Genomic DNA, 72,089 nt, shown 5'->3' on the forward strand with positions numbered 1-72,089 from the left:
ATTGATGGTCCTCAAAACATTATGAACCGTTTGACAAAATCTTAGCGAGTTCTAGTATTTTGGAACAGATTTAACAGAAACCATATGTGATGTTATATGGTAGATGAACGCCGACAGGAACACTAAAAGCCCAGGGAAGATATACTATAGCCACAGATAATGGTATGGTTCCAGATCTCCATGCAGCAACTCAATAATGGATCGAGGACTTGCTGGTGGAGTAGATCAAATGTCATATTCCTAACATTAGGAGTCAATTAATCAGAATATGGGTACGTGAAAATTGAAGCATAAAGAATCCAAAACTATATTAAATATTTAGTAGTGTCATGCTTCCGAGAGTTGGAGTGGCATGAAGCATGTTGGAATCAGTCCTCTGTACACATCTCACTGCAATAAAAAAAAAAAACAATGTAAAACACCACTTTTGTTGCGTGATCTTCACCAAGGAAAAACCGTTGTTTTAAAAAACGGTTTTTTAGTTGAACCAGTATGGTCATTGGTTTTCGGTTTAACCGGTTCGATCGTTGGTTCAACCGGTTTTTAAAATTTTCATCTTTATTTCTATTCCTACGCACTGCATAGACATCCACAAGTTTAAACATAAAAAATATATATAAATACAAGATTATAAGTTAAAAATCAATCCAAATAAATTAAAAACAAATATAATCATAATTTTTTAATCAATCAAATTACATCAATGTGTGTGTGTGTTTGTGTATATATATATATATATATATATATATATATATATATATATATATATATATATATATATATATATACTAGGAATGTTAAAGGTCCGTGCTAAGCACGGTCCACCAAGGTTAATTTGAGTATTTGTTTCATAGTTGTATAAAAATATTGTGGTAATAACAAAAAAAATTTGAAGGTCAATGATATAAATGGGTAGATTTTTAACATAAAATGCGTAAATAAACAAAAGAATAGGTAAGTACAATGCTATATTATACAAACTCAGAATGTACATTCCTATATCCCACGTAAGAGCGAGGTATACCTTCTTCAAAGTGATTGTATTCATATTTGAATGTCGGAGTAAGGAAAGAAGTAATTGATGAGATAAATAACAAATAAAGTAAACCTGGTAATTTATTATTATTTTCATCAATAAGATTAACATGCAGATAGGTAAGTACAATGCTATATTATACAAACTCAGAATGTACATTCCTGTATCCCACATAAGAGCGAGGTATACCTTCTTCAAAGTGATTGTATTCATATTTGAATGTCGGAGTAAGGAAAGAAGTAATTGATGAGATAAATAACAAATAAAGTAAACCTGGTAATTTATTATTATTTTCATCAATAAGATTAACATGAAGATGTTTAATATGACATGATAACCACATTATATATGAACAAAATAAGTAATGGATTTGTTAAAAATTTCATAACTAATTAAAAATCAAATTCATTCCAATATTGCCTAGTTTTTAAGAAGTAAAATCCAACAAAAAAAGAAAAGGGAAAGGACAAAAATGAGATTGCAAAAATGATGGTTAAGATGAAGTAGATATTAAAAAATGTATATGTATTGATTCCTGATTGTTCTTGACCAATCAGGGTTAGGCCCTGTTTTACTCAAGATTTCAAGTTGTTGTTTTATAGTTGAAATTCCTTTTGTTTCAAAAAGATAATGAAATCACTTGAGAAAAGTGTATGATGTTATAAATGTTAGATTAATGAAAAAAGTGATGCCATAAAGATATTAATAATGCACTATTAGAGATTGAAAAAACATATATATAACATATTTAGTGAGAATGATTGGAACGGATGGATTTAAAAGTATAATCCCAATAATAAAAAGTTTATTTGTAATAATTGTTAATATGAATATTTGATGTATTTTATTCATCATTTTATGGTTAATTAACATAGTATTATTTTTAGTCATTTATTTATTTTGAATTTTTGTTGTATATTTTTTCAACATCATTTATGTGTGTTGTAGTATAAAGAAATGTAATATTTGCAATTACAATGTTGAAATCAACAGCAAGATGACTAACATAAATATTATAGAATAAATGAAGTGTTTGTGAGGCATACATAAATTAATTTTCTAATAATGTAATAATGTTGGATATAATAACATAAAAACGTACCAATACCATGCTGAAATAACATAATGTTATCTGTAACTTTGTAAGTGATAATGTCAACAGTTGGTGTGTAGATTGTGTGGAAACAGTTCTGTGACAAGCAAAATGAAAGCACTTAGTGTACATAAATAAACAATGAAACTGATTAATGTATATTTGATTGTTTCTCCATACCTATTTCATTTTTTATTAGGTCTTGATGTGCCAATTGACGATGATTCTGTCACTTTTTGTTTTACCTACATCTGGTTGGTTACGCTTTTGGATTTGCTTAGGTGAGGCTGGTTTTGTTGTTGACAGAGTTTCAGATTTAGTTGTTGGATTGAGAAGTTGTTGGTCTTTGGTGTAATGTTCTTGAACTTTATGAACCTTAACAATGACAAATCTTGTTATTTGTTGTTTTTGGTTCCATGATTGATATGATCGTACAAATGTGACAACCGAAATCCTTGAACTGTTGATGTGATAACATCATGTACATTTTTTTCCTGCTTTATTGAATTTATTAAATGGAATGAAAATAGTTGAACAATATTAAAAATATGACAGTTTTGAAATTAGGAAACCATACACTTTCTGATACATCCTTGACTTCATTGGGGTTTAATGGAATTAACTTTTCAATTTCTGGAGTTGATACGCTTGCAGCAACTGTTCCAATTCCATCATTAATTTCAATTATTGCTCTTGATATGTTTATAGAATCAGATGTTGAAACAATATTGGTTTAAAAGTTTATGTAATAGAAATATACATACATGATTTGTACTTCTGATTCCTTTTTACAAAGAGGGCATGTAATGTTCCAGTTTACATCTGCCTGAATTGGTTTTAAACACTTTTTGCATATTGTTTGTGTGAAACTTCTATCTTGATGAGGTAGATTGAGATTGCCTTTTATCCAACTTGGTTTACCCTGGTGTCGAATATTCAGTAAGTTTATGATGTTATAGAATGCACATAATAGTTGATGATCATAAGTTGTAATTTCATACATTTTTCATCCTTAGAATTGCCCTGCCTATTGGAAGTATGTCTTTGTCTTTGGGAGGTGGCAAAAGAATCTCAGTATCCTTGTATGTTTCATTCTGAAGGAGTGCTTTAATTTCTGCTTTGTTGTGTGTGTACCTGTGCATTAAAAAAAATATAATTTTGGGTAATTATTATCTTGAATATACCAGTCTTGTAGCTTTAGATCATCTTTCACCGGTGGATTTATATGAATTGCAGATCTGGGGCTTGTAGTGAGTGATTGTCCTGATATGCATGTAGTAATCATTAGTATATTTTTTTGCCATATATATTTGCATTATGATTAAAAGGGATTCGACTTTACCATAGAATGTTGTCACCTTTACCCTCATTGCAAATACCAAAGGCCCGGTATTGGTTATTTTGTCCAAGGCATTTCCTTCAATTTCATCGATGGGATTCCATAATGTTAGAAGTAAAAGTTTTTTCCTGATAAAAATGTGTTGATTTTAGAATAATAATAATAATAAGTAAATTAATAAAATGGGCTTCCTATTGTTAATTATAAGAAGTTAATCTTTACATACTCCTCATTTACAATGATTACATCCCTTTTTGATGAAGTTTCTGATCCTTTTTTCACCTGATGAATTGGAAAGCATTTAATTACAACACCTCTTACATCTGCATTTTAAAAGGTATAGATGTATATGTGAGAATCTAGTTGAAAGTGGATATAAAATAATGGATAAATTTGTATGTTTTACTTATATAATTTTCTTCATCTGCATACTTGTATAGGTCACTAAATGGGGTAAAGTTGAATTGGCATGGGAGTAGCAGTGGGTTCTTCGATGGGTTCAATCAGTGTTTGTTTGCTTAGTGTCCAAGAACATTCATAGCTATCAAGTTCAAAACGTGGTTCTATGAGTCTCAAATTTACATTTGAAATTTGATAGCGATTGTATAATTTGAATGTATTTTCAAAAAAATCAAGGTCACTACTATAGATTAAGGCCGACACCCTTGTCCCCTGATGTAACTGATGGGTTTTGGTCCTAAGAACATCCTATGTGCTCATACAAACCCTAATTCTTGGATCTAGGTTTCTCTATTGTACATGCAAGTTATCCAAGACAATAAACCCGAATTCTAGCATACAAGTAATCATATTAACATAAGAATAGGTTTAAGATATTACCTTGATTGTTATGTAGCAATAAAAATCCAATTCCTCCTTGTATTGACTTTAGAAAGCTTAGAGTCATAAATGTCACTCCTCTAATGGTTCACAAACACCAAGAGCAAAATGATGAAGAGGAGAGATGAAGGAGGCTGCCCAAAAACGTCTACAAACCCTAGAGAAGTCTTAGCCCCGTTTTTGGGTCATAAGGGTCATATATATAGGAGGCTATTAGGGTTATATAACAAGGAAACCCTAATTTGGATGCTTAAGCCCTAAGCAACCTATGGATCCCTTTCCTTAAGGCCTTGGACGATTTCCCCATGGGCTTCCCCATAGAATTCGTCCACTCCTTAATATAAGGCAATCCATGGCCCAAATTGCAATTATCTTATAATTACAATTCCACTCCCTTAAGTTTAATTAATCTCTTTTAGTCACAAAACTAATTACCAACTAATTATTGACTAATATTAATTAACCAATATGATTTCTCCTTTAATATATTATTCTCATAATATATTAATAAATCATATTTAATCCTTTCTCTCCATAATTCATCCTATCAAGTTGCTTTGGTGAAGGCAACCCAAAAGGACCATGCACCATCGGTTCAAGTACATACCAAAATAGTTATGGACTTAGACATTAATCCAACAGTCTCCCACTTGGATAAGTCTAATAACTATTCTACGTATGACTTTAGATCCTGATCTGCAAACATAGCTTTCCAAAGTCGCTGTCAACTCTGATCCTATCAGATACGCGTGTCCTTAGATAAGGGATCATATATTCCTCCATTTTAGATATCGTAAGACATGATTTCTAATCATTCTCTTTGTACTATTTCTCGATTTCCGATTTATGACGACAGACTAATTGAACAAATCAAATTAGCCCTAGCCCGGCCGAGCATTTACGTTTGTCATCACTAAATCATCGAGGGGCCCAAAGATATCGCTTTTATCTTACTTTGGATAAAAGGAACGGATAAAATTTGATACAATGCTCGCTTGCACTCACTCACCGAATCACACACAATAATATGTTTTATGACACCAAGTTACTAGTGCGTTTACATATTATCAATATGCACCCGATTTGCAAGATACAACTCACACATCTTGGTTTCAAGAATATAAGATGTTATCGTCTCACCAATCACTCGTGATAAAATCCATGGAGTGATCCAAGTGAGTGTGGGTTTAATCCAATGCTCAAATCATATTCATAAGCACTCATGAACGTTGCAGCAAACATTTGCTTATGTCTAATACTCTTTTAGACATTCCACACACCAATTCACGACAGTCTTCATTCATACCTACTTCCAACATATGAACGATTGTGGCCCGTTCGAATAATTTGACTGTTCTTAACCAATTAAATTATTCAGGAAGTCAAAACATGCAAAGTGAAACACAAGAATAATACTAATCTCATATGGCCTCAACCCTTTGAGCATAAATAAAACACCTTTTATTTATCACCATATCGATTACTCATTATTTGTCGTTTCGGGTAATCAACTTCTTACTTGAATTATTACACTTGTCCCATGCTCTTAGCATGCACATAATGTTTACCTATGGTTTTTTGCAATGATCCTTTCGTAATATCATTGCACCAAAGTCACAAAGACTATTGCCAATTATATTACAAAGTCCTCTATCGGATATTGTTACAATACAATTCCTTAGATATGATGTCTCTCACTCAAAGAACATTCCTTTGAACATCCTTTTGCATAAAAGTTTCTAATCTAGTCATAGATTTTCAATATTCAATTCCCAATATGGACATGTTTCCATATTTTCCATATGACAACTCATATTTGCAAAGAATGACTCTTGTTTTCTATAATTAATATTGCCAACTTGCAATACTTTCCTTAATAATCATACAATCATAACATTTATGCTCCCACTATCATGATGATTATTATAAACATAACACTTATGCTCCCACTAGCTTTGACATGTATTCAGAAACAGTTTAACTTTCAGAAAAACAATGCTTATTGAATTTCTTAAGTTCATGTTTCTAATACTTAGTGCTTTGATAATCTTTTATCAAGGCTTCTTGAACTTATACACCTTTGCCTTAGATAGTTCATATGTATGTCTAAACAACTAAGACTAATTGCCAAACCTCACAATTCAAATTATGGAAAGGGATACCGTAACCATAATCGAATTCGAGAATGCAATTTTACAATCACTATTTTCTTAAAATCTTTCTTAGTGAAAGAATTTCCTCACAATCATTTTCATGAAGGAGGAAATCTTATGACACTTAGATTTAAACGGTGTATGTGTTCCTATCCATGTGAATTTGTTAAAACCAAAGTTTACGACAAATTCAAACTCATATGGACCGAACTTTCTTAATCTTGATTTCTTGCCTTATGGTAGCACAGCTGCCCACCATGTCTTCCAAGTAGTTAATCAGCTCACCCTTTCCTATCAATGTACCTTTCATTGATTAAGGTGCTTGCCTTTTATGCATTCAAATGAGAACTCATAGAACTCACATGCATAATTAACTTAATTGGAACGGCACAGAAACAAAATAATGTCAACACGATAGGTTGTAAACCTCAACTCGTGTTCTAGTGATGATCGATAAGGTTTATTTGATTTGTTCTTGAAACCTTTCAAGACCATTAAGACTCCCACTGACTCCTTGACATATAAGATTCTCTTGTCAATAACCATTTCTTGACAAACAAATATTCAAGAGTTAGTGTATCTTTTATCAAAACACTTCATAAATTGGTCCTAGTTGGTCTTTGTCTTATCCAAGACATCACAACTTACCAATTTCAAATGTGCAAGAATAAGAAAACCTTTTTCCATATTCTACATTTGATGAATGTTATAAACCTTCTTAATACTTGTCACTCATTGTCACAATCTTAACTTTAAGACTTGTTATTGGAACGAAGTATGATTGACTTCTTGATTTAACCATTTCTTCAATCCTTGATTCCTCTTCTTAGACATACAATTGTACTAAGACTCACTTAGAGGATCAATTGAGATATGGTTCTTAATCATTAAGACATATCATAAAGCATAAAAGCTACTCTCCCTTCTTCTTAGAATGGAGAAACTTTTATCTTTCTGCCTACTTGACTCTTCTTATTCGTTTTGCTATTGATTTAAACCTTTTTAATCAATTCACAATTACACTTAATCTTATAAGTGTAATCATATTTACTAAACCTTTAGTAAACCATGACGAATTTCTTTGTTACTCTTATGGTGGACTTTGATCAACACACAACTATGTGTACTTGATCTTCTAGTCCTTCACTTGACACTTTGTCAATGAATTAGTCTAATTTCCAAATATGAAATTTCTCATTCATCGTGCAACCAAGTCGCATGATTCCAAGTTTCTGTCCAATTGAAACTTGGGCGATGAGAAACTCTCCCTATTTGGTAAATTCTCGACCTTTCCATAATTATCATAAATAAGAATCATATCCACTCGTTGTAGAAATATGCAAACATCAATTTTCATAATAATTTTATTGCAAGGAAATAAACAAATAAATAAATAAGTCAAACCAAATTTTATTTTATTTATAAAAGCAGCGAAAAACATTTGTCCTTACAATGCAAAATCCATTGAAAACTATGTAGTCAAATATTCCTAACAATTCTATCATAACTATCTAAGCTCAAAATCTAATCTTCAAGTCCATGCGATCGAGATCCATTTCTTTGTGATTAGACTCATCTTGCTCTTTCCTCAAGCTTCCTTTCTTTTCACCGATCCTGCAAAACATTCAAATGCAATCTTATCACATCATGTATTAAGAATCAATGAATAGGAACTTAACGAAGTTAGATAGTGGATTTTACCTGAAGCGCAGCAATACTCTTTGACTCTCCCATCTTTTGGACTCTTCAGGCTCCTCGGGCAAACTTGTATACAACGCCCTTTCTCTTGGCAGCAAACGCAGGTCGGTTCTCCTAGAACGTCCTCGGAAGCATGGTTGGTTGACTTTCCCAACAAATATGCTCCATTGCTTCGCCAAATCATTTCTGATTCAGCAGCAATGAGCATGTAAGTTAGGTCAATGAGGTTGTCGTCATGATCCATCATATAATACTTTCTTTTGAACTCATTATATGATTCGGGAAGTGACTGCAAAACCCAATTCACAGCCAACTCATCCGGGAATGACACACCCAACATTATCAACCTATCAATGTGTGATTCCTAGAACGTGGGCACACACGGGTTTACCATCTTCATGTTTCATTTCCAATAGGGCTTTAGTTATATTGAACCTTTCAATTCTTTGATCTTGTGGTTTAGGGAGAACAATTGGAGGAGGTGGAGGAAGTGAAGCATGATTTCTTGTTCCTCGATCGAATCGTGGAATACCATCTTCATGTGGAATGCTTGTTCCACGGGATTTGGGAAGACCATAGTTGTCGAACTTAGACATCTACAAAATGGGAGAAACAAGTTCAAGTTAGTTGATTGATTGAGTCCTTAGTAAATCATCCAAATGAGATACTAAGGCTAGGACCCAACACAATATTCTACAACTCGGGAGGGGGATGTCGTAACCCAAATTGCAGAACATTTGAAGGTAAGTGAATGACGATTCACTAATTTCCACCATGAAAAACGAAAAAGAAATTTAAGTTTTAAATCTATGAAAACTCCTAGATCCTATGAGATTCATTGAACATTTCAATGGCATGTTTAAATCTCGATATGCCCCTCTTGTTTGTGACTGGGATGCCGAGGATCACAAAGCGGGTGTGAATAACCATGCAAACTTACATGGTGCCCTCACATGTTACAGTCACCTATTCGATGTGCCGGTAAACCACACACGCTCCACCAAACTATGACAAACATTGAGTCACCCTTTGCTACCTTTGTTTAGAACCATTTAGTGTGCCGGTAAACCACACACGCTCCACTAACGTCTTCGCAAGGGCACAAAGTGTAATTTCATGGAATTGCATCAATTCACTTTTGCCTAAGTAACTAAGATTGGGAATTAAAAAAAATATATTTAGTTACTTTAGTAATTCATTATACTTATAATGGAAGGTTTCGTCCTATCCTACCCGTTCGGCTAACGACCCTCCACTAGTCAAGAGTGCGGTGGGTAAGAGTGGATACCCATTCAATCGCCATTTTATAGGCAATTTCCTTAAACACCCCTTATAGACCAGCTTCGTGAATGAGGCCTACTAACGGTAAGACTGACTTTTACTCATACATATATATAATGTTAGACTTTTAATGTTATATATAGTATAGGGTGTATTTTACACTTTTAAAATATTAGGTGATCAAATTTAACAATTATACTTTTAATTCAATTAAATTGTAAACCAAAACTTTATGGATTTATTAAGCCTCTTTTAATTATACACCTTAATTAATTAATAAAACCATAAGGGTGTGATTTGAATCTTTTTCAAAACAATACTAGGGTTTTAGAATTTAACATTCCTAAATTAAACCTTTTAATCAACTTTTAAATTCCAAAACATGAGGGAAAGTTTTGAAACATTTCAAAACATTAGGGTTTAGAATTTAAATATACATCAAAATTAAACTATTAATCAAAATTTAAATTCCAAAACTTGAAGGCAAGTTTTGAAACCTTTTTCAAAACATTAGGGTTTCAACTATTTAAATTTCAAAACTAAAACTTTTGAGTTCAAATTTAAACTATAAAACCTAAAGAGAAAATATGAAACATTTCATAACACAAGGATCAAATAACAAATAATCTAAATTAACATTTAATCACATAATTATCCATATTTGATTTATTTAATGATTTCTTGCAAAACAATTTACCAATTTAATCAAAATGATTAATCAATTATCACATAAGGAAACAAATATTTTATTAATTGATAAATATCTTCAATTAGATCAAGAATATAGTCATATATATCAAAAAATCGGATTTATATTGATCTAATATGATAAGGCAAGTATCCTCAAGCAAAAACAACAAGAAATCCCAGTTTTCCCTCATTCTGACCAGCCGACTCGTAGAGTCAGGCATGGACTCGTCGAGTTCATCATGAACTCGGCGAGTTCAGCCCCCAGAAACACAAAAATCGAATTTTTTTCAACATACAAAGCATCAATACAATATAAACCAACCTTGCTCTGATACCACTGATTGGTTTTGGTCCTAAGAACATCCTATGTGCTCATACAAACCCTAATGTTTGGATCTAGGTTTCTCTATTGTACATGCAAGTTATCCAAGACAATAAACCCTAATTCTAGCATACAAGTAATCATATTAACATAAGAATAGGTTTAAGATATTACCTTGATTGTTATGTAGCAATAAAAATCCAATTCCTCCTTGTATAGACTTTAGAAAGCTTAGAGTCACAAATGTCACTCCTCTAATGGTTCACAAACACCAAGAGCAAAAGGATGAGGAGGAGAGATGAAGGAGGCTGCCCAAAAACGTCTACAAACCCTAGAGAAGCCTTAGCCCCGTTTTTGGGTCATAAGGGTCATATATATATATATATATATATATATATATATATATATATATATATATATATATATATATATATATATATATATATATATAGGAGGCTATTATGGTTATCTAACAAGGAAACCCTAATTTGGATGCTTAAGCCCTAAGCAACCCATGGATCCCTTTCCTTAAGGCCTTGGACGATTTCCCCATGGGCTTCCCCATAGAATTCGTCCACTCCTTAATATAAGGCAATCCATGGCCTAAATTGCAATTATCTTATAATTACAATTCCAGTCCCTTAAGTTTAATTAATCTCTTTTAGTCACAAAACTAATTACCAATTAATTATTGACTAATATTAATTAACCAATATGATTTCTCCTTTAATATATTATTTTCATAATATATTAATAAATCATATTTAATCCTTTCTCTCCATAATTCATCCTATCAAGTTGCTTTGGTGAAGGCAACCCAAAAGGACCATGCACCATCGGGTCAAGTACATACCAAAATAGTTATGGACTTAGACACTAATCCAACAATAACAAACATGGTTAGAATCAACATAGAAATTGAAATTTAACACTTGTAAATGTTGGTATACTTGTGTGTCTACAAACATGAGTCTCCTAAATTATCTTTTTGCGTTATGTGACAACCCGAAACTTCTATCCTATGTAATTGATCTGTGTATCGGTATTAAAACTTGAATTCATCATCTTTTATCGAATCTTGTGGTTCCATATGGGTGCTCTAGGCTTAGTATAATCTAGATATGAGTCTTGGGAATGATTAGAAAGTGTTTAGCATCGCAAATTCGGGTCAAAAACATCAAAGAAGGTGTGTGCGGCCACACACCCGTGTATGCAGCCATACACCCAACCACAAACACTCTCCAACCACAAACACCCCTCAGCCTCACACCCAACCCTATATATTGGAGAAGACCCCCTTCATGCACTCATTTCTTCTCTTGAATGCACCTTTTCTCTCTCTCTCTCTCTCTCTCTACTTTTTCTCTCTAAAATCATCAACCAAGAATACTTTGAAGGCTTCATAATCGTGATCTACTCCATCAACTAGCTGGTTATAGTGGTAAACACTTGAATCCCAAGCTTAAAACTCTTAATGTTCATCATGTTCTTCGTCCCTTGAAGGTGTACGGCCGCACACCTTCATATGGTGGCAGCACACATTCAAAACTTCCCTTAGTGATGAGATAACACTTCAAAAATCAACATTTGGACTCAAATGAGGAGTGTACGGCTGCACACTCATGTGTACGGCCGCACACACCCTCTATACGGCCGCACACTCTTGTGTGCAGCCTCACACATAAGCCTGGCCGCACTCCCCAACCGCACACTCACTTGCATGGCCTTATACTCACTCTAATGCCCATATTTGGCCCTAAGCTTGTAAAGGTAACTACGTATGGATCATGGGACACTTAGTCTTAGTGATTCCAAGCCCTAAGGGTGATTTCCCATCATGTTTAGTCATCAAACACCGTAGTTCTAACTCACGTATGTTTTATCACATGAATAATAGGGGCCACTTGCGTTCAGGGCATCCGTTGACACTCGAAACCTACGTTAAACTGTGAGTTCATATCCCTACACCTTTTTCCGTGTTTTTCATGTTTTCAATGGGGGATACAAGCAGGAGTACAAGGGAACTTGTACTCAAAACTTATTATTTCGTATGAAATGTTTACATGACCTGTATGCTTTTACACCGAATACTGTTTTACCAACCAACTATGAACTTAACTGTGGATTTGGTTTTCAAAACTAAAACAAGGATACTTGTGAAACTCATTATAAAATGTTATGTTTTATATTTCACAAGGGATTTATGACATTCATAAAACATATTTTCTATATTATTACTTGTAAATTTGTTATTCTTACGGTTGGAGACATGTCGTTGGTAACACTCCCCGGGTACGAGAGTGTAGGACTACCCCTATAACCAGAATCTCCTGGAGGGAGAACGTGACTTCCGTGTATAGATCTATACAGGGCTGACTACCCGGCACCTCGCTGCTGGCTACAGCCGGACCGACGGGTCTATGGGTGACAAAGTCATACATTGATACTGACCTTGTTTCGAGTCATATCTAGTCTATCGTATGGTTATAGAACTCGCAACTTAGATAACATAGATTTACTTTTAGTAATAATGAACCTAGTGAACTAACCTCAATGTAATAACTGTCTTGATTACTAGAGGGTATCAGTAACACTCTTAGGTATTAGTTCACTACCTACTAATTAGTTTTATATATGTGTTAAAACTAACGTACTTTTCAACGATAACAAAACTTTCAAGGAAACTTTACTTAACGATGCAAGTATGGTAGATACTTGTACATTACGTTCCAAATCGATAACCAAACATTAACTTTTAAGAAAAATAAGGGATTTTCCTGGGATAACTTACTTTTCATAAACCTGATGTTTAACAAATGGATAACTAAACTTCTTTTATAAGAAAAAATGGGATTTTCTTGGGAAACAACTTTTCATAAAACTAAAGGAACATCTTCTTTCACCAGAACAAACTTACTTATGAACTCACCAGCTTTACGTTGATATTTTAAAACTGCTTGTATTCTCAAGTTCTCGTTAGACAGGTATCCTGCTTATTTTTGGAGAAGACGGAGTATTCAAAAGTCTCGTCTTCACTTTTGTTTTAAACTGATGTATTTAATCTATGTTTTCTACACTTGAAACAAATGTAAATAATCTTATGTAATGTAATGGTTGTGTTTACTATGCTTACTATGTACATTGGTTGTGATACTACGCATGACGTCCTCCACCCCGGAACGTTTTCCGCCGTCGGTTTCGGGGTGTGACACCTTACTAAGTTGTTTATTACCACATTTTATAACTTGAATTTTGACAGTCCATCTTTTCTTTATGGTTGGAGTAATGTCTAGTATGTTGTAGTTGTCTCTCGTCATTTTTCTTTGGTTATCTGTTATGTGAAAAGTTTTAATTCGATACAGGGTTCTATTGAATAGTTTATTTGTTTATTTCCTTGGTTTAGCAATTCATCTGTCGTTAATTTTGACCTGGTATTTAATGATAGTGATATATAAATAAAATTGTCATTTATATATAAATATTTGTTTATTTCTTGCATCATTTGTATATGTAAGCATAACGATATTTGCACGAATTTTAAGGAGAAGTATACATATGATGTCCTAAACCTATAGATATGATGTTTGTTTGTAATAGAACAATGATTGTTCTTGTAAAAAGAAAGAACAAATTGAATTGGTGTTGCTTATTATCACATAAAGTTTCATCCCTCTGAATATATGAAAATTAGTACCTAGTCATTGAAACGAATGCCAACATACCTGTTTATGAAGCGTTGATTGTTAATCGAAATTTGAATGCTACGGTTTCTAAATTATATGTGCCAATGTCTGGTATGCAATATATGGTGAAAACCGTTATAATCGGTTAATATTCTGCAGCGCAGTTACAATGAAGTTCAAAGAACCGTCGTTATTACGGTTTATGCGGAAGGCAACGCAACGAAGGGTAGTGATTATTTATGTTGAGGATTTAATTGGGTTGGGCTTGATGTATTATTATATTGTATTTTGAGTTAATATTGTAAGTTGATTGGATATATACAAATTAGAGATGGCAACGGGGGCGGGGAACACAGGGGACCTAATCTCCATCCCCATCCCTGAATCCTCATTTCAATCCCCATCCTGATCCTCATCCCCATCGGGGAATATAAATAAACCCCCATCCCCACCCCCAACGGGGACTGTGGATCCCCAACGGGGAAACGGGGATTTCTTTATCTCTTTTAACATGCAAATTTTTACGTAAGAAAAAACTCTATATTTCAATTTTACCAGCATAAGTTTAAAGATTTTATAAAATATATAAATACCCATAAATTGCATAAAAAATATAAATAAATTTTCTACCAAATTTAAATACATACATGAAAAATCAAGTAGAAAAAATTATCAGATTGATATTTAAGGTAAAATAGATCAACCAAAGAAAAAAATATGTATATACACGAGTTTAAATTAGATAAAAGAAAAAGCAAAAAGTATAATTTTAATCAAGTAATTACTAATGAGTTAGGTTACTTAGATCAAATTTTATGTATTACTCCCTCCGTCCCAATATTAGTGTTCGCAGACAAAAAACACACAGATTAAGAAAACATTAATTACCACTAACTTTATATAATAAAATGATAGTTTTGTCCTTATTTTGTATTTAATGTTCCATTAAATGCTTAGTTGGTTAAGTAATAATGAGAGGATATTTTGGTAAAAATGTAATTTATTTTTAGAAGTAGATTATTATTTTGGGACAAACCAAAAAGGAAAGATGAACTATAATTTTGAGACGGAGGGAGTATAAACTATACTATAAATATACGTTCCGTATTATTTTTATATATTCATATGTGTCGGGGGCGGGTCCAGGGTCGGGGATTAAGGGTATCCCCATCCCCATCCCCATCCCCACTTTTTTTATTTGGGTATTCCTCATCCCTGTCCCCATCCCCGGTCAACCTGGGGATTCCCCAGTCAAAACGGGTGCGGGTTTCGGGTTCCCCATTGAGTATGAGACTTTTTGCCATCCCTAATACAAATCATATCCGTGTGATTTAGTTTTCAATTACTTAGCCATGTCATTTTTCTTTAATTACATAAGTCAAAGTTATCTGTTATAATTAATGTGGCTACAAATAGTTGCGTTTATTATGAATTTATTTATAAAATGCAGTATTTATTTAAATCTATATTTGAATGATTATTTAATATTTTGGTTCGATCCAATGAAAAACAGGATGCAAATCATTGATTTAATTGAGGCTATTCAAGGTTGTTGAATACGATTTCTATGTTTATATTAAAATTTTGTTATTTAATTGGGCAATTTGTTAATCGATGGCTATATGATCTGATCCCAAATGATAAACAATAAATGTAAAAAAAAAAAAAAAAAAAAAAAAAAAGTTATATAAAATACATTTGATGGTTGTAAAGTATACATTGAAAACAAACAGGAAATGTTGTTGAATGTCGGTAATTGATCCATTCACATGACCTGTTCTTTTCATTAACCGTAGCTATTATTTCACATGAAGTGCATTAGTCATGATGTGTGATTGTTACTTCAAGGAACAATTTTCCTTCCTTGATCATCTTCTGATTCATGTTCCTACAAAATATTATGAATACATTAGAATTGACATATTTTTTAATTATTAAAAAACTTTTCATCTGTAAATAGAACTTATTATTGAAGCCACTTTCATTCATACCTCTGTTTGACCCCAATTTATTTGTGCATGAACGCCTTGTTCCCGAGTTCTACTTAAGGAGAGAAATGGGAGGATACGGAGGGAAAGTGAGCGGTGTCGAAGGAAAATCGTGTTCCCAAGTTTCATTAATGGAAGGAAAGTGAGGGGAGGGGAAGGATTTTGGAGTCATATTTTCCTTCCAAATTTTCCTCCCAAATTGGGCGGATTTGGGAAGAAAGTGAGGGGAAGGAAAATTTTATGTTTTATTTTCTTTTTCCTCCTAACTCAGGAACATAAAAACTTAAAATTTTCCTTTCATTTCCTTCGAACTCGGGAACACGGAATAATGAATATTTTTCTTCACTTCCCTTTCTTTCCGTCAAAATTTTCCTTCCCTTTCTTTTAATGAATTTACGAAAAAACTCGGAAACAAGGCGGAATTGCTCTACAATATTTCTTTACCGGGAACCTTAGTACTGTGTGGGCCTCCTGCTCATAATCATATAAAAAGTATTCAATATTTATGAATTAAATATATAAAATTTGATTTCTGTTAAAAATTAAAATCAGCATTCTCTCCTAGCACAAATATAATTATGCACATGTTACTCATAGTAATTTTTGGAATAGAAAGAGTGAAGATAAGTATGTTGATATGTAATGTTAGATAAATGACAGTTAGATGCAATGTATCTAATTCATATCTTTTTTAGTAGGGATGAGCATATGTACCTGGGAACTGGCCGGAACCGATACCAAAACCGGAACCAGATTGAACCGGTTTGGACGGGACCGAGACGTTATTCTTGTGGTTTCTTAGAGCTGAGAACCGGTAGGAACCGAAACTGGTAGAACCGGCAAAAAGTAAACCGTTTTTTGCTATTTATCGAGGACCGGTAGGAACTGGGAATCGGTAGAACCAGAACCGGCGGTCTAGTTCGGTCCTTAACTTCGGCCGACTTCGGTTCTCGGGCTAGGCTGGATCAAGCTGGTTCCAACCAGGTTAGTTCCTTTGCTCGTCCCTATTTCTTAGTGTGGGTAAAGGTAAAACTTCTGCAAAGCTTTAATAGTAAAAGATATTACTAATGAACAATGAGAAACCTGTTTATTTTGATTCCATGTGAATATCTTGTTACTTCGCTTTGGCCATCCAAACATATGGGACACGGAAGCACAAATTAATATTACATTCCATGTGATTTGGTATTAAATCGAGAGTTGACAATAGCATTTTTCATCGAAACAAAATTTATAATTACAAATATATCAGTAATTTGAAATATAACTAAAATCAAGACGGTTTCCTTCGCATCATAATCAGAAGTGACAATTTATGATGAAATGCTAAATCTTTTCGAATTGGTTAAACTTCTGACTGTTGTATAGAGTTTGGGGTAAAATGTTGATGTTCTTCTGTTATCCAAATCAACGAAAAAATAAAAATGAAATGGTTCTTACACTCAGGTAAAATTCTGAAAAAATAGTGACCAGAGAGCAAATTAAGTTAAAAAAGTGATACCAATAGAGAATGACAATAAATGCAATCGACACCTTCCTCAGTGCACACCTTCCTCAGTGCACACCCCTGCCACATTAGCTCACATGCCCCCTCCAACTTCTCTTATTTGATATAAATAAGTATTGATTATAAACACATATTGTTTTAAGCCCATAATAAAAATGAATTTCAAGCCCACCAGCCACCTTTAGCCAACCCATTTTATTTCATATTGTGTTGCACGATTACAGATAACAAATATATTAGTTGTGGCAACTATCAATCGGCAGACGACGAATCTATCTTGCGATATACAAATCATCGGCAAAGTAAAAGAAGTACTGCAAATATAGTATTTAATTATTCATCATAATTACTTATTTAAATTGATCGACATGAAATTTCAAAAGGTAATTTCCCCTTTTATTAGTTAATATATATTCTATTTATGTTCTTTTTTTTTAATTTATGGTTAATATTTTTTAGCAGTATAATTTGTAATTAATGATAGTATTATGATTGGTCAATTAGTTTCTTAATTCTTACAATCATAAGGTAAACCATGAGAAAAAAAAACTATAGATTCTTTTTTCAAACAAAGAAGACAGTAGTGACCGACAACTAGGGATGAGAATTTGGCCCGAAAACTCAAACCGAACCGAATTAGACCCGAATAAGCAATTCGATTCGGTTTTCGGGTATCTATATAAGGCTTATTCGGTTTTCGGGTTATTCGGTTCGGGTTACCCGAATAAGGGCTTATTCAGTCCAAAAGCACTGAACCGAATATGAAAAGTCAAAAAAAATTTCCACTTGCACGATTGCTTATTCCGTCTTGTATTCTATCGATCGTTACCCAAAATACCCATGTAATGTTTAACGTTTAACTTATATACTTATAGATAGATTTGTGGGTGTTTTAGATGTTTAATGTTTAGTGTTTAATATGTTGCTTAATAACTATATCTTAAAAATGTGGTGGTTGGATTTTACATTTTATATATTAAGAATAGTTAATCCATGTTATCCGTGTTATTTGTGTTTATCATAAGCTACAAAAGTCATACAAAATACAATATTTATAATCACATTGTAAATGTTATTTGAGTTATTTGGGTTATTCGGGTTATTCGGCTCCTTAATTATCTTGTACATGTTATTTGGGTTATTCGGTCAGGAACCGAACCAAATCGAATAATACCCGAACCGAACCGAACCCATATTGCTTATTTTGTTCGGTTTTCGGTTCATATAATTACTCTTATTCGTTTTTCGGTTTATTTGGGTTCGGGTTGGTTTGGTTCGGTTCCGACCCGAATAACATCCCTACCGACAACCATATTTTGTTAGGGAGAATATTAGACAATTTTTTTTCTTTATCATATCTCTTTCAATTTTACAAACTCAAGCCCCCCTTATCCTAAAATCCTGGCTTCACCCATGTTTGTTTGTAGTCATACCTTTAGTTGTGTTTAGAACATTGTAATACTTCTTGATATACAATATTTTTTGTCTTATTGTTGTCCGGAGTTTTTTGTGATTCTTTGATAACCACTTTGATGCTTTCAATTCTTCAAGCACGGGACAGGGCAACGTATAGTTGTCCATGTGAAAATATAGGTTCTTTAAGGTATACACCCATAATGTCTAGTGCTTCTCCTTGTGCTTTATTTATAGTCATCGCAAAGCATAGTTTGATTGGAAATTGTGTTCTTTTGAATGGCACTGTGTAGCCTTCACCTGTAGTTGGCTGTAATGGAATTCTATGAATAAACACCTCTTTCCCAGCATAATCACCAAATGTTATCTCTGCCCGAATGATATTCCTTTTAAAGTCCTTGCAAAAGAGTCTTGTACCATTACACAATCCTTCTATTGGATTCATGTTTCTCAGTAATATAATAGGTGCATTTTGTTTTAAAATTAGTCTATGTGGTGGCATTCCATTTGGTGTTAAAGAGTGTAGAAGATCATCATAATGACCTTGGTCATTTGGGTCAAGGGTTTCATCGAAACTAACATACTCTTTCTCTTCACCTTTGAATTTGTGTATTAATATATCGTTAATCTGATCAACAAAAGTATTTTTCGTTGTCAAAATAGCTCGGTTCACTGACGAAGCTATTGTTGTGTAATGTTGTGAAATATTTGGGTAAACATATTCAATAAGAGTGTGTAATCCTTCTGATTCTTCACTTTCTTCCATAACAATTTGTTTTGGAAGAGTAACATCATCCTCATCTGAATATTCATTACCATCACCTAATCATAAAAGAAAGTCAGTAAAAATTGGATCTTGTAACGTCCTCATGTTTTCATCTAATTGTAGAAGGTGTAGTCTTCGCATAGGTAAGAGTTGGTCAAACAAGCAACAATTGTATCATGTTTGCTTCCATTCGAAACAACCGGCAATGTCTGTCTAAAATCACCACCAAGTACAACTACTTTTCCACCAAAAAGTTCTTCTGTTACCATAAGATCACGTAAAAGATCATCTAGAGCTTCTATTCCTGAGAGTTTAGCCATTGGGGCTTTATCCCGTATAATTATTTTACAACTTTTAATCAATATACCGAATGCACATTGTTTACTTATCCGACAATTTGATCTATCTGTTAAGTCTAATGGAATTTTAAACCTGGAATGTGCTGTCCTACCCCCCGGTAGTAATGAGGCAGCAATACCTGATGTTGTTGCTGCTAAAGCTATATGTCCTTTTAATCTGTTGTTTGCTAACAATGCTCTGTACAGGTACGTTTTCCCTGTACCACCTGGACCATCAATAAAAAACACACCACTTATTTTATTTTCTACTTTTCCAATTATTGTATCAAAAGCAAACTTTTGTTTTTCATTTAGATTTTGTATTGCTTTTTGATCGCTTTCTGATACAATAATACTTCTTTATGCTATTATTTCACTTGTTTCATCTTCTAATTCAACATAAGATATCTCATTTGGCAATATATTGTAATCTGAAAGTTGTTTTCCATTTAACTGTAGAAATGTGTTGATTTGCTTAAATGCGCGACGCTTTGCTTCAAGTGATGAATAATTATTGCACTTTTTAAAATCCTCTAGCATGTGATCTTCAAACGCATGCCATAATTTACATGGATTGTTTAGATTTGTAAACACAAGTAAAGTTTTAAAAAGTCTTCTTAATTCATATGGCATGTGGAAGTTTGATGCCTCTTGCATGCATAATTGTTGGTTGTTATCATCAAGTAAATATCCTCGTAATAATGCAAATTCGTGATAGGTGTCAAATTTTTGTCCATTACAAAGTTTAAGATCGTTGTATGACTTTGGACATCGAATTTTAGATAACAATATTCTCAAATAATATCTCTCACCTTCACTTGGATGTGCCACCACAATGCGTCCTATTGAATTTTCAGTTTGTCTAGGTAGCCAAGTTTTCTGGTTTGATTTCCAAACAAAATGGTCAGGAAATTCTACATATCTTAGATTGAGATGTTGTGCATATCTATTTGTACTATTCTAGAAAAAAAAATTGTCAACATAGTTTTTCTTTTACCTAAATTGTCTACAATATTTTTCAGTTGCTTTTTTTTAATGTTATTGGTTGATAATTTTCTAAATGTAAAGGCAAATGAATAACTGCTGGTTTGATTTCACCTAATGAAAATTTGAAAATTCTTCAAGCGGCCTCTGGGGGTGATATCCACCTACCTGTTTGAAATTGATCAATTTCGTTTATGATGGTTGGATGATCATCTTGTGAAACGGAAAAGCTTATTTTGTCGCATCCTTTGCATATATACTTATATATGTATTTCACAACCTTTATTGTAGAGCATATTTCTATATTAATATGACAATCAAACTTACATAGTAAATATGGATTGTATGGAACAACCCATCTATTATCTAGAATAGCACCTCTAGCTTTAACTTTAACTCCATTGTCACGTCTTCTATATGCAGGGCATGCATCATTATCTTGTGTTGTTACCCCACAAAATGCTTTGGGAAAAAAATTCTTACAATACCCTTTTTTTCATACAAACATTTTTCGGATTAAGATCACCACATGGACCATGAAGCATATGTTTTACCACCATTCTAAATAGATGAGGATTTGAATTTTCATCTGGGATTTCGGTAGAAACTATCTCATCATATGCTTCTGCATGGTACATCTTATGTTGTGGTGCAAGTATAAGTAAGAAATGAGCATGTGGTAGACCTCTTTTTTGAAACTCCACAACATAAGTATGTGCAACAACCTTCCCAAAAATTTCATTTTTAAATTGCTCAAGTTTTGCATGGAAGACTCTAATAATTAAATCTGCTATGTTTTGTGTTTCCTCATTACCCATCATGTGTTGTTTGATTTCTTGCCAATTAGGGTTACAGGTTAATGTTAAAAAAATGTCAGGCTTACCAAACTTTTGCACTAATGCCATAGCATCAATGTATTTTCTTCTCATGTTCCTTGGACTGCCAATAAAATTTGCGGGTAAAACCACTCGTCGACCAATAGTCGACGCGCTTGTTTCACCACTTGCCATAGCATCTACCACTCCTTGAAGGAACTCTTGTCTTAACTCTTGTTGTTGATTTCTATAAAAAGCTAACCTTTGTGTTTCTAATTTTATGTAACTATCAACTATATATTTTTGTAATTGTCTACCAAAAAGCAACAAACATGATTTATCATGCAAACGTATTTGAAGTTTATATGCATAATATTCTCTTACAGAGACACATTTTGTATTCTCCAAAGATTTTCCCATAACTGAAAAAAAATATTTTGCTTTCAATTTATAGTTTTACAAAAACATGAAGGGTATTTCCTTACCTATTTCTTCATTATTTAATAAGTCATGAACATTTGTAATACTTGATGGGAAGATAAGTCTGTCGGCAGAACATCTAACTGTTTTACTATTTCCTATTTCAGTGGGATTTTTTTTGGAATGTTTTGATGCCAGCCAAGTTCTCCAAATGGAAACATCAGAGGGTATTGTAAAGGATCATAACAACAATAATAATACTCAACACTCTTTGGTTCATCACTGTGTGTTCGTACTTGTATATTTCTGTGTTCGTACTTGTATATTTCTACGACCATGTTCACCGTTCTCTTCTCCCTCAACCCAGAGTGCCGCAACTTGTGAAACCTCTGGTTTGTTATAATCACATTGACTTTGCCCTGGAATAGTCTTAAGAATTATCTTATATTCATTTAAACATGGAATTTCTCTTAAATTTCTAAAAAAAAAGTGCATATGGATTATTCTCTAGATAACTTATACATGTTGCAATTAATTGTTTAGATAATCTTGGGGAAGATGTTAAACGATTTTCTATTTCATTATTCGTATCGTGAAAATATAATTGAAGGTTTTTTGCTTCTTTCTCTTTAGGTTGTAGATCGGTCATGAAATGATATATCTGTCCTTGCACTCTAAAAGTGTAAATACCCATATTTCGTCTTGTAAGGTTAACACCATATGATGTGAATGCAAATGTATTATTATATGTTCTGATATATGTTCTAAACAATTTTGCTTCTTCAGAATTAGATGTCAATAAATTTCGCATGACATATGGATAATACAATACGACCTTCCCGACAACAAAAATTTGATGTTTCTGAATAAAATTTCACTGCATGACAATAAGAACAACGCAACACTTCTGGAAGTACATCAGCAGATAAAATTACTTGTTGCAATAGAATCTTTCCTTTTCTATTGCTATTTTTCTTGTCTAGATTATTTGATTTATCAATTGGTGGACCTAGATTTATAAGTTTTCTTATGTTGAGTCTTTCACTTTCATTAGTTATTTTTTCATGTATATGGTATAAACCTGTACATACGGTATTATTTAGTTTTCCATTTCTATTGTTTATTGTTACATTTTTATGGCAAGTAGTCTTTACTTTCTTCCTTTTCCATTTTATGATAGCTTCTTTTCTATATCTTTTCTTATAAGAAGGAGCATCATTAACCATATCTAATTTGTCAATTATAGCAGCGCAATTACCATTCTTTTTTTCCAGTTTATAATATTTATTCTTCTGTATAGTTTCTTATCTACATTAGAACAGCCAGCAACAGTTGTTTCTTTTGTGTCAATGTTTAATGGTTGATGACATCCAGTCCTTTTCTTGAAATTTGGTGATAATACTATATCGATTTCTTGATCAACTGGTGATCTGGTTCATTGAAATAATTAGTTTATAAGGCTCAATTGACAAAAATCTGATACTAAGTAAATTTCACAATATTAACTAAATAATGGGTTGTTCCATTGATTAGTGTTGTAGCAGTAAATTGACCAAATTACATGTATTTAAGTAATGGATAACTGCAAAACATCAAATTTCCATCATATTAAAAAAAAATGACATAGCCTTGATATTGTACTTTTGTTTCCATGTTCCTAGGTTTTTAAATTTGACCATAATTGGTCAACTATTTCCTTTTAATTAAAAAAAAACAGATAACATCCACATATAAATTTTTTTAGTATCTGTAATTTTGGTGTGTTATGTCAATACAACCTGATGTTAAAGTTTAAGTTCATTAACCATATCCAATTTGTCAATTATAACAGCACAATTACCATTTTTTTCCAGTGTATAATAGTTGTTCATCTGTATAGTTTCTTATCTACGTTAGAATAGCCATCAACAATTGTGTTTTTTGTGTCAATGTTTGATGGTTGATGACATCCGATCATGATGTTGAAATTGGGTGATAATAATATACCAATTTCTTGATCGTTTCACGATCTGGTTCATTCATATACCTGATTCTAACTAAATGCTGCAATTGTAACTGAATAACGAGTTGTTCCATTGATTACTGTTGTAGCTGTAATGTGAAATAATTTTTCATATGGAACACTAATGCAGTTAAGATAAGTGTAGATATGAATGATTTATTCTTCACAAGTACTTAATGCGATCAACAAATTGCAATTTTTGGTTAATGTAACAAAGAGTACTAAGGTGTAATTACATCATGATGGTTAATTTGCAATTTTGAATATAATTACGGAATTGTCGATTCCTAATTAAAAAAAATGCAAATTCATTTGAACTTAAACTTGTAACACCATGTTGTATTGATATAACACACAGAAATTACAAGATATTAAAAAATGTAATATGTGGATGTTTTCTGTTTTTTTTTAAGTAAAGGAAATAGTTGACCAATTATGGTCAATTTTAGAAAGATAGGAACCTGGAAAACAATATTTCAATTTCAAGGCTATTTCAATTTTTTTTTTAATTTGATGGAAATTTGATGTTTTGCAATTAAACCGTTAGTTAAATATATGTAATTTGGGATAATTATGGTCAATTTTTGTTTGGGATCGAGACCTCTGTACACAACCAATCTTCTTGAATATTGTGAATTATTCTTGTGAAAAGGTAATAACCATACAGATCACAAAAGAAACGAGAGAAGAAAAGTGATTATCTAAAGGGTAAAATACATGAAGGAACTAATCAATCACAGTGGTTTTTGACCTGTATTGAAACAGGAAGATGAAGCGTGACAAATGTCATGCAATGCGATCAATTGGATAGAGTCCGTTCATCAATTTCACATATAAACAATAATTTTTCAGAACTGTTTCAACCAATTTCACAAATCAGAGGACAACATGCCGTGTTATAATGTAAAAGAGAAGCAAGAACGATTCTAAATTATTTACAGTCGTATGAAATTTGGGTTCGTGCTGATGTACTTGTCGGGATGAAAGGACGGCGTGACATCGCTTTGAATCGTGGTTTTTTTTTTCGATTTGACATTAGTTCGCCATGAAGTAAGTTGTTGATCGCTTAATTATGGGTTCTGTATCGGTGGGGAATGTAATCGACTTCTACTTCTTCTTGTGGAGGAGGTAAATACGCAACAAATGGAGATTTGGAGGATGTATTCATATGTATTTCCTTTAGCCAGACAAAGGATGTGACGATTAGGAATTTTTGAGTCGGCATTTTTTTCTAGAATGTGTCCTTTAGTATTGGGTTACGTGGAGGAAATATAATCCCGTGATTTTGTTGTACAAGCTACCAGAATAAAAGGGCTTTTTATATATAGTAATGATATATATATATATATATATATATATATATATATATATATATATATATATATATATATATATATATATAACATGAAAACAAAATATAGTTAATGAGTATAATAAAAAAAACTTCATAAAATTTAATGTGTGTTTTTATTTAAAGAAATTAGAATAGATGCGAAAAAACACCAAAGGTTGTTATACAAAATGTATTATTTCCACATAATTTTATTTAATTTAACCGGTTCAATCAATTTAATTTAACTGATTCAATTGAGTTTTATGAAAACCAGCCAATTCATTACGGTTCAAAAGTAGTTCAAAGTGGTTTTTAAAACATTGAAAAAAATAGAGTAAGAAAGAAATTTTGTGGGGAAATTTTGCGAGATCAAACTTCAACTCACCAAATCAACAATTAAGGACCAATAAAAAAAACACTTCTACCCACTAGTTCAACTACTTCCAACATGGCTTTTACCGGATCAAACTTCAACAAACAAAGCTAAAAACTAACATACCACCCAAGACAATGACGTGATTTTGACACGGATTAACACCAACAAAGCACATTGATGTTGTTGCAAAAGAACGACATCCTATACGGGTCCTTTGTTGTAACACCAGTCAAAATAGGTCAAAAACAATCACATGTGATTATACCAAATATGTAATGTGATTTTGTTAAACTAGTAATGTGATAAACTTACTATGTAGTTCATGATAAATTCTAATATAAATATGAACTTTCATATATACTTTATAATGTAAATACGATTCCAAAAATACAGAGAACGTCTAAATCTAACTTTGCATGAAGAAGTTATGATAAATTATATCACCATAGCCTTTGTAACAAGTGGAATTTAAAATAGACTTAGAACTAGCTATTCAAGTGTAAAAGAAAGTTGTAGTACTCGGAAATACCTACGCGTGGATATAATGAACGTCAATAATGGAGTTTGTATGCAAAAGTTTTGAGCTTCCGAAGATGCAGTTGTCTGAGTGCATGACACATGGCAAAAACCCTAGCCTCCTTAAGTCACGACATGAAGATGAAGTTCACGACGTGAAACGTGTCAGGGACACTAATCGGGGCTAGAAAACACGTGTTAAAGCTACGGGGTGACTCACGGATGTTGACGACGTGACCCTAGGTATGTCACGACGTGAAATGGCCCAGAACAGCCTATAAATAGCGATCAAAGCTCATTCATTCCTTACACCTTTTCCTTTCACTCTCTCTCGTTTCCGAAGGCCGTTTTCCTACCCGAACCTGACAATGAAGAGCCTCTAGCCATTTAGATTCTATAGATCACACTACTAGGGTGAGTTTCACGGCCCCACTTTCTAATATTTTCGGTGGAAAACGCATGCTAAGTATTGTATATACGTTAATATTATGTCTATATGATAGTATATTAGTATCAACGTAGATAGTTATATTCACCGGGATATAGTTGTTTAAATATAATATTTTGAATATATACAACTATTATCAACTTGTTAGTATGTTATTATACTAATGTAGATCTTGAGTTATACTTAAGACTCTCTCTCTCTCTCTCTCTCTCTATATATATATATATATATATATATATATATACATACATATATATATATATATATATTGTGTGCAATATAGTTCCAGAGTTATACTTGGAAGTTCTATATATCAATTTATAAAGTATGTTGTTATTATTCGTTTTATGTCAAGATAAAACTTGGTATGCTATATGTTGTTATTGTTAGTTTTATAAAAAGATAAAACTTGGTATGTTATATGTTGTTATTTGGTTTTATGTCAATATAAAACCTGGTTTTACTTCAAGTTATAGTTGTTATACTGCCAAAATGTTATGAAGTTAGGAGTAATGTTTAAAAGCATAGTATAGTAACTTAGAGTTTTAGACACAAAAATGCTTTTGTTGTGAGAGCTATAGGAAGCCTTCGAAGTCTACATGAGTAATTGTATTCATCAACTACGATTGGGTATCTTAGCGGAAATCCTATGAACTGTAACCGTTAATCCCGTGTGAGCGAGAAAGTCATGTATAATTAGTATACGGGTTGACAACCCACATGGGATTGTTAGGTACAGTCAACCATAAGCAAGTGACGAACTATCCTTTTTCTTGTTATTGTTCCGGCGTCGATGAAGTGTACGGTGTTGTCCTCATTGGAATCATGAGTAGGTTGTCCTCATGGAAATCATGAGTGGGTTTTATCAGAGGTATTATGTCATAGCAGCGATTACACGCTCATGGTAGCAAACTGGTAGAAGTTTTATACTTTGTCGATAAACAAGTGTGAATGTTAAGTATAAGCTTCCCAAGGACTTATACTCTAAGTATAAAAATATGGTAGGTATATTACTTGTATATTAAGTAGACCACTATACCTATTTTACTTACTCGTATAGAATTGAAATAGATTTATACGTAGCGGTTTTACTCGCATAGAATTGATATAAGATTTATATGTAGCAACTTAGTTTGTATGGAATTACAAACATTTATATTTATAATAATAAGACTTATAGGTATATAATTATTTGGTAAGTAAACCATTATACCTAGGATATATATACTAAATGTTTGAGAGTCAAAATGATACTTTCAAAACTATACTTTTGAACTTGGAAAATGTATTATTTTTATATGGAGTCAAAACCTATGGACTCAGCAACTTTATGTTCACATATTTTAAATTGCATGTGTTTTCAGGAAGTTGATAACTATGATACGAGAAATGACGTTACACTGCCTGGTATTTCCGCCGACGACCGGGGTGTGACAGATATGTTGTTATTGTTAGTTTTATGAAAAGATAAAATTTGTATGTTATATGTTGTTGTTATTTGGTTTTATGTCAAGATAAAACCTGGTTTTACTTCAAGTTATAGCTGTTATAGTTGCTAAATGTTATGAAGTTAGCAGTAATGTTTAAAAGCATAGTCTAGTAACTCAGGGTTTTAGACACGAAAATGCTTTTGTTGTTAGAGCTATAGGAAACTGTCGAAGTCTACATGAGTAATTGTATTCATCAACTAGGATTGGGGATCTTAGTGGAAGTCCTATGAACTGTAATCGTTAATCTAGTGTTAGTGAGGAAGTCATGTATAATTATTATACGGGTTGACAACCCCACTTGTGATTGTTAGCTACAGTCAACCATAAGCAAGCGACGAATTATCCTTTTTCTTGTTATTGATCCGGTGCCGATGAAGCGTACGATGTTCTCCTCATGGCAATCATGAGTGGGTTGTCCTCATGGAAATCATGAGTGGGTTTTATAAGAGGTATTATGTCATAGTATAGGCTCATGGTAGCAAACTGTTAGAACCATTATACTTTGTCGATATACAAGTAAGAATGTTAAGTATAAGTTTCCCAAGGACTTATACTCTAAATATAAAAATATGGTAGGTATATTACTTGTATATTAAGTAGACCACTATACCTATTTTCCTTACTCGTATAGAATTGAAATGGATTTATACGTAGCTGTTTTACTCATATAGAATTGAAATAAGATTTATACGTATCAACTTAGTTTTATGGAATTACCAACATTTATATTTATAATAATAAGACTTATAGGTATATAATTATTTGGTAAGTAAACCATTATACCTAGGATATATATATATATATATATATATATATATATATATATATATATATATATATATACTAAATGTTTGAGAGTCAAAATGATACTTTCAAAACTATACTTTTGAACTTGGAAAATGTATTAATTTTATATGGAGTTAAAACCTGTGGACTCGCCAACTTTATGTTGACGTATTTTAAATTGCATGTGTTTTCAGGAAGTTGATAACTATGATACGAGAAATGACGTTACACTGCCCGGTATTTCCGCCGATGGTCGGGGTGTGACAGATATGTTGTTATTGTTAGTTTTATGAAAAGTTAAAACTTGGTATGTTATATGTTGTTGTTATTTGGTTTTATGTCAAGATAAAACCTGGTTTTACTTCAAGTTATAGCTGTTATACTGCCTAAATGCTATGAAGTTAGGAGTAATGTTTAAAAGCATAGTCGAGTAACTTAGGGTTTTAGACACGAAAATGCTTTTGTTGTTAGAGCTATAGGAAGTCGTCGAAGTCTACATGAGTAACTGTAATCATTAACTAAGATTGGGGATCTTAGCGGAAATCCTCTGAACGGTAACCGTTAATCCCGTGTGAGCGAGGAAGTCATGTATAATTATTATACGGGTTGACAACCACACTTGTGATTGTTAGCTACAGTCAACCATAAGCAAGTGACGAACTATCCTTTTTCTTGTTATTGTTCCGGCGTCAATGAAGCATACGGTCTTGTCCGCATGGGAATCATGAGTGGGTTGTCCTCATGGAAATCAAGAGTGGGTTTATCAGAGGTATTATGTCATATTAGCGGTTACAGGCTCTTGGTAGCAAATTATCAGAAGCATTATACTTTGTCAATATACAAGTATGAATGTTAAGTATAAGTTTCCGAAGGACTTATACTCTAAGTATAAAAACATGGTTGGTATATTACTTGTATATTAAGTAGACCACTATACCTATTTTACTTACTCGTATAGAATTGAAATAGATTTATACGTAGCGGTTTTACTCGTATAGAATTGAAATAAGATTTATACGTAGCAACTTAGTTTGTATGGAATTACAAACATTTATATTTAAAATAATAAGACTTATAGGTATATAATTATTTGGTAAGTAAACCATTATACCTAGGATATATATACTAAATGTTTGAGAGTCAAAATGATACTTTCAAAACTATACTTTTGAACTTGGAAAATGTATTATTTTTATATGGAGTCAAAACCTGTGGACTCACCAACTTTATGTTCACGTATTTTAAATTGCATGTGTTTTCAGGAAGTTGATAACTATGATACGAGAAATGACGTTACACTGCCCGGTGTTTCCGCCAAAGGCCGCGGTGTGACTGATTGGTATCTGAGCTATTAACTATAGTGAATTAGTACATCTTAGGAAAGCATGACTATATTTTAGGGCTTACTTTGTTAGGTTTAGGTATATTCCTTAGCCAGCAATATAAAGTATTATTAAATATTCTACTGAAGGACTACTTACGGGAGCGATGATAGGATAAACATGTCGATTTGGGTTGCTGGATTTTCAGAATGGCTATATGCTAAAATGATCCTGTCCACCGACTGTCCTAACTGGTCGGTGCCTTATCAGCTAGACTTGAAGTAACAAAGAATAATTTAGAATACTCGTGAATACAACAAACACAAAGATATAGAGTTATGTATGAACTCAGTCCCGCGATGAGAACACGTGTATATAACCCAAAAATATAGAAAACCCAAACCCTCAATAAGAATTCCATGCAAGGTTTTATGTCAAACTACTTAGTCGAGTTTTATTGTACATGGTACGAACCACAACTAAACGTAGACTGATCACCTATGTTTAATTATGGTCAGGCCGATATACAACTAAACTTGGATATGGTGGTTGATAGACTCAAACACATGAAGATTCTAGTAGATTAAAGATAGATCTCAGATACCATCAACTCAGAATACAAGAAGACGATGTTCCGAAGACAACATTTAGGACTTGGTATGGTCATTTTGAGTTCCTAGTTAAGCCTTTTGGGATTGACCAACGCTCCAGCAGTGTTTATGGATCTCATTAATAGTGTTAGCAAAACCGTACTTGGATAAATTCATGATAGTATTTATCGATGATATATTGATATATTCACGAATGAAGGAAGAACACAGTCAATACATGCAAATAATCTTGGAACTACTAAGAAAAAAAAGTTGTACGCCAAATTCTCCAAATGTGAATTTTGGATTAGAGAAGAACATGTAGTTAGTAACAAAGGGATTCATGTCCAACCCTCCAAGACTGGAGCAATTAAGAATTGGGAAGCACTAAAGACGCCAACAGAAGTGCGTCATATCTTATGGCTTGCTGGCTACTACCGTAGATTCATAGAGAATTTCTCCAAGGTAGCCAAGCCACTTACAACACTAACCTAGAAGGATATGAAGTTCAACTGGGAAGACAAACAAGAAGCTGCTTTTCAGAAACTAAAGAAAATGTTGTGTAGTGCACCAATCCTATCCCTTCCAGATGGTACAGATGATTTCATCGTATACTGAGACACATCAAATCAAGGATTGGGATGTGTGTTGATGCAAAGAGGAAAATTTATCGCCTACGTATCATGACAACTTAAGGTGCATGAGAATAATTAAACTATCCATGACCTTGAATTGGGAGCTGTAGTTTTTACACGAAGAAGTTGGAGACACACAATTGGCTAGAGAACATATAGGTGATTCCTTATGTGCCGAGCCAGAAATAATCCACGAGATAACTTAAAAGATCGTGCAAATTAAGGATCGATTAAAGGCAGTACGTAATCGTCAGAAGAGTTATGATGATGTAAGACGTAAGCCTTTGGAATTCCAAGTTCAAGATAGAGTAATGTTAAAGTTCTCTCCTTGGAAAGCCGTAATTCAATTCGGGAAACGAGGCAAACTAAACCCACGATACATAGGACTTTTTGAAATTCTAGAAAGAATTAGTTCTGTCGCATACCAACTCAAGTTAGCTCAAGAGATAAGCAATATACATAATATTTTCCTTAACTATTTAACAAAACCCCATCCACAAGATAAATTTCGGGACGAAATTATTCTAACGGGGGGAGAATGTAACACCAGTCAAAATAGGTCAAAAACAATCACATGTGATTATACCAAATATGTAATGTGATTTTGTTAAACTAGTAATGTGATAAACTTACTATGTATTTCATGATAAATTCTAATATAAATATGAACGTTTATGCATACTTTATAATATAAATATGATTCCAAAAATATAGAGAACTTCTAAATCTGACTTCGTGTGAAGAAGTTATGATAAATTCTATCACTATAGCCTTTAAAACAAGTGGAATTTAAAATAGAATTAGAACTAGCTATTCAAGTGTAAAAGAAAGTTGTAGTACTTGGAAACACCTACGCGTGGATATAATGAACGTCAATAATGGAGTTCGTATGCAAACGTTATGAGCTTCCGAAGATGCAGCTGTCTGAGTGCATGACACGTGGCAGAAACCCTAGCCGCCTTAAGTCACGACATGAAGATGAAGTTCACGACGTGAAACGTGTCAGGGACACTAATCGGGGCTAGAAAACACGTGTTAAAGCTACGGGGTGACGCATGGAGGTTCACGACGTGACCCTAGGTACGTCACGACGTGAAATGGCCCAAAACAGCCAATAAATAGCCATCAAAGCTCATTCATTCCTTACACCTTTTCCTTTTATGATCTCTCATTTCTGAAGGCCGTTTTCCTTCCCGAGCCTAACAATGACGAGCCTCTGACCATTTAGATTCTATAGATCATGCTACTAGGGTGAGTTTCATAGCCCCACTTTCTAATATTTTTGGGGGAAAATGCATGCTAAATATTGTATATACGTTAAAATTATGTCTATATGATAGTATATTAGTATCAACATAGATAGTTATATTAACCGGGATATAGTTGTTTAAATATAATATTTTGAATATATACAACTATTATCAACTTGCTAGCATGTTATTATACTAATGTAGATCTTGAGTTATACTTAAGATTCTATATATATATATATATATATATATATATATATATATATATATATTGTGTGTGATATAGTTCCGGAGTTGTACTTGGAAGTTCTATATGTTAATTTATAAAGTATGTTGTTATTATTGGTTTTATGTCAAGATAAAACTTGGTATGCTATATGTTGTTATTGTTAGTTTTATGAAAAGATAAAACTTGGTATGTTATATATTGTTGTTATTTGGTTTTATGTCAAGATAAAACCTGGTTTTACTTCAAGTTATAGCTGTTATACTGCCTACATGTTATGAAGTTAGGAGTAACGTTTAAAAGCATAGTCTAGTAACTTAGGGTTTTAGACACGAAAATGTTTATGTTGTTAGAGCTATAGGAAGTCGTCGAAGTCTACATGACTAGTTATATTCATCAACTAAGATTGGGGATCTTAGCGGAAATCCTCTGAACTGTAACCATTAATCCCGTTTGATCGAGGAAGTCATGTATAATTAGTATACGGGTTGACAACCCCACTTGTGATTGTTAGCTACAGTCAACCATAAGCAAGTGACGAACTATCATTTTTTTTTTGTTATTGTTCTGGCGTCGATGAAGCGTACGGTGTTCTTCTTATGGGAATCATGAGTGGGTTGTCCTCATGGAAATCAAAAGTTGGTTGTCCTCACGGAAATCATGAGTGGGTTTTATAAGAGGTATTATGTCATAGTACATGCTCATGGTAGCAAACTGTTAGAAGCATTATACTTTGTCGATATACAAGTATGAATGTTAAGTATAAGTTTCCCAAGGACTTATACTCTAAGTATAAAAATATGGTAGGTATATTACTTGTATATTAAGTAGACCACTATACCTATTTTGTTTACTCGTATAGAATTGAAATAGATTTATATGTAGTGGTTTTACTCGTATAGAATTGAAATAAGATTTATACGTAGCAACTTAGTTTGTATGGAATTACAAACATTTATATTTATAATAATAAGACTTATAGGTATATAATTATTTGGTAAGTAAACCATTATACCTAGGATATATATACTAAATGTTTGAGAGTCAAAATGATACTTTCAATACTATACTTTTGAACTTGGAAAATGTATTATTTTTATATGGAGTCAAAACCTGTGGACTCACCAACTTTATGTTGAAGTGTTTTAAATTACATGTGTATTTAGGAAGTTGATAACTATGATACGAGAAATGACGTTACACTTGCCGGTGTTTCTGTCGATGGCCAGGGTGTGACATTCATGGTCTCATTACAAGATGGTCTCATTACTACAACATTATGGAGGATATATGAGATAAATATGGTATGGTGATTAAATAATGACTGCCTAAATTATTAGAATTCAATATTTATTGAGAAATTAAATATCCTCCTACATTTTCTTCCTATTATCCTCTTACCCTTATTAAATGGTGACAAATGGATTAAAATATTATGAATTTCATTAAATGTGTCACTAAATGTGACACATGTCAACATTTGATATAGTAGGAGGATAAGTAGGAATAAAATATGGGAGGACCCTCTGTCTTCTCGTTTATTCGCTGCCCACAGGAGATAAAGCATCATAGTCAGCCATATGTTAACTCCCAGCGACAACGACAACAGCTCCAAAATGATCAATCAGATTTGCGCCGCTGCCGAGCTCCACCTAACTCTCTACAATTGACACCCTCCGATGAGGAGCCTCCGATCACTAGCCCCCCGTGTTTTATTGTCATCCTTAATAGTTACTACAAATCAGGAGAGTGGGATGCAGTTGGAAGACTTCCATCCAAGTTGTTAACATCACAAGTGGCTAATATTTTTTGTTTATGTTACACACGCAAGAAAAAAAAGAGAGAGAAGAGAAAGCAATTGGGCTCATAAGTTACAAATAGGGTAAATGATTCATCTTGGGATTCTACAAGGGGATGCTATAGTTTGGGTTTCTCCTAGTCGCTTGGCTTGTTATCCCGACTCCATTATAGCGACAAGCTCCACTTACAAGGTTAAGTACCTTTTTCTCGAGTTTCTTGGCTTCTCAACCCGACTCTATTATAGCAGCAAGCTCCGCCTACAAGGTTTAATACATTTCCCCCGAGTTGCTTGGCTTCTCATTCCGACTCCATTATAGCGGCAAGCTACACCTGCAAGGTTTAGTAACTTTTGCCCCGAGTTGCTTGGCTTCTCAGCTCGACTCCATTATAGCGGCATGCTCTTCCTGCAAGGTTCAGTACCTTTTCCCTGAGTCACTTGGCTTCTCAACCCGACTCCCTTATAGTGGCATACCCCGCCAACAAGACTCAAAGGATCGTAACCTTTTCTTATATGATTCCACGTGATGCTCTCCCACGTGATGTATCTTTGATTGTTGGCTTCTAAGCCCAATTTATTCCATGCGATGCTCTCTCGTATGATGTATTTACGATCGCTGACTGCTAAGCCTGATCTATTCCATATGATACTCTCCCGCATGATTTATCTATGATCATTGGCTACTAAGCCCAATCTATTCCACGAGATGCTCACCGAGTAATGTATCCACGATCGTTGGCTACTAAGCCCGATCTATTCCATGTGATGCTCTCCCGTATGATGTATCCATGATCGCTGGCTACTAAGCCCAATCTATTCCACGTGATACTGTCCTGTAAGCCCCACCCGGCGCACCGTTGCCAACCTTGCCTAATATTTTCCTGCCTAGTGCTTCCTTCCTAGCCTTGCTTGGCACTTTCCTACTATCCCTACCTGACACTTCCTTTTCAGCCTTTTCTTAATGAACACCATCCAACCATGCCTGGTGCGCGCTCGCTAGCCTCGCCCAGAGCCCTTAGTGGGCCTTGCCTAACTCCTTACTAGTTGGGCCTGAATTGGGCTGGCCCAAGTCCAGACCCAATTCTCCTTGACCTAATTTTTGCATATAAAGTGAACAGTACCTCCTCCATGGAGAGGGAAATTTTTCCCGGTGGCTTAGCTGCCACTCTATACCTTCCCCTTGGCTTAGCCGCCACTCTCCACCTTCAGCCACCATACCCATACACCCCATACCCCAAGCACAAAGATGGTTCTATCCAGCTAGTGAGAACCATCTTATCTCTACCAACCAATCTAACTTGATCGTCAGAGTTTGCTCCCGGGGTACGTTTCCTGGGTCGGTTCTAACGACTTTGCTCTGTGATCCTCAAATCTTTGCCATAGCAGCAATCCAGAAGACATAGCAGAGTTCTATTTAGCATCAATTTGTTATATGATATTTTAAACATTTTAAAAGATTTATTTTTTGGACTTCTGATTTTGCATCATTCATGTAGGTATTTTTTTGTTTAGCTTCGGTAAAATTAGTTGTTTGAGAAATGTCAAACTATTTATCCAATAGTACAAACACTACTAGAAAAAAAAGGGGGGGGGGGGATGAGGGTTCCTACGAAATATCTCAGGAATAGTTGTTCTGTAGGGATTCCCAAGGGAGATACTTTTTTGTAAAACCCCTTCCAAGGAAAACCTTTTCGACAAAGGATTTTCCAGGACATTTTCTAGTAAACTTCTTTCTATGAAGTACCGATGGTTTTTTCACATACGACTTTAATGGGAACGGTTCGAGGAAGTTTTCAAAGTGATACTTTTCCTTGTACACTCTGAGGAATGTTGGTGATTAGTTTCACTGATGTGATTTAAGTGTAATGAGATTACATTGTTGACGAAAAGTGATCTTGATAAATATTAAACAAGTAAGAAATGTGTGGAGTGCACACTTGTTTAAGTTTATTCAAGATTAAAAGTAGACTGTCATTTAGAGGCGATGCCCCTGAACGAACGGGGGTCCGGGGGCATCGCCCCTGGGAGCGGGGTCCAATGCGTGGCAGCCCCTGACGGGGTCCAAGGGCAAAACCCCTGGTTGGGATCGAAATCCAAATTTAGAATATTTATACAACATAATCTTATTCAACCGACTTAGATCCCAAATTTATAGTTGGCAATTCCTTTTTAAGTACACAATAGATGAACAAAGAATAAAAAATAATTTTGTTTAATCGGCTCAATTCTCATCTATTTTGAGAATTATGTTGATTTTTTTATCATTATATTTTAAACAATCTGTTTGAATTATATATATATATATATATATATATATATATATATATATATATATATATATATATATATATATATATATATATATATATAATTTTCTTTTTCAATTAGGTTTTTTTAGGATGATTTCCTGAATTTCGCAATACATAGTATTTTTTGTAAATTTTTATAAAACGGTTTGAATGAACTAATTGAATATATATATATATATATATATATATATATATATATATATATATATATATATATATATATATATATATATAATTTTCTTTTTCAATTAGGTTTTTTTTAGGATGATATCCTGAATTTCGCAATACATAGTATTTTTTGTAGATTTTTATAAAACGGTTTGAATGAACTAATTGATTATATTTATGTATAAATATTGTTTTGAGTTTGTAATTTATTATTATTATTTTTTAATTATAGATAACCATTGTTAAAATAATAATTGATAAAAGCAACTTTTTAAAGTTAAAAAAAATTATTAAATTTTATAAGATTCCAATATTAACAACCTTGCAAACAACAATTAAGATGATAGTTATTAATAATTAGTTAAATAAATAATTTTAAACTAAGCATTTATCATTGTATTTTACACGAAAAATGAAGTCAATTGCACTAAGAATTTGACAAACTGTGAAAACCTAGGGGTAGAAATGTGTAATTCATAATCTAAGAAGCCCTTTAGATGATTTTGCCCTAATTCCCAATTTCACCCTTAATTCTTCATCCTTCGTCTACCGATGATATTGAAGACTTGAAGTAGCAGCAGCGCAGGTAGAATCTCTCTCTCTCTCTCTCTCTCTCTCTCTCTCTCTCTCTCTCTCTACGCACACACACACATACACCGGCAATGTGTGCGGATTTATCACAAGTTCTTTTCTTCTCGATTTGAAACATTTTGTTTAGTTGATTATCCTTTTAATTGCAGGAAACAGCTCATCCGCTAATTATACGAGACCAAAAACACCTGATTAAAAACATGTGAGTTCAATGGCTTCATTGTTTGAAGCAATTAAGTTGTTTTTCTACGTGCGACGTTTTTTTTATTCCAGGAATAGTTCATCATCTCTTCATCATGTTAGTTGTCTTGTCTAAAAGCTCCCTTATTCAATACTGTTGTTTCGAAGTAGCGACTTGTTGTTTCTTAGAATCCATGATCTAGATATTTATTTGTTTAATCTTTTTCTTCAACTTCCATACTCTCTATCACAATCTAGGTTTTCCGCATATGTAAAGTTTAAAAATTGCATATCTTCTTTAATCCATCATCTTCTACTATGTTTTTCCTCAAATCTAAACCTCCATATCATATGTATGCGTACATGGCATCTTGCTAATTTCAAAACTTCCAGCATTTTCATTTGGCATCATTTCGTAACATTTAAAATTGTTGCAGAAATTGGGGCAAATTTTCGAATATGAAGATAGAGGAGTCAAACCCCTGCATCAGCAAGTCAACTCGGTTACCAAGAAAACGATTTTACAGAGCTCGAGCTCACAGCAACCCACTCAGCGATTCCCATTTCCCAGTTCCAATCTCCCCTCACCATGTAGACTACTCCCTTCACTTCCCTCAATTCTTCCCATCTCCCAATTCTGATTCCGATTCCGATTCCAGAAAGGTCGAATTCGCCGACATCGGATGCGGATTCGGCGGCCTTTTAATCAGTCTCGCAACCCTCTTCCCCAACACCCTCATGATCGGAATGGAATTGCGAGACAAAGTAACGGAATACGTGAAAGAACGGATTCTAGCTCTTCGAATCTCAAACCCTAATCAATACCAAAACGTCTCTGTAGTCCGAACCAATTCCATGAAATACATCCCGAATTACTTCTCAAAATCACAGCTTTCAAAGATGTTTTTCCTGTTCCCGGATCCTCATTTCAAAGAGAAGAATCATCGAAGGCGTGTCATAAGCCCTTTTTTGTTGGATGAATATGCTTATGTGATTAAAGAAGGTGGGATTATATACACCATTACAGATGTTGAAGAACTTGGAGAGTGGATGAAATCTTGTTTGGAGAATCATCCGTTGTTTGAAGGACTTACAGATGAAGAACTTGAAGCGGATCCTGTTGTGAAGCTTTTGAGTTGTGCAACGGAGGAAGGACAGAAAGTTGAGAGAAATGGAGGGCAGACTTTTACAGCGGTTTTTAGGCGTATTGCAATGAAGTAGGTTTGGTTTTTTATATTTGTTTTCATGTCGAATTCCTTTTTTTGTATTTTTATTTTTATGTTTTTTCTTGATTTTGATAAATTGTTTGCAATTTTACTTACAAGTTTTTTGAACTTCAGGTCATGCTAGTATGATACACTTTCATCCTCTTTGGTAGTTGTAATTTAAGTTTTCTTATTTTCTTGAGCTTTTAAGATTTTATAAATTTAATAAATAAATAGATTTTGTTATCATTATGAAGAACATGAACAAACCACAAAGATGGAACTTAAATAAAATCTTAAGTTCCGGAAGAAAATGTGAATGGCAACCAAAAACTATAATTTTTAGGTTTTAAAAAGTACACATAAAACTGTAATAAAGTCAAATGCACAAATGATGTGGCATTTTCATGCCATGTAGGACGAAATAAATGATTTGTAGTCTTAGGCTATATTTGACGTGCTAATTGAAAAACTAGTTGTTAAATAAAAAGTTAACTGATAGTTGAAAAACTAGCTGTTAAATAAAAAGTTAACTGATAGCTGATAAAAAATGATCTTTGATAAAATTAGCTGAAAAATATGAAATGATATAAAAGCATATTTAAAAAAATGTGTTTTTATAATTAATTAAGGAATATATTTGGAAAAATTTTAAAAAGCTCTTAAAAAGCTAGTGTAAATAGCTTTTTAAAAAGCTGACTTATAAGCTACTTTTTGGCTCAAACATGATACTTTAAAAAAACTTGAAAAATAAGTTAGATTTTCAGCTAGCTGTGACGTGCCAAGATTAAATTATTAAGTGGAAATATTGCTTCCCTATAAAGAAACATTGTAGTGGTTTAATGAAATATTTCTTGATGAAATTTGGGCCATTAGAACCAAATGATTTAAGGCTAACAAATGAAAAGAATCAAGTCATTTAGCTATTGCATGATTTATTTGCTGAATTGATTGTGAATCTCATAATAAATCTACACAGCTTTTATTGGACAGTAGCTAAAAATAAGGAATAGTAATTCTGTCATTGTGGGCGAAAAATAAGTTTCAGATCATTCAAAAAGATAAAAGAAAGTATAATTAAGGTTTATTTATGGTTGTGCTATAAATTCGAAAAAGTAATCAAAGTTGAACCTATAGGGGGAGTGTTCGGAAGCATTACATGGGTTTCACTGATTAGATATTATATGAGATATGATGATGACAGTATAGCAAGTATGATTAAGTTTTATTTATATTTATGTCCCAACAACTTATAAATACATTTTCAGTCCTCATGAAGGGCACTGGTTGATGAGTCTATCAATTTATTATAAAATTTTATGTGAGAATTATGACCTATCTGTGTGAGAGTTCTTCACTGATATGAGCTTTCTTGTTAGAATAGCTTGTGAGAATTGTAAGTGAGTGATTCAACTTTGGTAACTGTTTAATCCACGTTTTAAAACAGTTGTATTTTTTCATTCGTGATAGAAAATCATTTCCCAATTAGATTATGTTGATTGGCACCTTATTGTATATCAATTGCTCATCTAGAATACAATAACCATGTTTTTAAAAAAAAACTATGTAATATTTACATGACCATGCACACTGAACAATCATGGATCCACTAACAAACTTTTATTTAGTCCTTTTTTATTTACAGTTTATATTTATTTAATCAAATCATACCCACTTAACAAGTGTTACTGATTTGTTTACTCGAGATTTAACACAATCTGCTGCCATTACAACTATTCACATTCTTAATTATGGCAATTCCTTCACATAAAAGTTTTGCTACTCATTTTTTGTTAATTAAGTCTTCATTCTTGATAATTTGATTAATTAGCAAGAATTTCATAACATCTGGTCAAGAAAAATGGGATTTAATCGAATTAGCAAACCTATAAAACCTATCAATATGCATATAAGACATCAATTTAAACTTTACAAATCAACCCATTGGACACCGAAGGTACACCTAATATTTAGTTATTTACATATCCGTGGATATTATTACACAATGAAAGACATTAAAGGACAAACACCTTATCAAAAAGCACATAAATGGAGAATAAAGTCAAAGCTGGTCAATCTTCTAAACATAATTTACCTCAAAGACATCCATTTATATTTGTATGTATATTGGTAAATTAAAAATTATGTGAGCAACTATAAAGAGTAAGTAAGGTCCCGTTTGATAGTTGCTGATTGAAAAAATACTGACTGGAAAAGGTCTGTCTGAGTAATAAGTTCTGACCGAGTAAGAAACCATGTTGTTTGATTGTACATCTGACTGAATGTGATGACCGATGCAAAATGACCATTTTACCCCTGATGTTTTATACAATGATAGATGAAATTGCTTGACACAGAGGATTAAACTTTGACAAAAATAAGCTTTCTACTACAATTTATGATACAAAAACATTAAAAATTACCAAGGTAAGTGGATCAATAATCATTGGAATATATAAACTCGGAATTTAAACACAAAATCTAAAATTCACATGAAATATGAACTGTGATGAATTGCAATATTAAAACTGTGCCAATTGTCAAATTCATGTCCACACCCTCAAACTAATATTCAGATTTCATTGAAGGCCCAGAAAAAAAAAGATTGTATCTTCTTTGTTAAGAGTTTGACTTTCAGTAATGGCTTCATGACTCCCAGTAATTTCAGACTCCAACTTCTCATTTCATCAAAACCCCAATTCAATTCACCTCTCAAATTATCTAATCGGTCTCAATTAAGTATACCCACATCCAGATTTTCTTCATCAATTTGCAGGTTCTTCATCTTCTTCATCTCAGAAACAAAACATAAATGTTAAAAAATCAAACAGCAAGCAAGAACATAACATCAAAAATCGGAATTGAATTGGAACATAACAATAAAAATCGGAACTTTAAACAACAGCAAACGACAACATCACATCAAACAACAACATCACAACAACATAACAACAACATAAAAACAATATTCAGTTATAAAACAAGATTATAACAACATAACAGCAACAAAACAACAATTGTTTCAGCAAATAAGAAGAAAGCACAAAGGAAGTGATTAGAAGGAGGAAAAAGGTAGAAGCTTACCTGATGAGAGAAGATGAAGGACGATTCAATCGGTGGGAGAGGAAGAGGTTTCTGCCGACGCTAAAAGAAGAAGAAAGAAAGAACGAAGGAGGCGCTGAAAGAAGAAGAAAGAATGGAGGCGCTGCTGGAAGAGAAGAAAAAATGGGAATGTTAGGTCACAAGGGTAATTTTGGAAACCGCGTATGCCTTTCTCACTCAACAAGTTTTTATCTTCTAACCCACTTGGATGTTTCTTTCCGAGAAAGACACCCGAAATTGAATTATCAAACGCCTTCAGCTGACCGAGTCAGCCAAAATTGTCTGACTCCACTCGGTCAGACACTTATCAAACACAACCTGAGTTTTCAAGGGAGAAAACATACATGATTGAAAATCTTCTCAGATTTAAGCTAACATCTCAAAGTAAGGATCTTCTTTCTTATAAGTTAATTACATAGTGTGATTTAATTATGAATCTAGATGACTCTTATGTTTTCTACAAAGCTAGTGGGAGCGTAGTAACATTCCTAATCTTATATGTAGTTGACATATTAATTCATGAATAAGGATCTATATAGATAGATCATGAAAACTTAAAGGATTAAGTAAAATTGCATTAATTGTCAAGGATCTTAAAGAGCTTAAGATAAAGGACTCTGAGAGGGTCATCTTGTCAAATACCACATAACATGATTTTGAGCAAAATCCTAGTGCAAATGTTTTTGAACTAGATAATATGATTGTGTTCCGTATGCTGATGTAATTGGATTAATCATATAAGTCATGATTATGCATAAAGGCCAAATGAGTCGTATGCTTAGAGCATGTCAAATAATACCAGTATAATCCGAGAACAAGTCATTGTGTGACTTATAGGAACATTCTAATGTACTTGCGAAAACTAGAAAAATATTCCTAATCTGCGGAGTATTTGAAAGAAAGCAATGTTTAAAGTTGTTACACATGTGCTAAATTTTCAAATAGATTGAGATAACTCTCAATCATAATCAGGCGTGTCCTCATTATGAATGAAGAGATAGCTTCATGGATAGTGGTTCCATGTAGATTCAATTATAGTTACACATCAGAGTTAGAGTACCTCGTGGTTTGGAGAACAACGTACAAAGATGCTTAATGTATAGTTCATTATGACTATGAGTAATCCCATTACACAAGTATTGGTATCTAAGTCATATTCAAGCATCTAATTCATTCTCAATAGTTTTTCTTTATATATGAGTTATATATAAAACTGCAAATGATTGTATTCGCAAAGTTTATACAAATCAAGTTTGTCAAATCTAGTTAATATGGTTGCTTTATTAGCTAGAGCATGAAAGTCAAGCTGGTGCTATAAGGGCTTATTGATATAAGTAGATATATTGAATGAAATTTAGTATTTGGATATTGGAACAACACAAATAACATATATTGTAATGAATTGATATATTGAATATGAGTATTTCATATAATAATTGTTGTGTTTTATATTAGCATGTTTAAATCCTTGAATAACTAGGTTAATTAAAATGTTCATAGTCATTCATAGTTATGGGAGCATCTATGAGGTAAGACTAATATGAGTGGGTTGGTGGATTCCCATGGAGATGAGAATGGCAAAGAGCTGCTACCAACTTCATTGTACTTGATTAGGAGAATAAGTATTGGACTTGACCCGCATCAAAACCACTTTATAGATCATAGTCAAGAGTGATGTTTTTGATCAAGGTTGTATCTTTTTAATCTTAGACATGAGATACATATTTGGGACTTGAAGTGTAGGGATTGTTGTGCTTTGACATGGGTTAACGTTGTTACGTAAAAGGCAGTCATAAGGGCCATCGTTGGGTATGACATGAACTGCATTGATAGGCGTATGTAGTCGAGATGATCTTTGTATTCTTAGAAATAATGTACATATTTAGGACTTGAAGTGTAGAAATTGTTGTCCTTTGACATGGTTTAATATTGTTTCATAAAAGGCGATCATAAGGGCCATCATTGGGTATGACATGAACTACATTGATGGGCATATGTAGCTAAGATGGTATTTGTCCCTCTTATTCGTTGAGAGCATGACATCTAAGGCCTCAGTTAAATTTGAACAGTATATGAGATTGATTGCGATCCATATCTTATGTTCAACATGATGTCTGAGACAAAGGAATAATTGATATCACAACTTTAGTAACAATTACAACATAGAGCTCCTAGAATTGGCTGTTGATGAGATGGCACCCTTCATATGTTGTTAGGGGCAGTAGCCTATTGTTAGACGTCATCTAGTCTATGTCAGTCTATAATGAATCTTGTGCAAGTGGGAGATTATTGGATCTATATGCCCAAGAATCATTATGGAGTGATATTGCTAATAATATACGATCCTATAGGGTCACACATTTATCAACTTGCCACATTTTGTATATTTATTATTAATAAATAATATCAATTCTTGTATTTTAATTAGGGAATAATTATTGATTTGTGAGAATAATAATTATAAGAGAGTATTGTTGGATTAGGTGTCTAAGCCCATAACTATAATTGGTATATACTTGATTTGATAGTAGTATGGTCCTTTTGGGTTGCCTTCACTCTAGCAACTTGACAAAATGACTTTTGGAGAGAGTGGTTAAAGAATGATATTTTAATGTATTATGAAAATAATATATGAATTAGAAATCATGTTATTTAATTAGTATTTAATCAGAAATTAATTTGGAATTAATTTCAGGATTAAGGAACCGATTAAAGGAACAAGGCCTGTTTAGTAAATCATTGATAGTTGTGAAACTGGGCTAATGGACTCCTTAATTAGGAGTGGATGAAAATCTATGGGGAGGCCCTATAGATTTCGTCTTAGGCTTCTTAGTAGGAGTTCATGGGCTGCTTAAGCCTTAAGCAAAAAATTAGGGTTTCCTCCAGAAACCCTAGCTTCCCTCAACTATATAAAGAACCCCTATGTTATGGAAATCGGCTATACACAACCAGAAACCCTAGTAGAGTCGATTTCCCTCCTCTCTCCTCTCATCCTCTTACTAGTGGTGTTTGTAAACCATTATAGGTGCAACATTTGAGGTACTAAGCTTTCAAGAGATAAGGATCTACAAGGTGTTGTTGTTATTACTACATAACAAGCAATGTAATCATCAAAACCCTTTTGTTATATAATTTTCGAAATTGTATGCTAGATCTAGGGTTTATTGCTTTGGTATTCAACTGGATGTTCAACTAGTGAAAAACTTAGATCCAAAGCAATTAGGGTTGCATGATCATATAGGATGTAGTTATGCTCAAAACCCATCAGTGGTATCAGAGCCTAGGATATTTTTCAGTTGAATTTGATGCATATGTGAATTATCCAAAGGAGGAGGGAGCAGATTCGTCAATATGTTCATCAAACTCGACGAGTTCATAGTGGAACTTGACGAGTTGGTCCAACTCAACGAGTTCATTGCCTGAATCGACGAGTTGACTTGTCAGATGCCTGATTTTCGATTTTGATATCTTGATTAGATTATGATAATTACCTTAATTCGTTTTAGCTGTTTAAAATTGAATTTTTTGATAAGGTAAATTATATCCTCCTCTAATTAAAGGATTTGGTCAAATTTTAAGATAAAGACAAAATTAATTTATTATTTTAATTATTTTAAATTTGATCTAGTATTTTTGAAAAGTTTTAAAAATACCCCTTTAGTTTTGGAAACTAAAATTTAATTAAAAGTTTAATTTTGAAATATTAAATTCTAGAACCCTAGTATTTTAAAAGTTTAAAATACACCCTTATACTATATAAAATTAAAAGTCTAATATTTTATATGTATAAGAACAGTCAGTCTTACCATTAGTAGGCTTCACTCACGAAGTTGGTCTATAAGAGCTGTTTAAGGAAGCGGCCTATAAAATGACCATCATTAGGTATCCATTCTTACCCGCCGCACTCTTGACTAGTGGAGCGTCGTTAGCCAAACGAGTAGGATAGGACATTAAACTCTCATTAATAAGTATAATGAAAAATATAAAGTAACTAAATGTTTTTTTTATATATTACCAATCTTTGTTACTTTAGGAAAATGTGAATGTGATGCTAATCCATGAAATTGCACATTGCACTTTATATAAGTCGTTAGTGGAGCGTGTGTGGTTAATAGACACACTAACATGGACTAATAAGGGTTGGAAATGGGTAGCTCGTAAATGATCATTGATCAATAGAGCGTGTGTGGTTAATCGGCACAATGATTAAGTGGTAAAAGACATCGAGAGTACGAAACTAATTTTCATGGTTATTCACACCTTATTTGTGATCCTCGGTACCCAGTAACGAATTTGAAGGGCATAATCGAGATTAAACATGCAATTGAATAGTTCAATGAATTTCAAAAGATCTAGGAATTTCATTTGAAACCTAATTCATTTAAAATTTTGTTTTCATGGTGGAATTGGTAAATCGTCATTTACCTACCTTCAAATAAATTATAATTGGATTACGACATCCCTCTTCCGAATTGTGAACTATTGTGTTGGGTCCTAGCCTTAATATTTCATTTTGGGTGTTATATTAAGGATTCTTAATCTAATCAAAACTTGTCCTTCTTCTTTTGCAGATGTCAACTTCAAACAACGCTTCCGGTTCCAACTCCACCAACAACTCCTCCAACACTTTCTCTCGCTCTTGAGCATTTATGCCAAGGTGACATCTGATGGATCCAATTTTAATGATTGGATTCGCAACATTAGAATGACCTTGCATTTCGAGGAAAACGAATACGTTCTCGACAAATAGCTGAACGAGATCGATGAATCCAAATCTACTCCTGAAGATATAGCTAAATATAGGGCCCACTGCCAGGACGCAACCCAAGTGTCATGCATCATGGTGGCCATTATGTCTCCTGAGCTAAAACGACTCTATGAGGACTATTGGACTTACGAGATGTGTCAGGACTTGATGGAGAAGTACCATCAAAGAGCACGTCAAGAGAGGTACGAGATAATCAGGTCACTCATTACCACCAAGATGAAGGATTGAAAGTCCATCACGAACCACCTAAAACACATGCAGCGCTATGTGGATTGTCTCTTGAAGCTTAATGTGAACTTTGATGAAGAGTTGGCTATTGACATAGTCCTACACTCTTTACCTCCTTGTTATGATCAATTAAAGATGACTTATCATTTGAGCAAAGAGGAAGTCAAATTGAGTAAGCTTCAAGGCTTGTTGAGAACCACTAAAAGTAGATTGAAAGGAAAAGCTATTGAATCCAATCCTCCTACTGTTGTTGCTTCAGTCTTGGCCATAAGACAAGGGAAGGGGAAAAAGAGGAAAGCTCCCTCTAGGAAAAGCTGGAAGGGAAATTTTTATGAAGGATCTTCTAGTGGACCTAAAGGAAAATCCGGTTCTGCTCCCCCTGCCTCAGATCCAAAAGAAGCAATGTGCTTCTACTACCAAGACAAGGGGCATTGGAAGCGAAGCTGCCCCAAGTACCCGTGGAACATTAAAGATGGCAAGATCAAGCCTACCTCGATAGGTATTTACACTATTTTTTCTAAAAATTCATCACATTCTAATTCTTGGGGTCCTTGATACAAGATATGGTTTTTGTTGGATAAGGTGTCTAAGTCCATAACTATTTCTGGTAAGTACTTGACCCGACCCGGCATGGTCCATTTGGGTTGCATGGCACCATGCAATTGGATAAACTAAATGGGAGAAATAACACATATGATTTATTAATATACTATAAGTTCTAATATATTAATAATATTATTTAATTAGTTTGATCAAGAATTAATTTAGAATTAATTAAGTGATCAAAAATATAACTAATTAGATATATGGGTAGATTAAGTAAATCTTCCATATCTTATATAGTGGACTAAGATGCTCCATGGATTATCAAGTTGGGTTCCACCCATAAGATGCTCCATGGAGTTAACCCATTGATCAAGAAATGAAGAGTCATGGAACATTAGGGTTTACCTAATGCAACACACTATATAAGCAATGTAACTCTCCCCAAAATTGGTTACACTAAGAAACAAGAGGGCTTGGCCGATTTTGCATGTGTTAGAGTATTCTCTCAAGTTTATTCTTTGCATTTGGTGTTGTGTGAAGCATTTGAGGCATCGCACTTGAGGTGCTAGGCTCACAAGGTTTCAAGGAACACTTTCAACAACAAGGTATGTAGTTCCGTCTTTTATACAAACAAAATTGTACCCCATGTATGCTAGATAGGTTCATAACCTTGGAAAAACAACTTTTCATGATTATTAGACAAACTGTAACACCCAGAATCTGGAGACCAAGAAAAGAAAGGTTAAGCTCTAAATCAAGAGTCAACTCGTCGAGTCCAGGGAGGAACTCGACGAGTCGGAGCGGGATCCGGGTCATTGAGTAAGTGACCGACTCAGCGAGTCAGCGAGTGGACTCGGCGAGTCTGTTCTGGGCGAGAAAAACCCTAATCCCAGAGGTTGTTCCCTATATAAAGCACATTATAACCCACCCTCAGCCTTTTTATTCCCCTTTTGAGTTCCAGAAACCTTAGAATTGAGTGAGCCTTCATTATTTGAGAGAATACAGCCTTGGAGGAGAGAGTCTTGGAAAGGGCCTTGAAGATCAAGGGCCTTGCTGCAAAGGAGTGGTGTAGATCCGGGATTTAGTTTAGCTGGAGCTTTCATTTGAGGTAATAGTATGTTGTTTGGGCTTATGTGCATCTAGATCTATCTTATGTTTGAGTTTTGGGCATTTTGGAGTATATATGAGATCTATTTCGCGTTTGGAGTAGATATGAGGTTGCTACCTCAGATCTAGGTTGGTAATAACCCTGAGAGTCATAAAGTTTAGGCCAATAAGTTGTTGGTGAAGCCCCTTTTTTACAAACCTTAGCCCTAGAGTGTTCTAAGCCTATAACTCCTAGGTTATACGTAAAGTTTGCCACTTTACGTGGGGGTTAGGCTCTAGAGGAATGGATCTATGGATTTGAGCCCCTGAATGGCTCGAAAAGCCACTGTATGGATTAAGAACTAAAGAGACTCGGCGAGTCACATGGGTGTACTCAGTGAGTCGTATGAACATGAGGATGAACTCGACGAGTTGGATGAACAACTCAACGAGTCTGTTGAAGATTGCCTTGGACTCGGCGAGTCTGTTCTTGGAATCGGCGAGTCAAGTCGTGGAACCCCAAACCCTTCGAGTTAAGACTCAAATCAGTGAGTTGAGTGGAGACTCAGTGAGTTGGACAGGTCAGGACTCGGAAATTGGTAGACTCGGCGAGTCAGGGGATGACTCGGCGAGTCGAGTCGCGAAGGAAAGGATCCTGAGCGTATGAACTTGGCGAGTCAGTAGGCTGACTCGACGAGTAGGGTCAAACTGGAAGGTTGACTTTGACCAGGACTTTGACTTTGACCAGAGTTGACTTAGTTGACTGTTGAAGGGCAGTTTGGGACTAAGTGTTATATTTGGTATTAGTAGATCGGGGAGTCATTGGAGTAGTAGTGCGGGAGTTGTCAGATAGCGGTCTAAGAGGTATCAGCAAGAACTTCAGGAGTGCAGGTGAGTTACCTTCCAGTAGCGGTGGGCCTACGGCCATAATGCTGACCCACCAGTAGGAGTTGTATGTTAGATGATTGTCTTTGTGATATCATCTGGGTTTGCTACTACCTGATATGTTATATGCCGACATGATATGTTATATGTGATAGTGGTAGTAGGAGGGGAATAGTCCCCCCAGTTCGGTTGTTAGGACCGAAGGGTAGGTCAGACACCCCAGATATGTCTGATAGTATGTGATGATATGTTTATATGCTGGCATGATATGTTATATGTGATAGTGGTAGTAGGAAGGGAATAGTCCCCCAGTTCGGTTGTTAGGACCGAAGGGTAGTTCGGACACCCCGGATATGTCTGATAATATGTTTATGTTATGATATATGTGATAGTAGCAGTAGGGGGTGGAATAGTCCCCGAGGGTCGGTTGTTAGGACCGACGGGTAGGTCAGCACCCTAGAATGGCTTGACACCGGTAGGACGGCACCCCAGAATGGCCGCATGGGTAGGACGACACCCCAGAATGGTCGTACGGGTAGGTCGGCACCCCAGAATGGCCGTACCGGGTAGGTCGGGCACCCTATAATTGCCCGAAAGTATGTATGTTATGTGATTGTATGGTATGTGGTATGATGGGGGAACTCACTAAGCTTCGTGCTTACGGTTTTCAGTTTTGGTTTCAGGTACTTCGTGTTTAAAGGAAAGGAGCTGGCTTGATCGCAGCGCATCACACCATGGTTTTTTGCACATGAGATATTTGGGATTACACTCTGATATTGTTTTATGATAATACATTTGATTATTTCTACTTTGGTTTCGACATGACATGATATTACAGATGTTTTATTACACTGTTGGTTTTATAATGACGTATTTAAAAATGAAATTTTTTGCTGGTATTTTTGGGATGTTACACAAACATAGATCCAAGGTTATTAGGGTTGCATGTACACTTAGGAAGTGTTAGAATGCTCAAAACCCATCAGTGGTATCAGAGCCTAGGCTTGCTTGTTTGATTTTTGTGCAAACTGCTTAAAAAATCGAGTTTTCTGCTTTCTGCCCGTATGAACTCGCCGAGTCCATGGGGGGACTCGACGAGTCCATGACCAAATGCGAGCTACTCGTCGAGTCAGTTCATGCACTCGACGAGTAGAGGCTGCAGTTTTCAGAATTTCGATTTTTGTTGCTGGAAATGGACTAGGAACATTACCCTAAACTGTTTTGGTGTTTTAAAACTTGTTTTAGTTGGTGTAATGTTCATGTTAATCCATTTACAATGAAAAATCATCAAAATTACAAGTTTTTAAGAGTAATTTTTGATTCATGAAAGTGTTCATATTCATGTTCTTGATCTTATGATGTTTAGATGATCATAGGAATTGTTTGTAACCTATGTGGTAGATTAATTCATGTTCATTATGTGTTTTAATGGAGTCCATAACTTGTCCTCAAGTTATGGGAAACCAAAAGTCACTTTGCTTTAAAACCATTAAAAGAACACATGGGTTATAAAACTGAAGAGTCTTCATTTTTAATACTCAAATTAACTCATAAGTTACAAGAAATGAAAAGTTTTGAAAGTTTACAAAACTTGCCCTCAAGTTTTGGAACAAGTAAAGTCATATTAAAAACTTTAGTTCCAACCCTTAGAATTTTAAAAGTTAAAATTCAACCCTTATACTTATAATATTATAAGTTAATAATATATATATATGAAAGACCCCAACTTTCGTATTTATGAAAGACCCAAACTTTCATATTATTTCAACATTATTCTTAAGTTACTTCCTCAAAACATGCTACATGCATATTTATAAAACAATATTTTATATTGATAAAGTGATTACAAAAGATTGGATACAAACCGACTAAGTTTATTACATTTCATATCTACCCAGGAATCTATTATTCATATACATACTTGAACATTAGAATACAGAGAAATGGTATTAACTATTCTAAATCTTTCAGCAGTATAAAACTAAATTGGATACTCATCACCTGCAAATGTTAAACATTGAGAGGGATAAGCGATAACGCTTAGTGAATTCAATAAATAGATACAATATAATCTTATGCCTTATATATACCAATATGACAAGAACAACAATAGCATATGCGTATCATATGTCACGCTTTCAATATCAACTCAAGATTTGATTCAAAGATTTACGATCAATGAGACATAACAATTTCACTACTTGATATACATCAATAAAGCTTTTGGCCCAAACGGCACAGAAGATATACAACTTCGGATTAACATTTTGGTAGATTTCAGGCTTAAAGCCCTGTCTAACCATTTGCCAATACCATAGAATAGAGTTCATTCTCTTACGGAGTCATGCTCTACATGGTCAGAGGCTACATACCAGTCCTATCTAACCTTCTGCCAATGCCATAGAATAGAAGTCATTCTCTTACAAGACATGTTCTACATGGCCAGAGGCTACATACCAGTACCACCGTGAATCTAAGTCCTTTTACTGATCACATGGTCAAAGGTATAACTTTGCTATTAAAAATAGCGAATTAAAAATAATACGGGAAGATAACCCGGAATAATAACACTGAAAAGCACATAGCACGTATAACACATAACATACAATTGTTCCTATATATTGAACTCACCGTGAAATAACCGGGGGCTAAAATATTAATTTGGGCAGTACTTCGGCTCTAAATATGACTTTCGTCGTTGAAAACCGGGAGTTTTCTTGAAAACCGGGCTCTGCGAAGGTAGAGCTTCGAAACCGAAAAGATAAATTTTTCGGGCTTCTCGGGAGTCTCGGGGCGTGTTTCGGGCTTTGGAATCAGTACCGGGGCTTCGGGGGAAGTCGGAATAGTAAAAATGTCAAAAAGGGGGGTGAAAGTGGCAATTTTTCAAAATTACCCGAGAGGTCTCGCAGCCCCCTTGTATTTATAGGGAGGTCCGAAGTCGGCTAAGGAAGAGGAGTCAGCAGCGAGGACACGCGGCATCAGCTGGGCGAGGGTGCGCAGGTGGCTCGCACGTGGGTTGCACATGCGAGGGTCTCGGTGTTGGCTTCTGATTGGACCAAGGCGAGGCTTCGGACGTGGCACCTCTGCGAGGCTCGCACACGTGATAAAGGGCACGCGTCGGATTCTTAGCGGACCGGACTTCGGATGCGAGGGCAGGCGACACGTCTCGCCAGCTGGCCTCGATGACTCAGCAGTTCGAACACGTGGCATGTTTCAAGCGAGGGTGACGTGGCCGAAGTCCACGTATGCGAGATTTCTCGGTTTTTGTGCAAAAACTTCTAAAATCCATAACTTTCACATACGAGCTCCGTTTTTGACGTTCTTTATATGCACGCGTAGCTAAAATTATGCTCTACAACTTTCGTTTAGACATCATCGGCTAATTTTGACTTTAATTTTAATATTATTATTTTTAACAGACCGGGACAAAAAAATCCGTTAAAAATCCATAACTTCATCCGACATCCGTTTTCGTCAGACTTTTTACTGTTGTACTACAAATGACGAGACCTTCAATTCTCGTTTAGATTGTGTCGGCTAAAAATCTCTCGATCTAAAATTCGAGTTTTTAGCTGTCTACTGCTAAGCTGAAACTTCGAAAAATCATAACTTCCTCATACGAAGTCAGATTCAAACGGTCTTTATATGAAAGTTGATTATTTTCACGAGTTCTACAACTTTCATTTACATTACTAAGGCTAAAAATTAGTTTATCGAAAACTAAATTTTTACGCGACAAGGTATTTTCCGGATTTATCATGGATCTTCGTTTGGTCATAACTTCTTCGTTATAACTCGGATTTCGATGAGGTTTTCGCCTAAATGTTTCTAACGAGATTATCTACAACTTTCAATAATAAAATTTTACTTATTTCAAATTTTATATTTTCGCTAAATTTTCATGATTTGGCTATTAATTGGAATCTCATAAGACTTCCAACATTTTATGAGTGATTCTAAACATAGTTTTACTTCATTTCTAGTAAAAACTAGCTGTTAGAACTCAACACTCAATTTTATTCACTTTTTATAATAACAATACACAATTTTAGAACGTGTATGTTACAATATATATATATATATATATATATATATATATATATATATATATATATGTATGTATGTATGTATGTATAAGATCAAAGTCGTCTTACCGCTAGTACGCCTCATTCACGAAGCCATTCTATAAGGTGGGTATAAGGTTGTTACCTATAAAATGGCAACTTAATGGGTGTCCACTCTCACCCACCTCTTGTTTGACTGGTGGAGGGTCGTTAGCCGAACGGGTAGGACAAGGACTTATAATTCTCATTAAAAGTATGATGAATATATTAAAGTAACTAAATGCTTTTATTAAATTCCCAATCTTAGTTACTTTAGGAAAAATGTGAATAAGGTGCTAATCCATGAAATTACACTTTACACTTTGTTTAATTCGTTAGTGGAGCGTGTGTGGTTAACCGGCACACTAACTTGAACTTAACAAGGTAGGTTATGGGTGACTTAATGTTTATCATAGTATCGATGGAGCGTGTGTGGTTAATCGGTACATCGATTGAGGGGTAATACATTAAGGGTACCAAGTGATTTGCATGGTTACTTCACACCTCGTTTTGTGATCCTCGACATCCCAGTCACAAAACTTGGAGGGCACACTCGAGATTGAAACATGCCTTTGAAAAGTTCATTGAATCTCAAAAGAATCTAGGAGTTTCTAAGAACCAAATTAAATATTTTTAATATTTCGTCTTTGGTGGAAATTGGTGAATCATCATTCACCTACCTTTCAAATATGTTATTACTTAGATTACGACATACCTCTTCTAAGTATAATATATCGTGATTGGGTCCTAGCCTTAATACTACATTTGGGTGTTTTATTAAGGACTATCTCTATTTCTAAGCTAAACTGTTCTTCTTTTCAGATGTCTGCAAACACTACTGCTTCTGGCTCTAATCCTAATGGCTCCTTTTCTCTAATGAACTTGTGTGGGAAAGTCACTTTTGATGGATCCAACATTAATGAATGGATCAGAAACATCCGAATGATTACCCGCTACGAGGACAAAGAATATGTCCTCGATAAGGAGCTTAAGGAGATTGATGAGACAGTTGCTACTCCTCAAGGGATGCCACCAAGGTGGCATGCATCATGATGGCCACTATGACAGCCGACCTCCAAAAGTCCTACGAGGACTTCTACCCTTTTGAAATGCATCAAGATTTGATGGAAAGATACCATTAGAGTGCAAGACAAGAGAGGTATGAAATCATCTCCTCCATGATAACAACCCGAATGAAGGATGGTGAACCCATCCCGGGCCACATGCAGAAAATCCAAAGGTTTGTGAACCGCCTGCTAAATCTTAATGTGAACTTCCCCGAGGAGCTAGCAATAGATATCATTTTGCACTCCTTACCTTCATGTTATGATCAATTCCGCATGACATACCACATGAATAAGGAAGAGGTCACTCTCGGCAAACTTCAAGGACTCTTAAAGACCGCGGAAAGTGGTCTTAAGGGTAAGGCGGTTGTTACTACTCCTACTCCTACCAACTCCGCCCCTGTCTTGGCAATCGGGAAAGGACGAGGGAAGAAGAGAAAGAGTTCTTCAAAGGGTACCAAGGATAGGATCCTTGAAGGCTCTTCTTCAAGTGGAACCAAGAAAGGTTTCATCACTCCTTCTTCTGACCCAAAAGAGGCTGAATGCTTCTATTGCCATGAAAAGGCACATTGGAAGCGGAAATGCCCAAAGTACCAGCAAGATGTGAAGGATGGGAAAGTCAAACCCAACCATGCAGGTATGTACACTATCTTATCTAATAACTCACCCCATTCTAACTCATGGGTCCTTGATACTGGTTGTGGTATTCATATCTGTTCTGATTTGCAGGGACTAAGAAGAAGTGAGAATGTGGAGCAAGGAAGAATAAACTTGATCATGGGAAACATGAAAGCTTCACCTGTCACCAAGATTGGAGTTTATACTTTATCGCTAAGTAGTGGGTTTAGCTTAGATTTTAATAAATGTTGTTATTCGCCAGAAATGGCAAGAAATATTATTTCCTTTCATGCATTGTATAAACAAGGTTTTACTTTTTCATTTGATAATGAAGTTGGTTCAATTAATGCTTTCTTTAATAATATTCTTTATTTTAAAGCATTACCTTGTGATGGTGTGTATGAAACTGTATCTGTGGCTGATAACTTAGGAAATAATATTTTGTATATTGATTCTCTTAATAATAATAACATGGATAAAGCATCATTATGTCATTGTCGTCTTGGACATATAAGCAAGAAACGCATAGGCCAACTCCAAAAGGATGGAGTCTTGGAGTCATTTGACCTAAGGTCAGATGATAGTTGCGAATCATGCTTACTTGGAAAAATGACAAAGTCACCCTTCACAGGTTCTTGTGAGAGGGGTGAAGGTTTGTTGGATCTTGTACACACGGATGTGTGTGTACCCTTCAAACTTGCCACAAGGGATGCTAATCGTTATTATTTGACTTTTACTGATGATTATAGTAGATATGGGTATGTCTACTTAATCAAGCATAAGTCAGATACTTTCGAAAGGTTTAAGGAATTTAAACAGGAAGTCGAGAATCAGTTGGGTAGGTACATTAAGATGCTTCGATCCGATCGAGGTGGTGAGTATCTTAGTTCAGAGTTCCTCGACTATCTTAGGGAATGTGGGATTGTCTCACAATTGACACCTCCCAGGACACCACAGTTGAATGGTGTAGCTGAGAGGCGTAATCGAACCTTGTTGGATATGGTTTGTTCCATGATGAGTCGAGCTTCGCTACCAATCTCATTCTGGGGGTATGCCTTAGAGACTGCCGCCCATATCCTTAATCTAGTCCCTACAAAGAAAGTTTCCAAAACTCCTCACGAGATGTGGACTGGTAAAGTACCCAAACTAGATCACATCAAAATTTGGGGTTGCGAGGTTTTTGTGAGGCGCGAGTCTAATGATAAGATAGAACCCCGAAGCGAGAGGTGTATTTTCATCGGCTACCCATAAAGATCCTTTGGTTACCTCTTCTAAAGACCTAGTGATAATGTGGTCTTTGTAGCAAGAAGAGGAGTCTTTCGAGAGAGAGAGAGTTTATAAGCCAAGGAGACAGTGGGAGGCAAATTGACCTTGAAGAACTTCAAGAGTCAAGTGGTGAAGGAACTTCAAACCCTAGCCCTCAAATTGAGAAGGAAACTCCTGTTGAGCCAATTGACGAGTCTGTACCTCTGAGGCGTTCCACGAGAGTTAGGAATGCACCTGAGCATTACTATGGTTTCCATATTACTACGGAAGGTGAGAGACTTATTAGTGATGAGACACTAGTAGGCTTGGATGAACCTAACAGTTACGCGGAAGCCATGGCAGGCCCTGAGTCTGCTAAATGGAAAGAGGCTATGGATATAGAGATACCATCCATGTATGACAATCAAGTTTGGAACTTGGTTGAGAATGTACCAGGTCGTAAGACTGTAGGGTGCAAATGGATCTTCAAGAAGAAGACCGACATGGATGGTAATGTACACACTTATAAGGATCGACTGGTTGCAAAGGGATTCTCTCAAACTCCTGGAGTGGATTATGACGAGACCTTTTCTCCAATAGCCAAGATTAAGTCTATTAGGGTTATGTTAGCCATAGTTGCATTTCATGACTATGAAATATGGCAAATGGATGTCAAAACCGCTTTCCTTAATGGGAAGTTGACTGAAGATGTTTACATGGGTTAGCCAGAAGGTTTTGTCAGCAACGAGTACCCTAATAGAGTGTGTAAGCTTGAAAAATCCATTTATTGATTAAAGCAAGCACCTCGCAGATGGAATCTTTGCTTTGATGAGAAAGTCAAGGAATTTGGCTTTTCTAGGAGTGAAGATGAATCTTGTGTGTATGTCAAGGCTAGTGGGAGTATAGTTAGCTTTTTGGTATTGTATGTGGATGACATACTACTCATAGGAAATGACATCCCAACTCTGCAGGAAGTTAAGTCCTGGCTTGGGAAGTGTTTCTCTATGAAGGACCTAGGAGAAGCTGCCTATATTCTAGGGATAAGGATTTTGTGAGACCGGAGTAAAAGACTAATTGGACTTAGTCAAAGTACCTACTTGGACAAGGTGTTGAAGAGATTCAACATGCAGAACTCCAAGAAAGGATAGTTACCCATCCAATGTAATGCTAGATTGAGTAAGACACAAAGCCCTAGTACTGAGGCTGAGATAGCAGAAATGAGTCGAGTGCCTTATGCTTCGGCAATAGGCTCAATCATGTATTCTATGACTTGTACTCGACCTGATGTAGCCTTTGCCTTGAGCATGGTTAGCAGGTATCAGGGGAACCCTGGCAAGGCTCACTGGACTACGGTAAAGAATATTCTCAAGTACCTACGAAGGACTAAGGACTGGTTCCTTACCCTCGGTGGGAGTGATGACTTGAGAGTTGTAAGGTATTGTGATGCTGGCTTCCAGACTGATAGGGATAATTTCTGCTCTCAGTCGGGCTGGGTCTTTACCCTAAACGGAGGAGCAATCACTTGGAAGAGTTCCAAGCAGGAGACAGTGGCTGATTCCACTTGTGAATCAGAGTATATAGCAGCAAGCGAGGCAACAAAGGAGACTATATGGCTGAAGAACTTCATAGGAGACCTTGGAGTAGTACCAGCTATAAAGGAGCCCATGGAAATTTTCTGTGATAGTGAAAGTGCTGTTGCCTTAACCAAGGAACCAAGGGATCATGGTAGATCCAGACACATCGATAGAAAATATCATTTTATCAGACATCACATAGAAGAAGGAATCCTTGTGGAAAAGAGGGTATCATCGGATGAGAACCCAGCAGATCCCCTCACGAAGGGACTGAGTAGGGTTAAGCATCTCCAGCATGCTCGGAGCATAGGGCTGAAGGATGATATAAGTTTTAGTAGTTAGATAAATTATGAAATTTGTAAAGTGTAATTGACATTTGATGATGAATAAAAATTGTGTTTATTTATGAGTAAAGTGTCACTATCTTTTGTCAATCGTTTACTATAATTTCTTTTGCATGTTTTGACTTCCAGAATAGTATGTTGTGGTTTTACATATTATTCAAATTTTCCACAGTCGATCATATGTTGGAAGTAGATATGAAGTAAGACTGTCATGAAGTTGGTTGTAGGTGTCAGGATATAAGACAACACTTCATGAGTGCTCATAAGTTCTGAGTATTGGAATCAACCCACGCTTACTGGAATCACTTCATGGAATTTTATCTCGAGTGATCGTGAGACGGTAATATCATATAAGTCTTCAAACCTAGAGATATAATTTGTTGCCTATGAGTTGATTATGCATTGATTGTACGAAAACGCATTGGTAGCTCGATGTTATAAAATGTGCTTTTGTGTATAATTCAACTAGTAGTAGAACAAACATATGAGTCGAAGTTTATCTGTTCCTTCTTGGACTAGAAGCTGATATCTGGGCCCCTCGATGACTTTGTTTTGAACTATGTACCGGGCTCGGTTAGAACTAAGCTGATGTGTTCAATTAAGTTCTTTGTCAAACAAATCAGAAATCGGGAAACAAACTGTTGGACAATAAGTAAGACATTGTTCCATGTATTTGTCTGGCTGATATCTAGAATAGAGGATTATATGATCACTTATCTTAAATGGCGTATCAACATATTCTCAGTTCCGAGAGACCTTGAAAGAGCTACGATTGCCGATCGGTTCATGAAGTATTACAGTTATAGTTATTAGACTTATCCAAGTGGGAGACTGTTGGATAAGGTGTCTAAGTCCATACTATTTCTGGTAAGTACTTGACCCCACCCGGCATGGTCCATTTGGGTTGCATGGCACCATGCAACTGGATAAACTAAATGTGAGAAACAACACATATGATTTATTAATATATTATAAGTTCTAATATATTCACAATATTATTTAATTAGTTTGATCAAGAATCAATTTAGAATTAATTAAGTGATCAAAAGATAACTAATTAGATATATGGGTAGATTAAGTAAATCTTCCATATCTTATATAGTGGACTAAGATGCTCCATGGATTATCAAGTTGGGTTCCACCCATAAGATGCTCCATGGATGCTCCATGGAGTTAACCCATGGATCAAGAAATGAAGAGTCATGGAACATTAGGGTTTACCTAATGAAACACACTATATAAGCAATGTAACTCTCCCCAAAATCGGTTACACTAAGAAACAAGAGGGCTTGGCCGATTTTGCTTGTGTTAGAGTATTCTCTCAAGTTTATTCTTTGCATTTGGTGTTGTGTGAAGCATTTGAGGCATCACACATGAGGTGCTAGGCTCACAAGGTTTCAAGGAACACTTTCAACAACAAGGTATGTAGTTCCATCTTTTATACAAAGAAAATTGTACCCCATGTATGCTAGATAGGTTCATAACCTTGGAAAAACAACTTTGCATGATTATTAGACAAACATAGATCCAAGGTTATTAGGGTTGCATGTACACTTAGGAAGTGTTAGAATGCTCAAAACCCATCAATTTTCACATTTGCTCTGGCGTGCACAGACTAAGAGAAAGTAGGAATGTGGGGCTTGGGAAGATGAACCTGATAATCGGCAATAGGAGATCGTCACCTATTTCCAAGATCAACGTTTATTCTTTGAAGCTTAGTAGTAAATTATGTTTAGACTTGAATAATTGTTGCTACTTGTCAGAAATGACGAGGAATATTATTTCTTTTCATGGTTTGTATAGACAAGGTTTTAGATATTCTTTTAATAATGAGAATGGTTCTATTAATTCTTATTATAATGGTGTATTTTATTTTAAATCATTGCCTTGTGATGGTGTATATGAAACTGTGATGGTTGTAGACAACTTAGGAAATAATGTGTTACAAATTGATTCGTCTAATGGTTTAGACAAAGCGTTCTTGTGGCATTGTCGTCTTGGACATGTCAACAAGAAGTACATTGCCCAACTCCAAAAGGATGGAGTGTTGGAATCATTTGAACTAAGGACAGATGATACATGCGAATCTTGTCTGCTTGGAAAGATGACTAAATCACCTTTCACTGGTACTTGTGAAAGAGGTGAGGAATTGTTGGATCTCATACATATCGATGTGTGTGGGCCTTCTGATCCACCAAAAAGGATGCAAGTCGATTTTATGTGACTTTTACCGATGATTATAGTAGATATGGATATATCTACTAAGTCAAGCAAAAATCAGAAACCTTTGAAAAGTGGAAAGAGTTTAAACATGAAGTCTAAAATCAATTGGGCAGGAAGATCAAGATGCTCAGATACGATAGGGGTGTTGAGTATCTTAGTATCGAGTTCCACAACTATCTTATGGAATGTGGAATTGTTTCACAACTGACACCTCCTAGGACGCCACAACTGAATGGTGTGGTTGGAGGTGTAATCGAACCTTGTTGGACATGTTTCGTTCCATGATGAGTCGAGCTTCTCTTTGGATATCGTTCTGGGGGTATGCCTTAGTGAATGCAACCCATATCCTTAATCTAGTCTTGACAAAGAAGGTTGCCAAAACACCTCACGAGATGTAGACAAGGAAGGTTCTGTAGCACCTGGTTCCTGGTATGTAATTTAAACTAAGTATTTTTGCATTTTTAGCTTGAACTCGGCGAGTTGTAGGCCCGACTCGCCGAGTAGGGTCGAGATATCGAGCACGTTTAAGTTGGCGACTCGACGAGTCCATATCCTGGACTCGTCGTTTTGTGCCTCATAGCGGCCCCATTGCGTCCAGAACACTCCCCCTCGAAACCCTAACTCCTCTTTTGGTATTTTGGGTGCTTTTGGTGCAATTCTTTGAAGTTTGGAGAGAAGAAGAACGTAGATCAAGAGGAGAGGAAGAAGATCCAGAATCTTTGTACCATTTCAGAGCCTCTAGAGGTATTAGACTCGAAACCCTCTCTGTTCCTTCATTATTATCTCATTAAGAGCTTATGATAGTCATTTTGAGGCCTCTTCTAGTCTTGATCTTTGAGTGATGAGCTTATAGTGTTAAGGGACTTTAGATCTAGGCATGATTGAGCTTTAGGAGCTCGAATCTACTGCCTTTATGGAGCCATATTGCATGAAAGCCCTAGATCTACTCTTTTAGTGCATTTTGAGCCCTAAAACCTTCATTGGTGTTTATTTACACGTAAAGTTGGAAACTTTATGTGTTAATCAAGCCCTAAGAACCCAGATCAATGAATGGAATGCATTGGATTCAAGCAGAATCGAGTATATAGTAATTGCATGCATGCGACTCGGCGAGTTGTTCTTCCGACTCAGCGAGTCGAGTCGCGAGTCCCCGATTTTTCCCCTTTTGAGTTATGCCGAGTAGGATCAGTGAGCTATAAGTGGACTCAGTGAATCGGAAGTCAGACTCAGTAATGGAGGGGCTCGGCGAGTCAATGCCCTGACTCGGCGAGTCCACAGCAACCTTCTTGCCTCAAGAACAGACTCGACGAGTTGTTCATATAACTCAGCGAGTCACAGACCAAAGTGTTCATCGGATGAAGATGAACTCGATGAGTTGTTCATACAACTCGGCGAGTCGGATGAAGGAAAATTGGATAACAGTTTAGAAAGAGAACTCGTCGAGTCTATGCCCAACTCGACGAGTTGGGACGGGAGTGAGGCAATCGACTGGATAGGGACTCGACGAGTCGGCGAGCCAACTCGGCGAGTCGGGTCAACTGGAAGTTGACTTTGACATTGACCTGACTTGATCAGGGGTAAAATGGTCATTTTCCTAAAGAGTGGATATCAGACTTTGACTGTGTGTTTTGTGGAAATTATAGCCAGAGGATTTCCGGAGCAGCAGCAGCAGCAGCCAGACCGTCCCCTCGCGGATCAGCTAGATACGTATGATAGATGATTGTCTCTGTGATATCATCTAGGTTTGCTGCTACCTGATACGTTATATGTTAGCATGATATGTTGTATGTGTAGAGTTTGGTTGTTAGGACCGAAGGGTAGTCAGACACCCCAGATACGTCTGACAGTATGTGTTGATATGTTTGTATGCTGGCTTGTATGTTATATGCGATAGAGGTAGTAGGAGGGGACCAGTCCCCGAGGGTCGGTTGTTAGGACCGATGGGTAGTCAGGACCCCAGAATGGCTTGACACGGGTAGGTCGGCACCCCAGAATGGCCGTGCCAGGTAGGTCGGCACCCCAGAATGGCCGTACCAGGTAGGTCCGGCACCCCAAAAATGCGTGGCAGTATGTATGTGATATGACTGTACGGTATGTGGTACGATGGGGGAACTCACTAAGCTTCGTGCTTACAGTTTTCAGTTTTGTTTCAGGTACCTCTTCAGCGAAGGGGAAGGAGCCAGCGCGGTAGCGACACATCATACACACACCCCTTGATTTTCCGCATTATGATATATTCTGGGATTGTACTCTGACGCTATTACTATTTCATCTGTTGGGTATTTAGACACAAGATATGCTTATTGAAATGATATGATCGTATGACGTTTTACTACAAATGTTTTACAAATCACTTAGCTTTAAATGAAATTTTTGGGCGTGAAATTTGGGTCGTTACAGGTTCCCTCGTTGGCATATATCAATGTTTGGGGTTGTGAAGCTTTCATTAGACGAGAGACTCACGACAAGCTTGAACCTCGAAGTGAGCGATGTATTTTCATCAGCTACTGTAACGCTTGTGTTTCCGGGCTTGCCATTTTTAGCAATGTAATAGTCTAGGTTAACCTTTGTAACCCGTTTTGAAATAATAAGATTGTATTATTTCAGTATTATGTGTTTTGTGCTTAATTGCTTAATTATGCGGTTTGATTAATTAAGAATAAAAATAAGTGTCAAAATTTAATTGTAAAATAAACTTGATATCTTTGGTTAATGTTGTAGTAGTTGAAACGAGGTTTCCGAATATATATAGAACGCCCAAATCTGACTTCGTATGAGGAAGTTATGATTTATCGAAGTTTCGGCTTAGCAGTGTGCAGCCCGAAATACTCGATTTGAGATTGAGCGGTTTTTAGCCGAAGCAATCTAAACGAGGATCGAAGGTCTCATTGTTGGTATCGAAGCGATAAAAAGTTAGGCGAGAACGGACGTCAAACGAAGAAGTTATGAATTTATAACGAAGTTTTTCTGTCGCGGCCTATTAAAAATAAATAATAAAAATAAAGTCGAAATTAGCCGACGGAGTCTAAACGAAAGTTGTAGAGCGTAGTCTCACCTTCGCGTGGATATAAATAACGTCAAAAACGGAGTTTGTATGAAGAAGATATGAATTTCCGAAGTTTATTAAATATTTTGTAATTAAATATAATTGAAAATTCGGAAGCATTATCCGAAGGAGTCACCGGTCTGATCCGAGGTACGCTCCACGTACTCCGAAGGTGTCGACACTCGCAGCAAGTGGCTCGGATGACGCATGCAATGACGATTTCGGAAGCAGTACGCGCCGTGTACTACAGTACGCCCCGCGTACTCCGAGGCTCCAGCCTCCTATAAATAGGATCCGAAGGCAGCCGAGTCTTTTGTTCTTTTTCTCTCTTCTCTCTCCCGTTTTGCATCGTTTTGCGAGCCAGAATACCCTGAAGCCCTGGTATCATACTCAAGCCCCGAGGCATGTCCCGAGATCCCGAAGATCCCGAGAAGTGCGGTTCCCGAGCCGAAGCTCTGCCCGCGAGAAGTTCGATTTTTGAAAAGATCTTCCAGATCTGCTGAGGATTACTACTTTTGCAAGTCGTAGTGCTGTCTGATCATCTTCTGATCAAGTGAGTGTATACTACCTTTCATAAAAACGATAATAATACAAGTTTGGTTCGAGTGTATTAAGTATATTGTTGTTTATAAGTGTGAGTGTGTAGTTACCTTCTTCCATCACATTATTATAAAGTATTTTATATACGAAATACGTGTTATGTGTATAATATTGTTGTTTATGTGTGTGAATGTGTATTCACTCTCTTCTATCTCATAGATATGATTTATTCTCTATGAGATATGTGTTATGTGTGTGTGTGCCTCATCTGTTATGTGGAATATTTGTTGATTAAAGCATGCTATACAGGTTTTTAAACTATGTATAAAAATGTATATTTTTATCTACTAATATGTTGGGTAGAACATGGGTAGATAGTTGGTGTGTAATAACCAGATGAGAGGCCTCGTTGTTGTTTGATTCAGTTATCTAGCGGAGTTTAGATGACGACCACGGGCTATTCTAGACAGTCTTGTGGAAACATTAGCAGGTTCGCCACCTGTAGGTGTTAATGAACTTGGGTGTTCATTCGCTGTACTCCATCCCCCTTATGGTTGCCTTATTTGACTTATATTGCTGAGGTACCTCCGAAGCATGTGTTGTCGCCCCGAAGAAATATTCTTAGACTAGGTCCCTTATGTTAGTTGTTTTAGGGACATAAAGTGAGAATAACGGGAATGGGTAATTGGGTTATTGTCGGTTGGTGGAAATTAAATATGATTATTTATTGTGGGTTGAAAACCCTATATGCTCACCAGGCTCCCAAGCCTGACCCACTCAGTTTTATTTGTATTACAGGAAGTGGCGCGAGGGCATGAGATGGATGAACCATCAGTTGTTTTGTTTACAAGTCTGTATATGTATATATTTGTTGAATGACTTGTAATGTTATCGTTTATGCTTATTGGTCTGTATCGGAACATGACACCCCGAGTTTTGATTATATAATGAAAAATACATTTCTTTTATGAAATGCTTTGGTAAACATTGTTTTATCATTTTTTGTTTTTGGGAACAAATTCTGCAACTCTTTCAAATCAAAAGGATTTACTCTGAAAATATTTTAAAAGCATAAATGAAAATCGGTCTTGTCTGGCCGAGATTTTGGGGATGTCACAGTTGGTATCAGAGCATTAGTTTAAGCGAACTAGGAATTTGTAGGATTTCTAGACTTAAACTTAGAATGCTAAGTGAAGTTTTGAGATGTGTGTCTGTTATATTTTAGACACGAGCACTGGTTTATTTTAGGAAAGTTGCCTAAAATGCTTTATGTGCTAAATGTTATATGTTGCCATATATGATATTATTTGTTCGGATTTATGGTCTGTTGCCGACCGGATCTAGAAACCTTATGTGTGTAGGATTCTAAGCGTACGTCTACGATATTAGAACTAGCATGTAAACGTTTCGGAGTGATAAGGATGATTTGAATATCTATCATGATTGAGGATCTAATTTCACCTTATTCGGTGTGTAGATCAAAATGGTGAGAACAAGAAGTGGAGTTGGAAATGCTGATGAAAACAGGAATCAACCACCAGTGATTGAACAAGTACCTGTCGTAGCAGCAGCACCTGAGCCAATAACCATGGCTGGTGTGCAAATGATGATTCAGACGATGTTGGATCGTCAGATGGATGAAAATAGACGGTTGCTTCAACAGAATCGTGAAGAACTGTCAATTCGTTTGGAAGAGCCTGAATTAAATGAAGGGCACTTAGAAGGGGGAAACTTCAGTGGGTCTATTGGTCAAGCCAACCTACCGATAGTTAGGCAAGATAACCATGATGGAAGGAATGATGGAATGGGATGCAAGTACAAGGACTTTCTAACTTGCAAACCATCGACCTTCAATGGAAAGGAGGATCCGATTGGGGTTATGGATTGGATCTCCGAAATGGAATTGGCCTTTATGACTTGTGGCTGCAGAGGTAAGTTGCAGACTATCTATGCAGTGCGTCAATTCCGAGGTGGAGCTGTTCATTGGTGGAACACTCTAGGGAAGACGTTGAGCCCTAATGAGCCACTGCAATTGTCATGGGCAGAATTCTTGGTGCAGTTCAAGCGCAAATTCTGCTCGGCTCAAAATTTGTTGGAGTTGGAGAACAAGTTCCTGACGTTGACGAAAGGTAGCATGTCAGTTGATGAATACACCAATAGCTTCACCGATAAGATGGAGTTTGCCTTGCGTATCGTCCCAGACGAGTTGACAAAGGTGGACCGGTATGCGAAGGGACTCCCATGGGAGTACGAGGTGCCAGTACGTCAGGCACTTACTCTAGAGGCAACTATCTGGGCTGCCAAGTCTGTTGAGAACATGATTAAGGGAAGAACCACCGACAAGGTTGAGGTTGGTGAGAAAAGAAAGTTTGAGGGAACATCTGGTTCCGGTAAGAAGGGCAAATTTTCGAAATCTGATTCGAAAAAGTTTGGAGGTAAAAGAGGCGAAGCGAAGTGGTGTGATAAGTGTAAGAAAAAGCACTTTGGGAAATGTAGCGAGGATGTGACCTGCTACAAGTGTGGAAAGGTTGGACATTTTGCCAATGAATGTCCGAACAACAAAAGGATGTGTTTTGGTTGTAATGAAGAGGGGCATATTTTGAAAGACTGTCCGAAGAAGAAGGAGGCAGCTAGGCCCAACATTCCAGCAAAGCCGAAGGCGAGAGCCTTCCAGATGACACTTGAGGCTGCGAAGGATGAAGTTGATGTCGCTTCAGGTACCTTTCTCGTAAACGAATTACCTGCTCAAATTTTATTTGATTCTTGAGCCAACTACTCCTTTTTATCGCATGAATTTGGTAGAAAGCTAGCTTTGCCTGTTGATAGACTAGATGATGCTTTACTAGTCGAAGTTGCTAGTGGCAAGTTTGTACCTGTTAGCCATTGTATGAAAAACATGTTAATCGACCTTAATGGGAATAAGTTCCACGAGGAATTATTGCCTATCGAACTTAATGGTTTCGACATCGTGTTGGGAATGGATTGGCTTAGTGCCAATGATGCCGAAATTTTATGCAAGAAGAAGATAGTTAAAGTAAGCCCGCCTGGGAAAGATTTGTTTATGGTGTATGGGGACAAACGCAGAGTGAATTCTGGAATCATTTCTCTAATGAAAGCCAGAAAGTGTTTGACCAAGGGATGTACATCATATTTAGCATTCGTGATTGATGCTAAGAAAGAAAAGAAGGTGATGCAGAGTATTCCAGTGGTGTGTGATTATCCGGAAGTATTTCCCGAAGATCTTCTTGGATTACCACCTGATAGACAAGTAGATTTCAGAATAGACTTGTTACCAGGGACCACACCAATAGCAAAAGCACCTTACCGATTAGCACCGACGAAGATGAAGGAGCTAATGATGCAACTTCAGGAGTTATTGGACAAAGGTTTCATTAGACCTAGTTCATCACCCTGGGGAGCTCCAGTGTTATTTTTTAAGAAGAAAGATGGAAGTATAAGAATGTGCATTGATTATAGGGAGCTGAATAAGGCAACAATAAAAAATAGATATCCGTTGTCGAGAATTGATGACCTATTTGATCAATTGCAAGGTTCGAGCTATTTCTCGAAGATCGATCTAAGGTCAGGATATCATCAGCTGAAAGTAAGAGAGCAATATATTGAGAAGACTGCATTCAGAACTAGATATGGACACTACGAGTTCTTGGTTATGTCGTTTGGACTATGCAATGCTCCGGCAGTGTTCATGGATTTGATGAATAGGGTTTGTAACCCATTCTTTGATAAATCTGTGATAGTGTTCATAGACGACATTCTGATTTACTCGAAAAGCCAGGAGGAGCATGGCAGACACTTGCGAGAAGTGTTAGAAGTTTTGAAGAAGGAGAAGCTGTATCCAAAGTTCTCCAAATGTGATTTTTGGATTCGTGAAGTCCAATTCTTGGGTCACGTGGTCAACCAAGAAGGGATAATGGTTGATCCAGCAAAGATTGAAGCTGTGATGAAGTGGGAACAACCGAAAAATCCCACGGAGATTCGAAGCTTTTTAGGATTAGCCGGATATTACCGCTGGTTTATCCATGGCTTTTCTTCGATTGCTACTCCATTGACAGCTTTGACCCACAAAGGAGCTACTTATGCTTGGAGTGATAAGCATAAAGAAGCATTCGAGAAGTTAAAGAAGAAGCTATGCGAGGCACCGATACTTTCTCTACCCGATGGAGTTGAAGACTTTGCTATTTATAGCGATGCGTCTGGGGTTGGATTGGGTTGTGTTTTGACCCAAAGAGAAAAGGTGATAGCATATGCGTCTCGACAACTGAAAGAGCATGAAAAGAATTACCCGACTCATGATTTGGAGTTGGCAGCGATAGTTTTCGCTCTAAAAATATGGAGGCATTACCTCTATGGCACGAAGTGCAAACTTTTTACTGATCATAAGAGTCTCCAATATCTCTTTAATCAGAAGTAATTGAATATGAGGCAACGACGCTGGCTAGAATTACTTAAAGACTACGACTGCGAGATACTTTACCACCCCGGTAAAGCTAATGTTGTTGCTGATGCTCTCAGTCGGAAAGTCAATCTTGAAAGGAGAAGGCCAAGAGCGTTGAGAATTGAAGTTGTCTCGACCATTGTGGAAAGTATAAAGAAAGCTCAAGAGGAAGCTTCTGAGAAAAATGACCGAAAGGAGGAACGTTTGGGTAAAACGTTGGTGTTTGGTACAAACGGTCATGGACTGAAGGTATTCCAAGATCGTATTTGGGTACCTAAGTCAGGAGGAATTAGGGATCTTCTGATGGAAGAAGCTCACAAAACCATGTACTCAATTCATCCTGGTAGCACTAAAATGTATAGGGACCTGAAACCCTACTACTGGTGGCTGACGATGAAGCTTGATGTTGCAAAGTGTGTGGTTGAGTGTGTGACTTGTGCGAGAGTCAAGACACAACATCAGAAACCTTACGGGAGTTTAGAACCATTGCCTGTGCCTATGGGTAAGTGGGAAGACATTGCTATGGACTTTGTCACTAAACTGCCCAGAACAAAGAATGGTCACGACATGATTTGGGTGGTTGTTGATCGATTCACTAAGAGTGCACATTTCATAGCGGCCAAGGAGAAATGGTCTATGGAGAAGCTTGCAAATTCTTACGTGAAGGAAATTGTGAGGCTTCACGGTGTTCCGTTAACGATTGTATCAGATCGTGATAGCCGTTTCACCTCAAGGTTTTGGAAAAGTCTACAAGAGGAATTGGGTACCAAGTTATGTTTAAGCACAGCTTACCATCCGCAGACTAATGGTCAGAGTGAAAGAACGATACAAACACTTGAAGATATGCTGAGAGCATGTACCTTGGAATTCCTAGGTAATTGGGATGAACATTTACCTTTGGTAGAATTTTCCTATAATAATAGTTTCCACTCGAGCATTAAGATGGCACCTTATCAAGCTTTGTATGGACAGAAGTGTCGTACGCCGTCTTGTTGGCTTGAGGCTGGGGAAAAACAGTTTATGGGACCAGAGATGGTTCATCAAACTGCTGAAAAGTTGAAAATAATTAGAGAAAGAATGTTAGCAGCTCAAGATCGTCAAAAGAGCTATGCTGACAAGAAGCGAAGACCGATGACTTTTGAGGTTGGAGATTCGGTTTTGCTTAAAGTCTCGCCGTGGAAGGGACTTATAAGATTTGGTAAAAGGGGAAAGTTGAGTCCGAGGTTTATTGGACCGTTTAAAATTCTTCAGAGGATTGGGAACCAAGCTTACAAGCTCGAATTACCCGAAGAACTGAATGAAATTCACAACACTTTTCATGTGTGTTATTTGAGGAAGTTCACAGGAGAAGTTCCCGATATAATTCCAATTTCTGAATTGAGAATTGATGAGAACAAAAGGTTGATTGAAGAACCAGAGGCAATTGTTGACCGAAGGACTAAGAAGTTGCGACGCAAAATGGTTGGGTTAGTGCTTGTTTGATGGAAACACACGAATGGACCGAATCTCACCTGGGAGACGGAGAGTGACATGTTGAGTCGCTATCTGCAATTGTTTGTTGATGTGTGATTCCGGGGACGGAATCATTCTAAGGTGGAGAGAATTGTAACGCCTGTGTTTTCGGGCTTGCCATTTTTAGCAATGTAATAGTCTAGGTTAACCTTTGTAACCCGTTTTGAAATAATAAGATTGTATTATTTCAGTATTATGTGTTTTGTGCTTAATTGCTTAATTATGCGGTTTGATTAATTAAGAATAAAAATAAGTGTCAAAATTTAAGTGTAAAATAAACTTGATATCTTTGGTTAATGTTGTAGTAGTTGAAACGAGGTTTCCGAATATATATAGAACACCCAAATCTGACTTCGTATGAGGAAGTTATGATTTATTCGAAGTTTCGGCTTAGCAGTGTGCAGCCCGAAATACTCGATTTGAGATCGAGCGGTTTTTAGCCGAAGCAATCTAAACGAGGAACAAAGGTCTCGTTATTGGTATCGAAGCGATAAAAAGTTAGGCGAGAACGGACGTCAAACGAAGAAGTTATGAATTTATAACGAAGTTTTTCTGTCGCAGCCTATTAAAAATAAATAATAAAAATAAAGTCGAAATTAGCCGACGAAGTCTAAACGAAAGTTGTAGAGCGTAGTCTCACCTTCACGTGGATATAAAGAACGTCGAAAACGGAGTTCGTATGAAGAAGATATGAATTTCTGAAGTTTATTAAATATTTTGTAATTAAATTTAATTGAAAATTCGGAAGCATTATCCGAAGGAGTCACCGGTCTGATCCCAGGTACACCCCGCGTACTACGAAGGTGTCGACACTCGCAGCAAGTGGCTCGGATGACGCATGCAATGACGATTTCGGAAGCAGTACGAGCCGCGTACTGCAGTACGCCCCGCGTACTCCGAGGCTCCAGCCTCCTATAAATAGGATCCGAAGGCAGCCGAGTCTTTTGTTCATTTTCTCTCTTCTCTCTCCCGTTTTGCATCGTTTTGCGTGCCAGAAATACCCCGAAGCCCCGGTATCATACTCAAGCCCCGAGGCAAGTCCCGAGATCCCGAAGATCCTGAGAAGTGCGGTTCCCGAGCCGAAGCTCTGCCCGCGAGAAGTTCGATTTTTGAAAAGATCTTCCAGATCTGCTGAGGATTACTACTTTTGCAAGTCGT

General features: G+C 35.7%; 2 protein-coding genes across 2 annotated transcripts; one reads left to right on the forward strand and one right to left on the reverse strand.

Annotated features, from left to right (window-relative positions):
• Positions 1–19,176: 19,176 nt before the first annotated feature.
• LOC145049691 (uncharacterized) lies at positions 19,177–23,060 on the reverse strand. Its single transcript, XM_078998066.1, has 7 exons — positions 22,889–23,060; positions 22,663–22,785; positions 21,658–22,368; positions 21,459–21,593; positions 20,288–20,374; positions 19,970–20,134; positions 19,177–19,865 (listed from the first exon to the last, which is right to left on the reverse strand). Exons 1-7 carry the CDS (start codon positions 23,058–23,060, stop codon positions 19,177–19,179), a joined length of 2,082 nt encoding a protein of 693 aa, XP_078854192.1.
• A 15,024-nt stretch (positions 23,061–38,084) lies between these two features.
• Positions 38,085–39,784, forward strand: LOC145052819 (tRNA (guanine-N-7) methyltransferase). Its single transcript, XM_079000721.1, has 3 exons — positions 38,085–38,201; positions 38,356–38,408; positions 38,824–39,784. Exon 3 carries the CDS (start codon positions 38,846–38,848, stop codon positions 39,605–39,607), a length of 762 nt encoding a protein of 253 aa, XP_078856847.1. The 5' UTR covers positions 38,085–38,201; positions 38,356–38,408; positions 38,824–38,845; the 3' UTR covers positions 39,608–39,784.
• The last annotated feature ends 32,305 nt before the right edge of the window (positions 39,785–72,089 follow it).

This window comes from Lactuca serriola, chromosome 5 (assembly GCF_051521515.1).
Source record: "Lactuca serriola cultivar US96UC23 chromosome 5, Lser_US96UC23_V15, whole genome shotgun sequence".
Taxonomy (NCBI): Eukaryota; Viridiplantae; Streptophyta; class Magnoliopsida; order Asterales; family Asteraceae; genus Lactuca; species Lactuca serriola.

Excerpts from the sequence above, each read along its gene's own strand:
- LOC145052819 (XM_079000721.1), top strand. The coding sequence starts at position 38,846 with ATGAAGATAGAGGAGTCAAACCCCTGCATCAGCAAGTCAACTCGGTTA.
- LOC145049691 (XM_078998066.1), bottom strand. The coding sequence starts at position 23,060 with ATGGGTATTTACACTTTTAGAGTGCAAGGACAGATATATCATTTCATG. Across the intron at positions 20,375-21,458 it reads ATACAATCCATATTTACTAT|GTGGTACAGGGAAAACGTAC; the intron begins GTAAGTTTGATT and ends TTGATGGTCCAG. Across the intron at positions 19,866-19,969 it reads ACATGATACAATTGTTGCTT|GTGATGGTAATGAATATTCA; the intron begins GTTTGACCAACT and ends TTTTATGATTAG.